The sequence below is a fragment of the Melospiza melodia genome, chromosome 7, assembly GCF_035770615.1.
Source record: "Melospiza melodia melodia isolate bMelMel2 chromosome 7, bMelMel2.pri, whole genome shotgun sequence".
In the NCBI taxonomy this organism is placed as follows: domain Eukaryota; kingdom Metazoa; phylum Chordata; class Aves; order Passeriformes; family Passerellidae; genus Melospiza; species Melospiza melodia.
The window spans coordinates 28,917,632-28,984,729 of record NC_086200.1 but is presented as its reverse complement, the minus strand read 5'-3'; the positions used below and the strand labels follow the sequence as shown (position 1 = coordinate 28,984,729).

The window sequence follows — 67,098 nt, the reverse complement described above, 5'->3', positions numbered from 1 at the left end:
TATGGTTTGTACAATATACACATAATGCCCCTGTCTCCCAGCTCGGCCGAGGGACGATTCACACGTAGTTCTCCTCCACGCTGTCCGTCTCTGCAGAGAACTTGGCAGCAGCTGGAAACAGAGGAAAGCGGTGAGAGGGGTGTTGTTGGGGAAGATGAAACAGGAAAGCCTTATAAATATGATTGTCTGGCAAAAGATTTTGAGAATATAGAAACTATGAGCGAGATGGAAATGAAAGCAAGCTTTGGGATCCCTTAATTACTGAACAACGGGAAAACAATGGTGTGGCTGGCTGAAGGTGATATCTTTTTGATGAAACAATTCCCTCTGCTTGCAGGCAGCTCCAAGGGTCAGAGCAGACCCTACAGCTTGGCAGAAAGGGCCCAAAGAGGAGTTTTTAGGGTTTAAAATGTAACACAGTGTGGTAATGTAATGATTCTTATAGGCTGTATGTAAACGCTATAGGATTTGTATCTTGTACTAGATTGGTTAGTGAGAATCAGAATATTCAACACAGAAGAAGATTTATTGTATTCTAACAGGAACTTCACTCTCTTGCCCCTTTTACTCTCTCACCCTCTCATCCTCTCTCCCCCTCTCTCCTCTCAGCCCTGTTCTGAGCTGTGTTTGGCAGCTCCCAGCAGGGCCCTGCACCCAGGCCCTTTGCAATAAACCCCAAGTTCCACGACCAGAAGAAGATTTATTGTATTGTAACAGGAACCTCGTCCTCTTTTACTCTCTCTTTACCCTCTTTACTCTTCCTCACTCTCTCATCTCTTTACCATGCTCCTGCCTTCTCTCTCTTTACCTCTCTCTCCTCTCAGCCCTGCTCTGAGCTGTGGCTGGCAGCTCCCAGCAGGGCCCTGCACCCAGGCCCTTTGCAATAAACCCCAAATTCCAAGACCAGAAGAAGATTTATTGTATTATAACAGGAACCTCACTCTCTTATCCTCTTTACCACTCTCTTTCCCTCTCTTTCTCTCTCTCGGGCCTGCTCTGAGCTGTGCCTGGCAGCTCCCAGCAGCTCCCTGCACTCGCCCCTTTGCAATAAACCCCAAATTCCACCACCTGCCTGCAGAGATCTCTCCTCTCCATCCCTCCCGACCTCCTCCAGGGTGTGAGGGGTGGGCAGGGGCTGGGGGTCGGTTCTTGCCTCCCCCTGCCCTCCCTGCTCACCTGAGCAGCTGCCGTAGTGGCGCACGCCGATGGAGCGGCCGCGGTGGCAGGTGGCACGCCGCAGGTGGCACGCCGACGGGTAGGTGACGTTGTTGTTGCCACACAGGGCACGGTCCAGGCTGGTGGGCTCGGGGCAGGGCGCTGTCCGGCACATCACGCAGTGGGCACTGCCCGTCTGGTCCACCACGCAGGTGTGTGTGCCAGGGCACACCACGCTGGAGCAGGACTCTGCGGGGAAGCAGTGTTGGAGTGATCCCAGGGATGGCCATGCCCTTCCCACAGCTTTGGGCATCACCTCAGGGTCACCCCATGCCCTTCTCACAGCTATTTCACCCCTGAAATATTTCACAGCTGTTGTATCTCACAGCTACTTCACCCCAGGCAGGCTTTGGGCTTCACCCCATGCCCTTCCCACAGTTCCTTCACCCTGGGCAGGCTTTGGGCATCACCCCAGGAATGGCCATGCCCTTGTCACAGCTTTGGGCATCACCCTCAGGGTCACCCCATGCCATTCTCACAGCTATTTCACCCCTGAAATATTGCACACCTATTATATCTCACAGCTTTGGGCATCACCCCAGGGATGGCCATGCCCTTCTCACACACCCCTAGCAGGCTTTGGGCATCACCCCAGGGTCACCCCATGCCCTTCTCACAGCTAATTCACCCCAGGCAGGCTTTGGGCATCACCCCAGGGATGGCCATGCCCTTCTCACGCTATTTCATCCCTGAAATATTTCACAGCTATTGTATCTCACAGCTATTTCACTCCAGGCAGGCTTTGGGCATCACCCCAGGGTCACCCCATGCCGGCTTTGGGCATCACCCCAAGATCACCCCATGCCCTTCTCAGAGCTTTGGGCATCACCCCAGGGTCACCCCATGCCCTTCTCACAGCTACTTCACCCCTGGCAGGCTTTGGGCATCACCCCATGCCCTTCCCACAGGCTTTGGGCATCACCCCAGGGAAACCCAGTCCCCTCCCTCCTCTTGCTGCCAGGGCACAGAGCAGAGCCACAGGGCCCTGATCTCCCACCAGAGCTGCTCCCAAGGGCAGGGGCTGGCAGGGGCCGGCATCCTGAGCCCCTGGATGACCTCGAGTCCGCAGGCTCAGCCCTGGCCAGAGCTCTGCCAGGCGGGAGGAGCTGAGGCCCAGCTGCAGCAGAGCGGGGCTGAGCCCACGCAGGTGCCTTGGCAGGGAGCAGCAGCCACTGGGGCCAGGCTGGCAGCTGCCGTGCTGGCCCCGGCGAGAGGGAAGGGCAGGGTCACCCTGGAGCAGAGCCAGAGCTGGAACAAGGGCTCACAGGGGTGGAGGGAGCCTGAGCAGCAGCACCAGAGCCCCTGCACAGGGGAGGGTGGAGGTTCACGCACCCCCATTGTCCCTCCACCCTCCTCTCTTTCCCTGATGGATTGGAAGATTTGGCATCTGCAGCTCTCCCAGCTCCCATTTCTTGCCCCACGTTTCCCAGAGCTCGGCAGGCAAAGCCTTCCAGAAAGGAGGGCTGGAAAAATAACCCTAATCCTTCTGACAGCTCTTGGCAGGGCTGGGTGGATCGCTGCACGCTTTACAACAGAGGAAAAAAAAATAGGGGCTTGACGTTTGTAAATGACATTTTAGGGACTGTTACTGCTCAGCCTGAGGCAAGGCCAAACCCCATTGCACCAACAAGCTGCAGTGTCCCCTCAAGGGACAGTGAGCCCCATGTCCTGCAGGGACCTATATCAGGACAGTGTTGCAGACAACTTTTATGAAAAATCCTTTCCTTAGGAGGAAGGATTGAAGCTAAGAGGCCTCAGGAACAAAATGTAAACAGTGGTTATCTGCTGCTGTGGAATGCAACAGGTGCATCTGGGATTGGTCTCATGTGGTTGCTTCTAATTAATGGCCAATCACAGTCAGCTGGCTCAGACTCTCTGTCCGAGACACAAGCCTTTGTTATTAATGAATTCTTTTTCTATTCTTAACTAGCCTTCTGATGAAACCTTTTCTTCTATTCTTTTAGTATAGTTTTAATGTAATATATCTCATAAAATAATAAATCAAGCCTTCCGAAACATGGAGTCACATCCTCATCTCTTCCCTCAACCTGAGACCCCTGTGAGCACGGTCAGAGGACAGATCCTCCCTCTTTGTCCCACAGGGAATGGGGACAGGACAGGGACAGGATGGGGATGGGATGCAGAGGGGAATAGAGGCACCTACTTTTGCATTTTCCCTGGTACATCACTTCGAGGTCGGGGTGGTCTCTGCACTTGGCTGTCAGCAGGTCACACTCATCCCGGTAGGTGTAGCCGTCGGAGCCGCAGACCTGCAGCTTGCGGGGCAGGCTGGAGCAGTCGGGGGCACAGGCGCACTGGGGCCGCCCGTGCTTCATCTTGCACACCTTGTCGGGGCCGCACACCACGCCCTCGCAGCTCTCTGGGGACAGAGGGCAGCACGGCGTGAGCGGCTGGCACCCGCCGGGGCAGGCACCAGTGTGGCACCGAGTGGGACAGGGTGTCCCCAAAGCCCTGCCCCAGGGTGTGACACCAAGCAGGACAGGGTGTCCCCTTTATGGTCCCCAACACCCCTGCCCCACAGTGTGACACCAAGCAGGACAGGGTGTCCCCTTTATGGTCCCAAACACCCCTGCCCCACAGTGTGACACTGAGCAGGACAGGGCATCCCCCTTGTCATTCCCAACACCCCTGCCTTGCCCCAGAGTGTGCCACCAAGCAGGACAGAGTGTCCCTCTTGTGGTCCCAAACACCCCTGTCCAGACCCATAGTGTGACACAGGGTGGAACAGGGTGTCCCCCTTGTAGTCCCCAATACCCCTGCCCCAGAATGTGACACCAAGCAGGACAGGGGGTCCCCTTTGTGGTCCCAAATGCCCCTGCCCCAGAATGTGACACCAAGTGGGACAGGGAGTCTCCCTCATGGTCCCCAAACACCCCTGCCCCAGAACGTGCCACCGAGCAGGACAGGGTGTCCCCCTTGTAGTCCCCAGTACCCCCGCCCCAGGACAGGGTGTCCCCTTTATGGTCCGCAACACCCATGCCCCATAGTGTGACACCAAGCAGGACATGGTGTCCCCCTTGTCATTCCCAACGCCCCAGCTGCACAGCATGACACCAAGCAGGACGGGTGTCCCCCTCATGGTCCCCAACTCCCCTGCCCCACAGTGACACACCACAGGGTGTCCCCTCATGGTCCCCAACGCCCCTGCCCCACAGTGACACACCACAGAGTGTCCCCTCATGGTCCCAAACGCCCCTGCCCCACAGTGACACACCACAGGGTGTCCCCTCATGGTCCCAAACACCCCTGCCCCACAGTGACACACCACAGGGTGTCCCCTCATGGTCCCAAACACCCCTGCCCCACAGTGACACACCACAGGGTGTCCCCCCCGTGGTCCCCAACGCCCCCCGGGTCAGGCCAGCGTGCTGGGCCCAGCTGTCCCAGCAGCATCTGGATGTGCTCAGCCCCGGAGCAGGAGCAGCTCCTTGGCTGCAGCTCCGTGAATCCTCCCGTGCTCGCCCCAGCCGGAGCCCCGGAGCTCAGCACCGCTCACTCCTTCCCATCTATTTATTCTTTGGAAGGAGACATTTCTTTTTCTTGTGCAATGGAAAAAAAAACTCCATCTCTGAAGGCCCTGCAGAAGGAGCCGGGCTCCGGGAGCTGCCGGGGCAATGGGAATGCCGCTGCTCCCTGCACACAATGCCCGGCCCTGTCTCGCTCCCCGACTGCAGCACAAGAGCAGCAGCAGCAGCCAGAGCTGCTCCCCACACAGGCAGATGCTTTGTCCCCCCCAGGTCACCTCCAGGCCAGCGTGGGGGCCAGGCCCAGGCGGTGCTGCCAGTGCCCCAGGGCTGTGCCCACGCTGGCGGGGCTGGCAGCTCCAGCCAGGGGCCCAGGCTGCTGTGCAGGGACAGGCAAAGGGGTCAGCAGCAGGGATTTTCCTTTAGATCCCCCTTTGCCACCTAAAACACTCACATCCCTCACCCCAAAAATGCCCCTATAGCTCCCCATAGGACACGGGCACTGCCACCTAAAGCACAGCCCCAAAAATGCCCCCATAGCTCCCCATAGGACACGGGCACTGCCACCTAAAGCACAGCCCCAAAAATGCCCCCATAGCTCCCCATAGGTCACGGGCACTGCCACCTAAAGCACACACATGCCTCACCCCAAAAACACCCCCATAACTCCCCATAGGACACAGGCACTGCCACCTAAAGCACAGCCCCAAAAACGCCCCCATAGCTCCCCATAGGACACGGGCACTGCCACCCTAAACACACACATCCCTCACCCCAGAAATGCCCCCAGAGCTCCCCATAGGACACGGGCACTGCCACCCTAAAACAAAAACATCCTTCACCCCAAAAACGCCCCCACAGCTCCCAGGAGCTGCCACCTAAAGCACACACATCCCTCACTCCAAAATGCCCTCATAACTCCCCATAGGACACAGGCACTGCCACCTAAAGCTCACACATCCCTCACCCCAAAACTCTCCCATAACTCCCAGGCACTGCTGGGACTGAAGGGCAGGGCCAAAATGATTCCCAAAATGGGGATTTACCCCCATCAGGAGGGATCCCCACAGCCAGGGCGTGTGCTGGGAGCTCTGGGAGGCACACAGGGGGATTTCACACACACCCCTCACCCCAAAAATGCTCCTATAACTCCCAGTTCACAGGCACTGCTGGGACTGCAGGGCAGGACCCAAAGGATTCCCAAAATGAGGATTCACCCCCATTAGGAGGGATCCCCACAGCCAGGGCGTGTGCTGGGAGCTCTGGGAGGCACACAGGGGGATTTCACACACACCCCTCACCCCAAAAATGCCCCCACAGCTCCCCATAGGACACAGGCACTGCTGGGACTGCAGGGCAGGACCCAAAGGATTCCCAAAATGAGGATTCACCCCCATTAGGAGGGATCCCCACAGCCAGGGCGTGTGCTGGCAGCTCTGGGAGGCACACAGGGGGATTTCACACACACCCCTCACCCCAAAAATGCCCCCACAGCTCCCCATAGGACACAGGCACTGCTGGGACTGCAGGGCAGGACCCAAAGGATTCCCAAAATGGGGATTTACCCCAGCAAAAAGGATCCCCACAGCCAGGGTGTGTGCTGGGAGCTCTGGGAGGCACACAGGCGGATTTCCCTGTGGGACATGGGCCACCTTAGCAGGAGGGGGAGAAAGACAAACAGGAGGATGAGGAGAAGAAAAAGGAAGAAGGGGAAATTCCCTGCGCGCTTGGCCCAGCTGTCCCTGGGGGAAATTCCCTGCTGGGAAACACTTTCCTGTTTTGCTCCCTGATCTTCATAGCTGGGGGCTGTCCCAGGGAAGAGAAGGATGAGACTGGGGGACCCCAGGACAGAACAGGGCATCTCCATGTCCCAATGAGATCTGGGGACACCAGGGCAGAACAGAGCACCTCCACATCCCAAAGCTGCCACAACAAACAAGACCCTGTCACCCTCCACTCTGAGATGCTGCCAGCAGTGCAGAATCCAATCATCCCGACCATCCCAGCAAGGGACACTTTGGAGCAGTTGGAAAATCCACCCGTGACCCCGGCCCTGCTCTGGGTCCTCCTGGGGGGACACCGTGTCCCCAGCAGCTGGAGCCAGGAATTTCACCTCCCCCCAGAGACCCATTTGAGGAGCCCCCAGGGTCAGGCCAGCACCATCCCCGGCCCGTTTTATCCTGGAGTAACCTCTCCCAGCCTCACAGCTCCTCCGAGCGAGGCCTCTGGAGCCTGGTGAGGAGCAGCACCAGCTCCATCTGGATGGGACAGGCAGGGGCTGCCTGGGGGTGGGGGGGTGTGGTGCACGTGCTGGCCAGGCTCTCCTGTGGTTTCCTCAAAGATCTTGGTGCCAAACGCCAAAAAACCACAAGGAATCACATCCTCCAGCATGGTCAGCCCTCCCTGGGTCCCCCAAATGCCAACAAATCCCTGGAATCACAGTCCCCACCATGGTCTGGGGCCACTGGGTTCCCCCAGATCCCAAAAAAACACCAGGAACCGCAGCTCCCACCATGGTCTGTGGCCACTCTCAACCCTCCCTGGGTCCTCCAAACACCAAAAAACCCCAGGAACCACAGCTCCCACCATGGTCTGTGGCCACTGGGTACCCCAAAACTTCAACAATCCCCTGCAATCACAGTCCCTAGCATGGTCTGTGGCCACTTGGTCCCCCCATATTCCAGCAAACCCCAGGAACCTCAGCCCCCAGCACGGTCTGTGGCCACTGGGTCCCCCAAACTTCAACAAACCTCAGGAATCACAGCCCTACCATGGTCTGTGGCCACTCTCAGACCTCCCTTGGTCTCATATTCTAACAAACCCCAGGAACCACAGCCCCCACCATGGTCTGTAGCCACTTTCAGCCCCCCCTGGGTCCCCCCAAATCCCCCAAACTCCAACAAACCCAGGAATCATAGCCCCCACTATAGTCTGTGGCCACTCTCAGCCCTCCCTGGGTCTCCCAAAGTCCAACAAACCCAGGAACCACAGCCCCCACCATGATCAGCCCTCCCTGCGTCCCCCAAATTCCAATAAACCCCAGGAACCTCAGCCCCCACCATGGTCTGTGGTCACTCTCAGCCCTCCCTGCGTCCCCCAAACGCCTGACAGAGATAAGTGAGGTGAGTGCAGACTGATGGTTGAGGGCTGCCTGTCCTCAGACACTTTTTCTCCAGCCACAGGGGAGCCCCTGGAGAGGGTCCCAGTGCTCCCAACTCCCTCCAAGCAGGGATGGGGATGGGGCCAGGATCTCGCTCAGCTTTTAGCTGGCACAGTGAGCAGCAGGATGGGCTTGAGGAGCTGCCATTGCAGCAGCGCTGAGCGGTGTGGGGAGCTGGGGGAAGTGGTTTGGTTAAAAACCTTCTTTTTTCTTCTTTTTTTTTTTTTTTTTTTTTTCTTTTTTTTTTTTTTTCCCCTTTAAGCAAATAACAACATGACCTTCCCAAGCCCTGCTCCTGCCTCCTGCGGGCAGCAGGTCCTGGAGCTGTTCTCACACAGCCACGCAAGGGCTGGAGGAGCCGCGGCTCCGGCACACGCCAAAACATCTGGCGGGGCTGGAACTCACAGCTGGAGAGTTTCCACTTTGTGGAACTGCCCGTTACATAAAGCCATTTCACACACGCGCTGGGAGGAGCGAGGGGCAGCCGAGGGGAAGGAGAAATGGATCTCTTTTTTTTTTTTTTTCCCCCTTCAGAGAAAAAACCTGACCAAGTTTCCTTGTGAGCAGGGGAGGGAGGCCCCAGCACAGAGGGGTTAACTCGGGAACAGCCAGCTCCAGATCCTCTCCCTGCACTTGGCTGCCCGGCCAAGACCTGGGTCATGCATCCCTCTCTCCGCTGGGAGATCAACTAAAACACACTCAAAACCAGGGAGCAGCTGAGGGACACGGGCTGTCCCGCCAGCCCTGCTCCACAGCAGCATCCAAGCAGGAGCTGCAGCAGCAGGAGCGTGGGGTCAGCACTCCCTGGGGTCCCTGTGCTGCCCCAGACCACCAAGGAGAGCCCTTCTGGTGAGGGTTCTGTGCTGCTGCATCACCCTCAGCTGCATTATTGCCCCCGGGGCTCCACGCATTCCCCACAGCAGCCCCCCGAGCTCGTCACCTTTGCAGGGGTGGCAGGTGACCAGCCCCAGGAAGCCCAGCAGGCTGATCTTGTTGCCTGGGTAGGTGTAGTTGGACCAGGCCACGTCCACGTTGCCGTTGGCGCAGCATTCCTCCCACGTCACGCCCGTCTTGAGGATCATGGTGCACTTGGCCTCCTTGCCCTGCTGCAGCCAGCAGATTCCACCTGTGGAGAGGGCAGAGGGTGAGGGATCCCCTGTGCTGCCAGGACCCCTGAGAAGGGCAGAGGGTGAGGGATCCCTGTGCTGCCAGGACCCCTGAGAAGGGCAGAGGGTGAGGGATCCCTGCAGAGGGTGAGGAATTCCTGCTGTGCCAGGACCCCTGAGAAGGGCAGAGGGTGAGGGATCCCTGCAGAGGGTGAGGAATTCCTGCTGTGCCAGGACCCCTGAGAAGGGCAGAGAGATCCTGGCTGTGGCTGGAGCAGAGGCACGGGGATTACTCCGATGCCTGAGACAAACTGGGGAATGTAGAGATGCTCAGTGCTGGCACAAGGTCTGTCCCAGAGCAGGCATCTCCAAGGGTCCCTGCCATGGCTACTCAGTGCCCCCATGGCCACCCCAAAGCTGCTGCCAGCCCTGTCCTGCCAACAGAATCCAAATCCAGCACTTGGACCACAGGGATGGACCAGTTACCCCAGCACTCCCCGTGATGGATGCTCTGGGAGATGCCCAGCTTGCCAGCCAGGATCTGGGCTTGTGGCTTGCCTCTGTGCCCGATTCCTGCCTGGCCCCACAGCCAGGGGGTCCCAGACAGAGTGACACAGGGATCGCCCCAGAGCCTGAGACAAACTGGGGAAGCCAGAGATACTCTGTGCTGGCTCCTGTCAGTGGGTGGCTGCTGTGAGGGCTGGGTGGCATCTCCTGGCATCTCCTGGCATGTGCACAGCGGGATGGAACTGTTCCCTGACACAGGAGCCCGACACCCACGGCCTCTGCAAGGAGCATCTGAGCCAGTGGCTGGAGCACAGGGCACTTGCCCCAGCCCTCGGGTCTGGCACTGCTCCCTCTGACTCAAAAGCCTGTTTGTTCCGTGACCCACCAGCGAATCAGTTAGGGAAAAAAAAAAAAGAAAGAAAGAAAAAAATTTCTTTCTTTTTTTTTTTTTTTTTCGTGAGTGATTTCTTTGCAATTTCCGCCTCTGCAAACCAGCCTCTTGTGACGCTTATTTGGGTTCGTGCTCTCATTAGCTGTGCTTGAGGTTTGCTAAACGGCGAGAGATGGAAGGGAGGGAGGGATTGGGGGCAGGGACGGGTCCTGCGCTGCCAGGCGGGAGTCGCTGCCCTCCTCAGCAGGATTCACCCGGCTCCAAAGCGGAGCCTGTCCCTGCCCTAAACCCCTTGTGCCTCTCTTTGCCCCCATTCACACGATTCTGGTGCGGTCACAAGCCCAGGATGGAGCAAAGCCCCGGGGATCAGCGCCCGCACACCTCGGGCAGCTCCAACAACACGCGGGTTTATCCTGCACGGGTTTATCCACTTGGTTTTCCGAGCTCCATCTCCCGTTACAACACCCGCTCCCCACGGAACATTCAGCGCCGTGCGAAGGGAAGGTGGAAACTCCAAATCCGCTGCGGGAGCACCGGAGATGGGAAGGGCTGGCAGAGCCCCACTCCGGTGTCACCGGAACCGGGAGGGTCCAGGCTCCGAACTCCCCACGCCACTCCCGGCCCGTCCCACCGGGGACACGCAGCCCGGTAACGGGGATCCCCCGGGACACACACACACACACACACCGGCCGCGGGATGTCCCGATCGCCGCCATCCGGGACGCGGCTGCGGCACCGGGCGGGACCCGGGGACCCGCCCGACAGAGGGGACACCGGAGCGGCACCGGCGGGCACCCGGCAGCCGCCGCTCCGCCCGGTAAAAAAAATAAAAACCCGGGGGAACGGGACATCGGAGCCCGGGGGGGACGGGACATCGGAGCCCGGGGGGAACGGGACATCGGAGCCCGGGGGGGGACGGCACATCGGAACCGGGGGGGACGGGACATCGGAACCGGGGGGGACGGGACATCGGAACCGGGGGGGGACGGGACATCGGTGCCCGGGGGGGGACGGGACATCGGAGCCCGGGGCTGCCACCCCATAACGGCGTCGCGACCCCGGGCCCGGCCGCCCCCGCCCCGAGCACCTGCCGGCGGCAGCGGCGTTACCGGACGGACGGACAGACGGACGGAGTGCAGCGGGACCCCCGTGTGCCTTACCGTGCGCGGCGGCGGGGCTGCAGAGCGCCAGCAGGCAGAGCGCCAGCCGCAGCGGCATGGCCGGGCCGGGCGGGGACGGGCCGGGACGGGCCGGGGCGCTCCGGTGACCGGTGACCTGTTGCTGTGTGTGTGTGTGAGGCGGCGGCGAGACCGAGCGAGCTATAAAGCGGCGGGGCGGCGTGAATCACCGGGCGGGGCGGCGCGGGGGGGGCCGGGGCGGGGGCAGCGGCGGGGGAGTCGGGGGGCAGCGAGGGGGATGAGAGCGGGGGGAGGAGAGATCGTCACGAGTGGGTGGGTGGGTGGGTGGGTGGGTGGGGGGGGGTGGGTGTCGTGTCCGTGTGTCGTGTCCGTGTGTCCCACCGGCACTGGGATGGCTCGGGGGTGGTTTGGGGGTGCTCTCAGTGGAGCGGAGCAGAGCGGTGTCTGTGCACACCCCGAGGTGTGGGGGACCCCAGAGCGCTCCCCTGCCCGTCCCTGCGCTCCCCTGCCCGTCCCTGCGCTCCCCTGCCCGACCCCGCGCCTTCCCCACCCATCCTCGCATGAAGCCGGACCTGCCTCCTCCTCCTCCTCCCCGAGCAGCCCCGGCTGGCAGCAGCGGGACGGTGTGGGCTGTCTCATCCACGGCTCCTCGCATCTCTGCTCCCCAAACGCTCCCACAGCTCGCCTGGTACCCAAAATCACTCCCAACACACAGAGGGAAACTGAGGCACCGCCCTGAGCCTTGCCAGGCTAGCAGAGGAAGGAGAATTGTGGGGCCATACCCCTGTGGCATGTGCTGTCCCTGTCCTCCAGAGATGTCCCCATCACCATGAGGACTGCTCCATCTGGCTCCTGAACCCTTCCCCTGGCTCTCAGGGGCTCCCAGGCTTTGTGGGGCTCCTACAGGACAGGGAAACGGAGCAGAGACCCCAGGGCAAGGCAGAGCAGCTTTGGCTTTGCTCCTTGCTTGGTGCCACCACAAAGACACCACCCACCTGTTGGAAGGGGACTCAGGATGCACCAGGGACCGTCACCCCGCTCCCGAGGCAGAGCTTTGGGGACACAGCTGGACACAGGGGGCTCTCCAGCCCCCAAGGCCCGTCCAGCTCGCAGGCACGCAGCTGAGGAACGTTTCACCCCGTGCACTGGCCCCAGCTGAGGTCATGTTTTCGGCAGGGCTGAGCTTCAGAGAGGGGCCGCAGGGCCCAGGGGAGCCTGCACCACCCACCCGGCCCTGCAGCAGCCTCCTGGCTCTGAGTGGTGCCAGCACAGCACGAGCAGCTCGGGTTTGGCTCAGTTTTGGCGTGGGTTGGGGCTGGACTCAGCTTTGGTGCTCTGGGGACAGGGGCAGCGTGGGCAGTGCACCGACAGAGAGCAGTGCCACTGTCCCTGCCACATCTCCGTCCCTCCAGCCAGCAGGCAGGCTCTGAGCGAGGCAGATCTTCGTTTTCTTCTCCACTTACAGCCTCTGAACCCCCAGGAGGGGTTGGGAATGGGAGAGAGGTGGGTTTACCCTGGCTGGCATCGGTGCCACCCGCGGGCACAGGAGCCCTGCAGCACCTCCGGGCACTGTGAGAAGGGACAGTGCTGGGGGGAAGCACAGAGCCAGCAGCTCCTGACCGCCCTGTTCTCAGCGTGCTGCTGGCCCTGGGCTGCTCGTGGCCCTGTCCTGGCTGCCGTGACCCAGGCTGGCTCGGAGCATTGCCCATGTAAGGGCAGAGGGCTGGGGAGCCAAAGCTCCGAGCGGGATGGCCGTGAGCGAGTGGGTGGTGATGCACTCGCTCACTCACACGCTCCAGGATGCGAGAGCAGCTCGCAGAGGCCAGCCAGGGATTTTCCTCGGCTGCCAGTGGGGTTGCACAACCGCAGGCTCTGCCAGGGAAGGGGTCAGACCTCGCTGCTGCATCTGTAAGGGAGCAGCCAGGATGCTGCTGGAAAGGCAGGAGGAGGCTGGTGGCCAGGAGGGGAGCGGGTCCCAGAGCCAAAGGGTGCTCAGGGTCCTGTTGAGGCTGCCCTGCTGCCAGGAGAACCATGCTGGGGGCTCTGTCCTGCCTGTGGCTGAAGCAACTTGCCTGTGCTGATACCATAGTGCTGCTTCTCGAGCAAAGCTGGGAGCAAAATTCTACTCCCAGTCCCACACCCAGGGTGATGCTGTCTCCCTGAAGCCCACGGACACCCCAGGGTGTGAGTGACCCCCAGCAGCACCCACGGAATGAGTGGGGTGGGGATCTGGCCTGGGAGCTCTGCAGCACCCAAAGGGAGACAGAGGAACCCCTGGGCCAGGGCTGGGGGTGGCTGGAGCCGCTGGAAAGGGGACAAAGGAGCCCTTTGGAGCACAGTGAATGGTGGCTTCACATCTGACCTTTCCTCTGGGCACTGCTGCCACGCTGGCTCAGGCCGGCAGCAGGATTTCAGCACAAGGTTCACACCCAAACATTCTCCCCCCTCAGTCCGCAGCTGCTGCTGCTGCCCCTGGGCTCCTTTAAGGAGGGAATCTCTCCTCTCTCATCAGTTCAGGCTAATTAAACTCTGCTAAACCAATTAGAGCTGCAATTTGCCACTAGAGGTTCTATTGAGGAGAAGAGCCCAGGGTCAGGGCAGAGGTTTCATAGGTGGATCTGCGGGCAGGTGTTGGCCAGGGCCCTGCCTGTTGCCATTTGCCCGTCAGACAGAGGCGATCCTGGCCCCGTTCCTCCTCTCCTCACTGCCCTGGGATGCCTCAGTTTCCCTCCTGCAAGCAGAGATGCTGCCAAACACCACGCTGGGGACAGGGGGGCTCCACAGGGTTACCCATGGGGACAGCACTGAGCCTGGTCACACCCTGGCGAGCGGCCAGAGCCGGGTGTGAGCCCTGACCCGGGGCCGGGATTTTCTCCCGTGTGCTCACAGCTCTTCCAGCCCAGCGAATTGACTCAGGGCTTGTTTGGGGAGAGAGTGTCGGGCCGGCACCTTGATGGGCTCGCTCCACCCCCGGCGCTGACACCGAGCTGCGCCCCGAGCCCCGCGGCGGCAGCGTCACCGCTCCGTGCCTCAGTTTCCCCATCTGCTGCGGAGAGATAAATGCTCCCTCCGCTTGATCCTGCACTATCTCCCAGGAAGGTTGCAGGGATTAGTTTGCTAATGTTTGCAGGGAGCTTTGAAGATGAAAAGCCGCGAACAAATGCCAAGAAGTGCTGAGCTGGATTCTCCTCGCCGAGTAATCGTTTCATGTTGCTGGGGCACTTCCACGTGTGTGCACGAAGGGCAGGAACGCTCAGGGAGGGATGGGAGCCTGGCACACATTCCCAAGACCTGCCCCTCCAGATCTGATCGCCCATTCTGTTTGATTGCTGATCAGATTCTGATCCCTCCTGCTGATGGCCAGAGCCAGACCCCCTCCAGACCCCCTCCCCAGCACGCTGCGGGCTCCCCAGGAAGATCACCCTGGGGGGAGTCACTCCCTCTCCCCTCCTCGGAAATGCCATCTTCTCCAGTGCTGTGAGTGCCCCCAGCACGAGCCACACCTGCCCAACACCTCTTCTTCCCAAATCTTTGCTGTCAGTGCCAGTCTCAGCTCACTCTCAGCTCTGCCCTGAGCTGATGGGAGATGCTCTGAGCTCTGTCCGTGCTGGGAAATGCCAGTGCTTGGAGGCAGGAGGAGCAAGTGGCATGGGAAGGCAGCAACCAGAGCCAGCAAGGTCATTGCATCCCATCCCATGGATCCCATCCTGTGGATCCCATCCCATGGATCCCATCCCATCCCATCCCATGGATCCCATCCCATCCCATCCCATGGATCCCATGGATCCCATCCCATCCCATCCCATGGATCCCATGGATCCCATCCCATCCCATGGATCCCATCCCATGGATCCCATCCCATGGATCCCATCCCATCCCATCCCATCCCATCCCATCCCATCCCATCCCATCCCATCCCATCCCATCCCATCCCATGGATCCCATCCCATCCCATCCCATGGATCCCATCCCATCCCATCCCATCCCATCCCATCCCACCCCATCCCATGGGTCCCATCCCATCCCACCCTGCAGAAGCCCCAGCTCATGTCCCTCTCAGCCAGGAGCAGCTCCTGGCTCCACTTCCACCCCTCCTGTCCAATTTCCCACCACCTCAGCCAGCTCCTTATGGGCTGTGATCCTGCTGCCCACATGGCTGAGCCCGGCGGGGTTGGCTTGGCAGTGCCACAGGCTCCGTGTGTGTATGTGTGTGTGTCTGTCTGTCTGTCTGTCTGTGTCTGTGAATGTGTGTGTGTGTGTCTGTGTGTGTCTGTGTGTGTCTGTGTGTGTCTGTGTGTGTGTGTGTGTCTGTGTGTGTGTGTGTGTCTGTGTGTGTGTGTGTCTGTGTGTGTGTGTGTCTGTGTCTGTCTGTGTGTGTGTGTCTGTGTGTGTGTCAGTGTGTGTGTGTCTGTGAGTGTGTGTCTGTGTGTGTCTGTGAGTGTGTGTCTGTGTGTCTGTGTCTGTGTGTGTGTCTGTGTGTCTGTGTGTGTCTGTGTCTGTGTGTGTGTGTCTGTGTGTCTGTGAGTGTCTGTGTGTTTGTAAGTGTGTGTGTCTGTGAGTGTCTGTGTGTGTCTGTGAGTGTGTCTGTGTGTGTCTGTGTGTGTCTGTGTGTGTCTGTGTGTTTTTGTGTGTCTGAGTGTCTGTGTGTCTCTGTGTCTGTGAGTGTTTGTGTGTGTCTCTGTGTTTGTAAGTGTGTGTGTCTGTGTGTCTCTGTGTGTCTGTCTGTGTGTGTGTCTGTGTGTGTTTGTGAGTGTCTCTGTGTGTTTGTGAGTGTTTGTGAGTGTCTGTGTGTGTGTCTGTGTGTCTGTGAGTGTTTGTGAGTGTCTCTGTGTGTTTGTGAGTGTCTGTGTGTGTGTCTGTGTGTCTGTGAGTGTTTGTGAGTGTCTCTGTGTGTTTGTGAGTGTCTGTGTGTGTGTTTGTGAGTGTCTCTGTGTTTGTGTGTGTCTGTGTGTCTCTGTGTGTTTGTGAGTGTCTCTGTGTGTCTGTGAGTGTTTGTGAGTGTCTCTGTGTGTGTCTGTGTGCCTGTGTGTGTGTGTCTCTGTGTGTTTGTGAGTGTTTGTGAGTGTCTCTGTGTGTCTGTGTGTGTGTTTGTGAGTGTCTCTGTGTGTCTGTGAGTGTTTGTGAGTGTCTCTGTGTGTTTGTGAGTGTCTCTGTGTTTGTGTGTGTTTGTGAGTGTCTCTGTGTGTTTGTGAGTGTTTGTGAGTGTCTGTGTGTGTCTGTGTGTCTCTGTGTGTTTGTGAGTGTCTCTGTGTGTCTGTGAGTGTTTGTGAGTGTCTCTGTGTGTGTCTGTGTGCCTGTGTGTGTGTCTCTGTGTGTTTGTGAGTGTTTGTGAGTGTCTCTGTGTGTCTGTGTGTGTGTTTGTGAGTGTCTCTGTGTGTCTGTGAGTGTTTGTGAGTGTCTCTGTGTATTTGTAAGTGTCTGTGTGTGTGTCTGTGTGTCTGTGAGTGTCTCTGTGTGTCTGTGAGTGTCTGTGAGTGTCTCTGTGTGTTTGTTGGTGTTTGTGAGTGTCTCTGTGTTTGTGTGTGTCTGTGAGTGTCTGTGTGTGTGTTTGTGAGTGTCTCTGTGTGTTTGTGAGTGTCTCTGTGTGTGTCTGTGCCTGTGTGTGTGTCTGTGAGTGTCTCTGTGTGTTTGTTGGTGTTTGTGAGTGTAAACAAGCCGTGACTCAGCGCCGGCGGCCGTGCGGGCTCCCGGCTCCAAGGCTGGGCGAGCCTGCAGGGAAGGGCCGGCAGCCCCGGGAATGTCGGGCAGCCGTGAGGGGCTGAACCGGGTCCAGCCGAGCCAGGAAAACCTCCCGGGTCATTAAACCCTCCTGCTTCCTTGGTGAGGCTGGGGAGAGGCGCTGCTGCAGGAAGCAGCGCTGCCTGCTCCGCTGATCTTTGCTCCCGGAGCAAGGTGCTGTTATTGGGGTGGGACGGACAGACAGACAGACGGCCTGGCGGATACTCCCAAACCAGCCACACCACGGACCCCATTGGCACTGCAATCCCAGCATCCCAGCCTGCTGGATCCCCGTGCCATGGGCCTCTGAAGGGCAGAGCCACCACAGGTCACATCCTCGCCGGAACCCAACATCTGCCACACAGCCCTTGTCAGCCTCATTGCTTGGCCCGGGCTGGCAGTTGTTAGAAAAGCATGTTTTTCACATTAAAATCTCCCTTGAAGAACAATGGTTTAAACCAAGCATAAAAAAAGGAAAGAATCCAAAAAGCAAAAAAAAAAAAAAAAAAAAAAAAACCGAAAAGAGAGAGAAAGGAAAATTTTTGGTGGAGCCTAAAATCAGCCCCATGGGACCGTGAACTTCCCCTCTGCCTCGGCTGCTCCCAGGGGAAGGTGAACCATTGGGACAGCACAGCTGGGGCCAGGGATGGACCACCAAGATGCCAGCAGCCTTTCTGAGGCAGGGATCAACCATGGAGGGCTGGGACCACCCTCCAGCAGCTTCCCCAGGGGCGCTGAGGATGGGGCTCAGCCTGTGCCGCTGCTCCTGGGTCACCCTGAGCTGCTGGATCCCGGCCAGATGGGATCCAGCCCCACAGCCCCGAGGTGTGAGGCTCCAGGAGATGAGCTGGGGGGGTGTAAATCTCTCGATCTGTCTGAGCAAATTCAAAGGAGGCCGATTCAAATGCGCCGTGACACGACTGGCTCGGGGCGGGCAGACAATCCCCGGCAGTGTCTGCGAGGAATCTCGCAGCTTTCCTTTGAGTGGCCTCCAATTTATTAATTAAAATAGGCAATTATATATATGATGTGGGGTGGAGGGGAGCAGGGAGACCAGCTGCACCAGTTCTTCTCACTTGGCAGGAATTGCTCTGGCTCCAGGAGGTGCTTGTGCTTCCCAGGGCTCGATGGGATGAGCTCGGGGCTGCCCCTGTGCCTCCAGCACCTGGAGAATGTGGGGGGCTTCAGATCCAGCCCCCAATTTCTTTAGAAACACAGGAGGAATCCTTTGGACCCCTGTCACTATAGGATATGAAATAACTCAGTGTGGACACACAGCTTTTCCAAAGCAAAAAGAAAATTTTTAATTTCTGACTCCAGCATTTATAGATTTTCCAAAAGTGACAGCGGATTGGAGGGTGGCAGTGCCACCTCTCCAATGACACTGGTCAAACCAACAGCCCATCAAATTCCTCCTCCTCCTCCACCAAAGAATGCAAAACAATGAGTTATTTACATAAAGTGTGTGAGAAAGTTCGTTACAAGAATGTCAACATCAGAAAGCTTAAAAAAAATTTAAAAAATCAGAGCGACAACACACTGCTCAGCCCAGGTGGGATGGTGGCTCTGAGCTGCTGGAGGAGCCTCCCACCCCTCAAACATTGGGATTTTGCCCCGGGAGATTTTCCCCACACCCCCTTCCCGAGCGGGGTGGCCGATTTGGGAGCGGGCTGTGCCTCAGGATGACTCCATCCCACCTGGGCAGGTGTCACCTCCTCGTCAGCCCTCCCAGCTGAGTTTGCTGCAGTTTTGCCTTTCTGCAGCAACCGTGGGAAAAAAAATCCTCACCTGGGTGACTCAAATGTGCTCCTGAGCACACACACAGCTCCCTCAGAGGCAGCAGAGGGAAAGGGGGACAGGGAAATACACCCCAAGCTTGGGATTTTTGTGCCCTTTGTGGGGAAGAATCGTGGCTGGGGCCAAAAGAAGGGGATGGGGCTGCCTCAGCTGCCAGAAAATGGGAATTTCCTCTCTATGATCAGCACGAGCAATGAGGGATGGGCATGACTTTCAGTCCTGACATGGATGCAGACCCCAAAGATGAGTGAGGGGTTTTGGGGGGATCCTCAGCTGCTGGAGAAGGGTGATCCCCTCTCCATGATCAGCATCAGCAATGAGGGATGGGCACAGTTTGCAGTCCTGACACAGAGGGAAACCCCAAGAGATGAGTGAGGGGCTTTGGGGACCCTCAGACCCCATAAAATGGCAATCCTCTCTCCATGATCAGCACCAGCAATGAGGGATGGGCACAGGTTTTAGTCCTGACGTGGAAGGAAACACCAACAGATGAGTGAGGGGCTTTTGGGGGACCCTCAGCTGCCAGAAAAGGGCGATCAGCAATGAGGGGTGGGCAGGGGCTGCAGTCCTGACATGGAGGGAAATCCCAAGGGGCTTTGGGGGGACCCTCAGCCCCCAGAAAAGGGTGATCCCCTCTCCATGGTCAGCACCAGCCATGAGGCAGAGCCATGGTTTTTAGTCCTGCCATGGATGCAGACCCCAACAGATGAGTGAGGGGCTTTTGGGGACCCTCAACCTCCAGAAAATGGCAATGCCCTCTCCATGAGCAGCACCAGCAATGAGGATTGGGCACGGATTTTAGTCCTGCCATGGATGCAGACCCCAACAGGTGAGTGAGGGGCTTTTGGGGGACCCTCAGCTGCTGGAGAAGGGCAATCCCCTCTCCACGAGCAGCACCAGCAATGAGGGATGGGCAGGGATTGCAGTCCTGACATGGATGCAGATCCCAAAGGGCTTTTGGGGAACTCTCAGCCCCCCGAGAAGGGCAATCCCCTCTCCATGAGCAGCACCAGCAATGAGGCAGGGGCACGGTTTTTATTCCTGACACGGATGCAGACCCCAACAGGTGAGTGAGAGGTTTTTGGGGACCCTCCCCACTGCTGTGCGCCCATTTTCCTGCCCTTATCTCCCTGTGCATCCTCATCCTCTGCCATCTGAGCGCTGCCACGCTCACCTTGCACGGCTCCTGCGTCAGGGAATTCCAGAGGGACAAAGTCAGTGCAGCCGCATCCTTCCCTCCCCCTCCACCATCCCACACCATTTGATCGAGTGCTGACTCGTCCTCCGACGGTGAAACGGGAGGGAAGGAGCTTCCCCGGGGGTGGGAAATGCCCCATCCGGAGCCGCAGGGCTCTGTCTGGCTCTGTCTGGTCCCACCTCCTGAATTACACGAGCAGCAGTTTCCTCACCACCTGTAAATAAATAAACCTCATCATCCTGTAAATAAATTAATAAATATGTCCAGCCCCTGTCGCTGCTCTGCTGAGATTTCCAGGGCTCCTGAGCTGCTCCGTAAATCCCTCCCCGGCTGCTCCAAAGCTGGAGAGGCAAATGCTGGGATGAAGATGCCACCTGCTGGGAGCGGGGCTGGCGAGAAACCCTAAAAATACACAGCCCCGCTGTGCAGAATCCTTAAAACCCCACAGTTCTGTCATTCCAGTCCTGCCCGGCAGCCTCACTATCTCCCCCTCCCCAAAATCTTATAGCTGCAGTGCGTGGGTACCCCAAAATCTCCCCAAAAATCTCCCCAAAATCTCCCCAAAAAATCACCCCAAAATCACCCATATTACGTGGATACCTCGAAATCGCGCCAAAAATCACCCACATAATATGGATACCCCAAAATCTCCTCAAAAATCTCCCCAAAATCTCCAAAAAATATCACCCCAAAAATCACCCATATTACGTGGATACCCCAAAATCACCCCAAAAATCACTGATGTCACGTGGATACCCCAAATACCCACAAAATCACCCGAATCGGGTGGATACTCTAAAATCTCCCCAAAAATCACTGATATCACGAGGATACCCCAAGATCTCCCCAGAATCACCCCCAAAAATCATCCATATCACGTGGATACCCCAAAACTACCCCCAAAATCACCCATATATCATGTGGATACCCCAAATATCCACAAAATCACCCCCAAAATCACCCAGATCACAGGGATACCCCAAAATCTCCCCAAAATCACCCATATCACATGGATACCTCAAAATCTTCCCAAAGTCACCCCAAAAATCACCTATATCAAGTGGATACCGCCAAAATCACCCCAAAAATCCCACATATCAAGTGAATACCCCCAAATCAAGCCATATCACGTAGACACCCCGAAATCTCCCCCCAAAATCACGTGGATACCCCAAAATCACCCCAAAACCCTGGCTTGGCAGCGCCACAGAACAGCCCCTGAGCTTTGGGACCCCAGGGATTCCAGTTCCTTTAGGGCTATTGCATCTTGAAGCAGCTCCCGTGATTTTCACCGGGATTTATTTTTCACTCCCCTTTTCCTCTTTTTGGGAGACTCAACCTCACCTCAGCTCATTTTTTCCCCTTTTCTTTTAAAAATTAAATTGATATTTTCAAGCTCGGGGTTCCGTGGGGCTGAGAGAGCGATCAGGCCGGGCGAGGAGGGGGTGCAGGAAGGATTTGGTGGGGGGAGAGCAGGAAGGATTGGAGGGTTCCGGGAATACCGAGGGGTTCCCAGAATCGGGGATCCATCCCTCCACTTTCCCTAGCCACGCCCATCTCCTTATTTGGGCAAACCACGCCTATTATTTAACATTTAAAAGCCACGCCCTCGTTTAGCCACGCCCCCTCGGCGCTTTCCCCCCCCCCCCCCCCCCCCCCCCCTTCGCGTTTCTGCCGCGCGCTGTCCCTTGTCCCCCCTCGGCCGCCGTCGGCGCCGCGGCGCGCGCGGGGGGCGGGGCCGGCGGGTAGGGGAAGATGGCGGAGGCGTCGCCGCAGCCGGGCCGGTTCTTCTGCCATTGCTGCTCGGCCGAGATCGCCCCGCGCCTGCCCGTGAGCGGAGCACCGGGGAGCGCCGCCGGGGAGGGCCGGGAGAGCGGGCAGGGCCGGCTGGCGGCTCCGAGGGGGCGGGCACGTGGGGGGCGAGGCCTGAGGGGCCCAGGGGGCCTGAGCGGCCGGAGAGGCGGGGGCTGCCCTGAGGGGCTCCGCCCGTGGCACCGCGGCTCGGGGGCGTTGAGAGGGGCTCGGTAGCGAGGGAACGGGGCTGCGGCGGTGGGAACGGGTCGAGGGGCGGCGGCGGCGCGGCGGGAGCGGCCCTCGGGCCCGGTGCGCCCGATGGGGGAGGCCCGAGGCGGTTCGAGCGCTCCGGGCGCCTCACGGGGAACCGGGCTGGGACGGGAGGCGGTCAGACAACAGCCCCGGTACCGGCTGTGACACCCCCGGCCCGAGCAGCCTGATGCCAGCCGGTACCCGTGAAGCAGCGCGGGGTGTGGGGGTTTTTCGGGGTTTTTCGGGGTTTGGGGTTTCTCCGTGCTCTTTCGAGAGGTTTAATGAACACCATAACAGCCCGGCCGTGGGGGCGGCTGGGGCGCAGGGAGGTGCACGGCAATACGTGGGTAGAAACGCTGTGTAGGCACCTGGGCAGGTGCTTGAATCACGCACCAAAACGCGGTGTGTGAGCGTGGAGCTTGCACTGCTGTGGGTGGAAAAGGAGTGTGAGGATTTGCTGGATCAGTTGTTCCCCTGCTTGGCTTCCTGAGGTGTTCGGTGTGGTTTGGAGAGTGCTGCTGGTCTCTTTGTCCTGCCCCAAAAGCCATTGCTGGGTGCTGGCACTGAGCTTGAAAAGCCTGTGGGGACAAGCAGAGCTGTCCCTGCCGGGGGTGGCTGCTTTGGGACGTGTTTTTTGTCCTTTTGCCCTCTCTTTTGGGCCAGGGTGGGCCATGCTGGAGCTCCCAGCTGGTGTGGGAGAGTGAGGGCGAACTCACCGAGCTGTGGTGCCAGGAGGTGACGCGGGAAATCTGGTTTTTATTTCGGTTCAAACAGCTGGTGCTGGGCTGTGCTCACAGCTGCTTGTGTGCACATCTGGCTGTGCCAGCTGGGTTTGGGGGGCTCAGATCTGTGAGTTTAGGAGCTGGTTTTGGGGATTTAGGTTTCCTCAGGTTTTCTCTCAGGTTTCACTCCCCACCTGCAGGCGCAGTAACCAGCGCTGCCAAAGGAGGGACTCAAACAGCCCGAGAAACAACAAACGTTGACATTTGTGCTGTTCCAGCTGCAGAGGAATGTGCTGATCATAGAGACACACAGACACACAGCAGCTCCCTGGGCAGGGTGCTCAGGCCATGGCCACTCACCCTCGTGCCATGTGTGTCCCTCACCAGTTTGTGCCACAAATGGGGTTTTAATGGGCAGGGGGTTTTAATGGGCTACAGCTCCCTGTGCTCACCCAGCAGAGCCTGATCTGATGTCAGTGGTGCAGAGATGGTTGTTCCATCTCAGTCCTGTGTGGGAGAAGGAGCAGCCACCTCTCCCAGTCTCCTCCTGTATCTCCCTGAGCAGACACAGCACGTTCAGGGGCTCCAAGCTGTGCTCATTCCCTTGGGCCTTATCAGGGTTGGCTCTAGGGGCCAGAGGAGCGACCCCAAGGGCTTTATCAGCCTCAGCTCCTTGGGGGAATCCCTCAGTCTGGCTCAGGGCTGTGCCAGTTCCAGCACAGCAGCAAAAGGAAGTGGCAAACATTATTTTTAGAAGCTCTTAAATGCCTTCCGTGCTGAGCCTGGCTGTGCCAGCACAGGGATTTGGGGTGGTGTGGGGCAAGGGATGGCATTGGCTCCGTGCTGCTTCTTGAAGTGAAGTGAAACAGTTCCATTTCGGGGTGTCCAGAGTCCTGGGCTGGTTGTAGAGGATAAATTCCTCCTCACTAAGCCCAGAAATGTGAGGAGGGGCTGCACACTCAGCCTGTGTGTGCTGGCACGCTCAGGGATGGTGACAGCTCTCTGTAGTGAGCTCTGGGTGTGACAGTGTGAGGTCCTGGCTACACAACAGCTCAGAGTGTCCCTGTGAGCTGTGACCCTCAGGCTGTGTCAGTGACAGGGACCATTCAGCCTCCCTGAGCACCACAACCTCCCCAAACCCCTGCTGCCATTCCCACGTTGTGTCCTGCTCCTCAAACACGCAGCTGGGCCAAAGTTTGTGGCTTTGTTGTTTCACTTTCACTTCACTGGAGCTGCATCAGCTCTGTCTGTACTGGGGATTCATCAGCATCACCCTCATCGTGCTGAAGCTGAGCTCTGGAAGGGAAATGCTGGGCTTTGGGGTGTCTCTGGCTCTGGGACTGTTGCATGTGCACCCTCCCACCCTGTCACAGCCTGCAGCTCTGGGCTGCCACCTCCTCCTCTCACCCAGTGTGTGTCTTCTCCTGCAGGACTACATCTGCCCACGGTGTGAGTCTGGTTTTATTGAAGAGCTTCCTGAGGAGCCAAGGTACTGTGCTGCTCCACTGAGCCCACGTTGCTTTGCTCCCTTCCTAGTTCAATGTTTGCTGTAAAATGCACTGTTTTATTGCTTCTGCCCCAGCTTTAGCTCATCTTTCCTCACTTTTGGAATCCAGTGCTTTGTTGGCACTGTTTGCACCCACAGGCCAATCTGAGCAATGCTGAGCGTCCACAATGGCTCTGCTGAGGGGTGGGACAGGAATGGTTTGGTTTCAAACCAACATAAAGAAGTGTTAGGGAGGTTTTCTCTGTCCTGTGTGGTGGCTCTGACCTGATCAGGGCAGAGATAACCCCAGAGAAAGGGATCTGGGAATGGTGAGTGCTCCCTTCCCAGTTTAGAGGCAATGTTTGATGTAAAATGCACCATTTCTATTGCTTCTGCCCCAGCTTTAGCTCAGTTTTTCCTCACTTTTGGAATCCAGTGCTTTGTTGGCACAGTTTGCATCCACAGGCCAATCTGAGCAATGCTGAGGGGTGGGACAGGAATGGTTTGATTTCAGACAAACATAAAGAAGTGCTGGGGAGGTTTTCTCCGTGCTGTGTGGTGGTTTTGACCTGATCAGGGCAGAGATAACCCCAGACAGAGGTTTCTATTGCTTCTGCCCCAGCTTTAGCTCAGTTTTTCCTCACTTTTGGATTACTGTGCTTTGTTGGCACAATTTGCACCCACAGCCCAATCTGCCATGGCAATACTGAGCATCCAATGTCTCTGCTGAGGGGTGCAGCAGGAATGGTTTAATTTCAAACAAATATAAAGAAGTGTTAGGGAGGTTTTCTCTGTCCTGTGTGGTGGCTCTGACCTGATCAGAGCAGAGATAACCCCAGACAGAGATTTCTATTGCTTCTGCCCCAGCTTTAGCTCAGTTTTTCCTCACTTTTGGAATCCAGTGCTTTGTTGGCACAATTTGCACCCACAGCCCAATCTGCCATGGCAATACTGAGCATCCAATGTCTCTGCTGAGGGGTGGAGCAGGAATGGTTTGATTTCAAACAAATATAAAGAAGTGTTAGGGAGGTTTTCTCTGTCCTGTGTGGTGGCTCTGACCTGATCAGAGCAGAGATAACCCCAGAGAGGTTTCTATTGCTTCTGCCCCAGCTTTAGCTCAGTTTTTCCTCACTTTTGGAATCCAGTGCTTTGTTGGCACAATTTGCACCCACAGGCCAATCTGAGCAATGCTGAGGGGTGGGACAGGAATGGTTTGATTTCCAAACAAACAGAAAGAAGTGCTAGGGAGGTTTTCTCTGTCCTGTGTGGTGGTTTTGACCTGATCAGAGCAGAGATAACCCCAGAGAGAGGTTTCTATTGCTTCTGCCCCAGCTTTAGCTCAGTTTTTCCTCACTTTTAGATTACAGTGCTTTGTTGGCACAGTTTGCACCCACAGCCCAATCTGCCATGGCAATACTGAGCATCCAATGTCTCTGCTGAGGGGTGGAGCAGGAATGATTTGATTCCAAACAAACATAAAGAAGTGCTAGGGAGGTTTTCTCTGTCCTGTGTGGTGGCCCTGACCTGATCAGGGCAGAGATAACCCCAGAGAGATTTCTATTGCTTCTGCCCCAGCTTTAGCTCAGTTTTTCCTCACTTTTGGATTACAGTGCTTTGTTGGCAGAGTTTGCATCCACAGGCCAATCTGAGCAATGCTGAGGGGTGGGACAGGAATGGTTTGATTCCAAACAAACAGAAAGAAGTGTTAGGGAGGTTTTGCCTGTGCTGTGTGGTGGCTCTGACCTGATCAGGGCAGAGATAACCCCAGACAGGGATCTGGGAACGGTGAGTGCATGAACACCTCAGTGTAAGCAGTGACTGTGTTGGGAATGAGCAGCAAAACGTTGTGGCTGAGACTTTGGACTCTGCCCTGGAGCAGTGAAGTCCGTGTTTCTGTGCTGCTCTGCTGCCACAGGTGGCAGAAGCAGCAGGAATGTTTTAAAATGTTTCACTTTTGTTTGTGAGGCCCCAGCTGTGACTGGCAGTGCAGGGGCCAGGGGCAATGGGTGTTGCTGCCTAATGGTTGTGGTGCATGGCCTGGGGCTTCTGCACTGAGCAGGTGATGGTTGGTTTGATCACCAGCCCTGGAGCCAGAAAATCCATGCTGGCTGATCCTGACTGTTTTGGTGATTCCCTGTGACCTTGGGAGAGTCCCATATTTGCTGAATCTCTGTGGTTTCAGTGCCATGAACTTGGCTCTGAGCAGGAAATGTTCCTGCAGCTCTGAAAGCAGAAGTCTGACAAGAGTTGGAGTTTTCCCAACATTCTGAGCTGTTTGGTTCTGTAGAGAAGTTTCTTTGATTCAAGATTAGACTTCTGTGTCTCGGGGTCACAGAGATCAGCGTTTGTGCTTTAAGTCTTCCTGGTGCTCTGGAGGATTAGCTGGTGTGTTTGAGATGGATTGTTGGGCAAATCCTCACTTGACATCATGGTTCAGACACTTCTGTGAAGCCTGTGAGCTCTAATAGAGTATGGAGAAGTGGGTGAGGATGTGGGAAAATGAAAGATTCAGGGAGGGAAAATTGATTGAGGCAATCAGAAAATCAGCAGCTGAGGGAGGACCAGGCTCTGTTGAGCTGCCTCTGCCCTGGGATGGGAGGGGGGGGCAGAAAAGCCTTGGAAGCTGCTGTGAGAAGATTACCAGTGCTCTTCATTCTCCACAGGAATGCTGACAATGAGACCAGCTCCTCCACGTCAGCCCCTGATCAGAGCAGGCATCCTTTTGAGGTGAGCAAGTCCTTTCTCTCCTCCACCACCTTCTGCTTTGCTCTTGGATTGAATATTTTTCCAATAGTGCATCGTTTAAACATTTCCCAGCTCGTGACAGAACTTGGAAAGGGGGAATTCATATCCTCCACATGCTGCTCCTGCAATCTCCACATCCCATATTTTTGCTGTGTGTGTTCCATGGGACCATCACTCAGCTGATTCCAGTTGTGAAGGGGCTCAGCAGGATTTGGGTGTGTTGCTATGCAGTAGCCTCAGCTTGGAAGCAGCAGTGACACACCAAAGAAAAACCAGGGAAATGTGATTATTTCTGCCTTTGTGTGCAGTTCCAGTGTCTGTTCCTCACTGAGCTGCTGCTGAGGGTGCTGATCCCAGTGTCACCCCAGGCTGTGACATCTGTGTGCCACCTGAGCCTGTTGGCAGCTCCTGCTCTTGGGGTCTGTTTGGGAGTGTTTTAGCTGGATGTGACATGGACTCTGCTTAGCAGTTTGTCCTCTAGTGGGAGAATATTCCCTGGTCATTCCCAGGTGTTGCAGAAATGTACTTGCTGTGAGGAGAAACAGAAGAGGACATCAGCCAGTGTGGAAGTGCATCCTATCAGGAATTGCCATCATGTCAGGAATTGTCCCCTTATGAATCACTTTGATCCAAGCATCTCAGAACTTTTAGGGGCTGTGATTTGGAACTGACCTTCCCATTTCACTACAAACTATTTACTCCAATCACTCATATTAGAGAAAATATTAGCACACATGTATTTACTCATAGACTTTGAAACTGCTGCTGCAGGTATGTCACGTTCCAGTTAGAAGTGGCCATGAAGAGCAATGTCAGAGTGAGATCAAACAACTTATGGGTGTTTATTGGAATAAGGCTCCCAGTATTACCAGTTAGATTGTGCCTGGGCCAGTCTGACCCTCGCTGCTGGGCCAAAGGCAGCAACTGTGGTGTATCACCCCAGAGATACCTTGGCTTGCTGGAGATTGCAGCTGGGCACTGAACAAGTCCAGGCTGGTTAGGAACCCCGTTTACCTCAGGAGGAATAGCTTCAAGTGATGGTGAAGAGAAAAAGGAGAGGATTCTGCTGGAGGGTTTAATGTCCAGAGGTTTATTCCATGGTTACAGAGGTCTGAACGTGAGCAACTGCTCCAACAGAATCCCCCCGCATGGTCTGATCACCTTTTAAGCTCAGGGACAGGGGGAGGGGAGGTACAGGTGAGCCACCAACCAGGTGAGAGGGGCAGGGTCTCAGGGGAAGGTGATACCCAGACAGGCCAATGACCCCTGGGCATAGGGGCATCCTTTGAACTTGACCAACCACACGACGCCTTGCTGGAATGTTCAGCCTGATTGACAGGACTCACTCAGCATGGGGGCAAGGGGGAAGGGAGAGAGGCATAGGCACACCTGGGGAAGTGACCTGGAAGGCCAGAATGGGACATTACAGCACACCACAACAGGTGTTGGGTCAAGTGTGGCAGACTGCAGGGGCTGGGGTGGAGGTGGCCAGCAGCATCTTTGTCCTGTTCTGAATTTTACTGTCATTCCTGTTGTTACAATCTGTCCTCTGCATTCCCTCCCTCCCTCCAGAACGTGGATCAGCACTTGTTCACCTTGCCCCCGGGCTATGGCCAGTTTGCTTTTGGCTTCTTTGACGACAGCTTTGAGTTTCCCTTCGGGTCCAACGTGCAGCAGGCAGAGGACAACCGGGACTCGGAGAACCGGCGGGAGCGCGAGCACCAGTCCCGGCACCGCTACGGCGCCCGGCAGCCCCGCGCCCGCCTGGCCACGCGCCGGGCCTCGGGCAGGCACGAGGGAGTGCCCACGCTGGAAGGGTGAGGAACATTCTGGAACCTCAGCGGGGATCCTTGGTGTTCCTCACCTTTCCTCCTGGTTTGTTGGAGCGGCATCCCAAAGATTTCCAGCGCTGCCGCGGGTGACGTCTGTGTGCCGCCTAAGCGTGTTGGCGGCTCCTGCTTTTGGGGTTTGTTTGGGGTGTTTTAGCTGGGTGGTGACATAGACTGTGCTTAGGAGCTTGTCCTCTAGTGGGAGAATATTCCCTGGTCATTGCCAGGTGTTGCAAAATTGTTGTACTTGAAGAGAACACCAGGCAGTGTGTAAGTGCATCTTAGGAGCCAGTTGCCATTGTGTCAGGAATTGTCCCCTTATGAACAAGAAGCTCTTAAAAGAGAACTCTTAAAAGTTTCAAATATTGAGACTTTATCAGTGGCTGATCACTCCCTAAGCTGCCATTGCAATTGCTGTAGGGTATTTTTGCCATCTGTGTCCCACCTGAGCCTGTTGGGATCTGTTTGGGGTTTTTTAGCTGAGTGGTGACATGGACTGAGCTTAGGAGTTTGTCCTCAAGTGGGAGAATATTCCCTGGTCATTGCCAGGTGTTGCAAAATTGTTGTACTTGAAGAGAACAACAGGCAGTGTTTGTGTAAGTGCATCTTGGGAGCCATTCACCATCATGTCAGGAATTGTCCCCTTATGAATCAAATATTGAGACTTTATCAGTGGCTGATCACTCCCTAAGCTGCCATTGCAATTTCTGTAGGCTATTTTTGCCATCTGTGTCCCACCTGAGCCTGTTGGGGTCTATTGGGGTGTTTTAGCTGGATGGTGACATAGACTGTGCTTAGGAGCTTGTCCTCTAGTGGGAGAATATTCCCTGGTCATTCCCAGGTGTTGCAAAAATGTTGTACTTCTGTAAGGGGAAACAGAAGAGAACACCAGACAGTGTGGAAGTGCATCTTGGGAGCCACTCGCCATCATGTCAGGAATTTTCCCCTTATGAATCAAATATTGAAACTTTATCAGTGGCTGATCACTCTCTAAGCTGCCATTGGAATTGCTGTAGGTTATTTTTAATTGCCCCCAACAATGTGACAGCCAGCAAACTTTAATTCTTACACAATCCTGGTTTTCTTACCTTTCAGAATTATCCAGCAGCTGGTCAATGGAATTATTGCACCGACCACAATTCCAAACCTAGGCCTGGGCCCTTGGTGAGTTGGAGGATGTGCTGCTCTCTGTGACAGTGTCTCCTTGGTGCTCCAGGATGAACTCACTTGCTGTCCTTGCTCCTCAGGGGAGTCCTGCACTCAAATCCGATGGACTACGCCTGGGGTGCCAACGGCCTGGATGCGATTATCACACAGGTAAAACTGGGGTTCCCTGCAGCTCCATCCTCCTGTGCAGTGCTGCAGGAGGGGCAGCACCTCTGGGGATGCAGGGAATCAGGGGCTGGGGGACTGAAATGGGAAAGGATCTGCAGTGGTCACTGCCAGGTGTTGTAAAATTGTTGTACTTGCTGTGAGGGGAAACAGAAAAGAACACCAGACAGTGCTTGTGTAAGTGCATCTAAGTCCAGGTGCCCTGGCTCAGGAAACGAGTGGATTCTGTGTGCTGCTGAGCTCACCTCTCTGTTCTGCCTGCCTGGCTGGTTGTTTTTCCAGTTACTGAATCAGTTTGAAAACACTGGACCGCCGCCAGCGGACAAAGAGAAGATCCAGGCCCTCCCCACCATACAGATCACACAGGAGCACGTAGGTACGTGTCTGCTCCATGGAGTTGTGCACTGGAAGCTCTCTGTAATACTTTCTTGAGACTTAAAATTTGTCTGTTTGTACCTTTGAGGCATAAAACATTTCAAAGCTGAAGGGGCTCTGTTACACTCACACAAAAAAAGAACAATATAGGTTGGACGGATTTGCTCTGGGGAGGTTTTGAGAAGTTCAGTGTGGACAGAGATGGAAAAGCAGAAGGGAAAGGAAGGATGAGGCATAGCCTGGGCAGTGGGAAGTGGGGTGATGGTGTGAGGACTGCAGAGAACCAAGCATTCATCCTGACAGGAATGGTGTGGGGACTGTAGAGCTCCAAGCTTTCCTCCTGACAGGAATGGTGTGGGGACTGTAGAGCTCCAAGCTTTCCTCCTGACAGGAACAGAGCCATGCTAGGGAAGGGGAGAGGGATGACAAGTCCAGAGTCAGGGGCTTTGCACCTCGTTCTCTCCTCCTTTGCTCAGCTGGGCTTGGCTTTCTGTGTGCCATGCAGATTCCGGGTTGGAGTGCCCTGTGTGTAAGGAAGATTACACAGTCGGGGAGAACGTGCGGCAGTTACCGTGCAATCACCTGTTCCACGACGGCTGCATCGTCCCGTGGCTGGAGCAGGTGAGTGCCTGGGGCCTGCAGCACTGGGGGCTTTGTCTGCTCCTGCTCCCCTCTGTAAATATTTTCCTACCTCCACGATGAGGCCTGAGCACCTGTGGTCAGAGGATGGAGTGTCATCCCAGCCCATTCCTCGAGTGCTGCTCCCCTGTTGTGTTTCTAATCCCGTTTCCCCTATTTCTTGTTTTGTTTTTTGTTTTTTTTTTTTGTCTGCTCCCCAAAGCATGACACGTGTCCCGTCTGCCGGAAAAGTTTAAGTGGACAAAACACTGCCACAAACCCCCCAGGACTCACAGGGATGAACTTCTCGTCATCCTCCTCCTCCTCCTCTTCCTCCAGCTCACCAAGTAATGAAAACTCATCGAACAACTCATGAATCTTAACGCACCCTCTGTCCCCGGGGCCCTTCCACTGTTCCCCTTCCCTCCCTGGGCACCGCGAGCAGCCAAAGGGGCTTCCAGAGCAGAGCGAGGGGAGGGGACGAGGCAGGAGCAGTGCCCCCAGAATTTCCTTTTGATTTCTGAAGACACGGAGCCTCTGGGTCCTTCAGAGATGAGAAGCCTCAAGTTCTGTGATGAAAAAAAGGGGGGAAAAGAGCTCTGTCTGTCAATAAAAACATCCTCTTTGCGTGGACTTTACCCATTGCAGTGCGAGGCTGCTGCGCTCCCCGGCTGGGAACCCCGAGGTGCTGAGCGAGTGGTTGAATCCCGAATGGAAATGTTGTTTGTATGGGTTTGAATTTGAGATCCCTTTCTTTTTATTTCTTTTGCTCCTCCTCCCCCTTGGATACTATCTTTTTTTTCTGCTTTGGAGATTGACGTCTAAAATGGAAGTATAAGGATGCTGCCTCCCCCCCCCTGCCCCAGGATCACCAGCTGGGGAGGACCAATAGCTGTCACTGAAACAGGAACTCTCAAGTAGACCCCGGGATCCTTCCCCGTCCCATCTCGAGTCCCTTTTATTTCTCTTTATAACCTCGCCCGCTGATACTCAACACTGAAAGGGGTTTTTATAAATCTTAAATTATTACTGTTGTCAATAAATGGACATTTCAGCTCTGCGAGCCATTCTGCATGATTTGAGGAAAGCTACAGGGTAAGCTCTGAGGCCACCAAGCTGTCCTGCCTTCGCCAGGGGCAGGCTGGGCCTCTCTGAGCCCTCCTGCGTGCTGGGAGTTGCTGTGGGAGCCACTGCCAGCCTGTGGATCACTGCACAGGTAGCCAAGGATCGCAGCTGGAATCATCCTCGCCTGGTGTTTTCTATTTTTTACACCTTTTTCCCCCCCTTACAGTCCTGCCCCCCTCCTCGCAGCTGGGGCAGGCTGTTCTGCTGGGCCGACACAGGACTGGGTGTGCAGCAGAACGAGGACCAGCAAATCTCATTGTGACTGAGTAATTACCAGGAAAACAACATTTTGGAGAGAAAAAAAAAAAAATGTATTGCAAAGCTACTTAAAATAGAGCTGATTAAAACAAGGAGAGAGAGAAAAAATATCCAGGTATGTTTGTGACTCAGTTTCTGTGACAGAGCTGGAGCTCGGAGAATGACAAGAATGTCACCAGAGAGGGCAGTGACTCCCTGCCATGTCCCTGCTTCCTGGGCCCTGAGGCATGAGAGGAGAAGCTCTCACCATCATCACTGGGAGCCCCTTCCCCTCACAGGGACTTGAGGTGGTCAGGAGGTTTCCTGGAGGGCTGGGGGTCTCTGATGGTGCCACATTTGGGACTGCTCTGTGCCAGAGGCCAGAGCAGCTAAGGGAGAAGCTGTCCCCATGGGAGAAGTGGGTGGAGGGTTTGGCAGTTTGGGGGGTTCCCTGCCTCTCCCTCAGCTTTTGGGGCTGCTGGGGAAGGTGCTTGCTCCTGTAGAGCTTGGGTGTCTCTTCTAAAGCAGCATCACCCCAGGTTCTGACTCCCTTCCATGAGCTTCCTGAGAAGAGAGGAACCTCCTTGGGTGTCTCTTCCAAAGCAGCATCACCCCATGGTCTGACTCCCTTCCATGAGCTTCCTGAGAAGAGATGAACCTCCTTGAGGAGAGGGAAGGATGGTTTGGTCTTTCTTGAGCCATTTCAGAGCACAAGAAGTTGGTTTGTTGGAGAAAGTGTCCCCAGCTGTGGGCCAGGGCCAGGGGCTGGCAGGGAGCGACTTGCCCGGACTGTTTTTCTTCCTCAGCTTGGCTGGGCAGTGTGGCGGCGCCTTTCATCTCCCAGGAGGGTTTATCTCAGGACTGGTGTGTCGGGGTTAATGGCTCATCCTCTGCCAGGGGTTGAGCCACAAGCCTGGGCTGCTGAGGTGGGTGGCAGCAAAAAAGGTCCCAGCTGAACCTGCGCGTGTCCGTCGGCTGACCCCACACCGAGGAAAGGCTTTGCTGTTTCGTCACCAAAACAAGAAACCTGGAAAATCCTTCCCTCTCCCACTGTTTCAGCTGTGGCAGGGGCATCCTGGCTCCCCCACGTGTTTGGGGATGATTTCTCATGTGTGAGCAGCACTCAGATGGGTTTCAAGTGGGCTGAGCAAAGTCCCGGGTGGGTGCATGGCAGGTGCTGCCCACCTGGCAGGGGCTCACCACAGTCAGCACATGGTTAATACAGAGCTGTTCCCTCTCAGACTCGTTTGGAGCTGGTTGGGTCAGAAATGGAACGAGTTTGGTGGTTTTTGCTGGGGCCATTGCTCTGTCTGACGTGACAGTGACCGGGATGCTGGGCCTGGCCTGGTGCAGGGATGTGCCCTGGCCACACGCTGAGGTGCAGGAGCTGTTCCTGGCCATGCTGCCCTCCAGCTGAGGGGCTGCTCCTCACCACTGTCCACTGTCCCAGCTTGTTGGGGATGAGGCTGCAGAGCTGGGCTGCAGGACTGGCTGTGGCCAGGGACAGCCCTGGAGCTGTGTCTGCCTGAGGATCTGAGCTGCCTCCTGCTCCTGCTCCCTCCTTTGTGCCACTGAAGCACCGCGGCTGTTCTCCTGCAGGGTGGGCGGGGGTCAGCGAAAAGCTGGATGTGGCAAAGGACCGGCTGGGCTCCCTGCCAGTGGCAGCAGTGACACTGGTGGCTGCAGCCACAAGCACACGGGAGCCAATCCCTCCCATGCCAAGCCAAGTTCACCATCAAAGCTCCAAGACCTGCTCCTGTTCCATACCACGAACACAGCTTTAATTGCCACGGAAGCTCGGACACAGACAGCCTGCTGGTACATCCCAGCCCTGCAGAGATGCCATAAGCAGATTCTGGCCCCTGCTCCAGTCGTGTTCCCCACACCAGCCCTGTGCCAGGCTGTCCTGGTTTAGGGCAAATTTGGGAACACTGGGAGAACCACAGCCCTGCACGGCTGAGCCTGGAGTATCTACCTTCCACATCCCTCTGCCGTGCGTTAAAAATAAAGCAATAAATAGCAAAAAAAAATAGATATGTACATAAATAAAATAACATTTTTTTCCTTGTTTTTTTTTTTTTTTTTTTTTTTTTTCTTTCTTCCTACAGGACCGTCTGGAGCTGCCCACGGCGTTCAGCTGACGAGCATGGGGAGGAAGTGTGTGGAGAGGTGCTGCCGGCTTGTCCTGCCCCCTCTCTGTGGCCGGCCCTTGCTGTTGAGCGACAGGAACATGGGGCGGCCGCGGTGCCGCCAGCGCAGCGACGCGTACGTGTTGTAGCCGTTCTCCTCGATGCGCTCCGTGAACTTGCAGTTGGGGCTGAACTCCTTCTGGCAGGAGAGGGAAGGGGGTGAGGAGGGGGTGGCTCTGCTCAGCTGGAGCCCCTCGCACCCCCAAGAGCGAGGCAGGGCAGGACCCTGGCTCCTTCCGTGGGTGCAGGTGAAGGAAAGCAGGAGCCTGTGGCGAGCCTGCCCTGAGCCTGTGACTCTGGAGCAGTCCCTGCCAGGAGGCAGCGTCCGACCTACCGAGCCGTAGAGCCTCCCGCGCTTGTTCATGGCCAGGTAGAAGCCGGTGTGCACCGCCCGGATGGCCACGACGCCGACACGAACCGACCGGATCTCAACGATGCCTGCGGGCCAGGGAAGCGCGGCGTGAGCCAGGGAGGGACAGGCGACCTTCCCTGCCCCTGCTGGCTCTGTGGGCACAGTGGCCTCCTTCTAGAGGGAGGGAGTTGCTGCAGCCCAAGCTGGGAGTGGGAGGAGGAACCTCTGATCCAAGCAAGGTTTGATCTTTACTCCTCTCCTCCCCAGGGTCCAGCCACTTCGCAGAAGCGGGAGCGATGCCAAGCACAACCTCGTGTGTGTCCTGCCCTCCCTGGCAGCTCTGCCCGTTCATCCATCCCCAGCACGGTGCCCGCGGTGCCCCGGGGCCCTGACCCGCCTCCCGCAGGGCCAAGTGGGCATGGGGGTGGCAGCGACAGCACTCATCCTGTTATTGTGGACAAAGGCACACAGCAGAGCTCTGTGGGGCAGGAATAAGCCTGCACAGTGCTGTCCATGGATGCCAAATTTCCTGGTGGAAAGTGAGGACGAGCAGCCCCATTCCCAGCGCTGTGAGCACTGAGGATGAGCCCAGGGGGCGGCTGTGAAGCCACAGCTGGGCTGGCGTGTGTGTGCCCCGACCGCCGAGCTCCGGCTCTGCCGCTAATGGGAAAGGCATGCGGTCAGACCAGCGGCTCTGGCACGGGGAAACACCCAGAGCATCATCGGGGCCTCTGGATTCCTGCACTGCCTCACGCCGGCCGGCCCCGAGCGCCGCTGCCCGCCAGGCACGGAGGGAAGGGGAGAAGGAATGTCCAGCGATGTGGACAGGGCAGCAGAAAGCGCCGGAGCAGCAGCAGGATCGGCCACTGGGCACCACTGCAGGGCTGGACAGGGTGGGAGGGCACCCTGCAGCCCCTGGGCAAGGGGTTCTCATCAATCTCCTGGCATCGTTGGCATTCCCTGGGCATCACCTGCCTGCGGGAGGCTGGCAGTGGGCAGGGTGGATCCAGCACTGGGGCAGCGTTCGGCTCCCCCGGGATTTGCAGCCCTGCTGCCACGGGAAGAACTGACAGGGCACTGACTGAGTGTCTGTGAATCCATCCCACTTGGTCGCTGTGTGAAGCTGCTGCTATTTATAAGGCCTTGTGCTTTTCTAAAAATAACCCCCTTCTCTTGCCAGCGCTCTGCCGCCCTTTGTTTGCAGGTGCCTGCCCAGTACCTGGCCAGAGCCGGCTCCCAGTGCTCCCAGTCTCACTCAGCCCCAAAGGGGTCTCAGGGAGGATGGGGCAGATGCAGAGCTTGACGTGGGGGAGTCCCTGAAGATCCCCTGCCACCCCAGAGCTGCCAGTGGGGCTGGTCCAGCAGCTTCTGCGAGGGCTGTGGAGCAGAGCCCAGCCCAGGCGCTCACAGATAAGCAGAGTGAGCCTCGTGTACAGCCCGGAGCTGCTCTGCCTGCCAGCTCCCATGGCCACACCATGGAGGGAACGTGTTGGGGTGCTTTGTGCTGGCACTGTGCCTGCTCGGGACTCCCGACAGCCTCCGACACCGCAGGAGGGTTCCCTGGGCTGGGCTGGGCTGGGCTGGGCTGCCGTGTCCCGGGGCTGTGCTGGAGCAGGACATGGGCTGGGGGTGCTGCAGCCCTCCTGCCCCAAACCCCAACACCCTGTCAGGACATCTTTTCCAAGGTCCCCCTCCTTGTCCAGCTGCTGTCCTGCCAGCCTGCTGCCCCCATCCGTGTCCCAGGAGCTCAGACCCTGCGCCCCGATGGGATACCTGGGCGTTTGCAGCCCTGCCACATCCCTGGGGACCCTGTCCCTCTGCCCACCCTGCTGTCTCGAGTCCCAGCCTGCTCTGACAGGGATGTTCTGCTGTCCCACATCGGACAGATGCCCCATTCTGGGACCAGCATCACCGCAAAGCTTCCTGCATCCCCCCTCCTCCTCCTCCTCAGCCTTCATCCCCCGCAGTGTGTTAATGGGGGAACGATCAGATCCTCCAGCCCATGGGGAATGCAGGGCAGGGGGACATCGTGAACCGGCAGGACAAGATGGGACAAAGGACCCCCGAGAGACCCCCTGGAACCCCCCAGCCGCTGGGAAAGCACCGCCGGGTGCCCGGGCAGTGCCCGCCGGTGGCCGTGCCCCTCTTACGGCTCCTACGGGGCAGTGACGGGGGCAGCCGGTGCCGGTGGCGCTCCCGGAGCGCCGGGGGACAGCGGGGACAGCGAGGACCCGCCGCTCTGGCGCTCCCGGAGGAGCGGGCACTGAGATTTCCCCAGAGGGAAGAGCCGCGGGCTCTCCCCGGGCAGGGCATGGAGGGTCCCGTCACCGACCCGAGGCGCCTCCGCCGCAGCCCCAACACCGGCGGGATCGCGCCGTGGGCGGGGGGCGGCCCCAGATCCCGGCTCTCCCCCGTTCCCGGTGCCGGTCCCGTCCGCACTCACTGCCCGGCCGCTCCCTCCAGCGCGTTCCCTCCACGCCGCCGCCGCCGTCGATGCGCAGGAAGAAGCGGGTGGCGGAGAAAAGCCGCCGCCAGCGCACGTCGCCCTCCAGGTGCCCGTAGCTGCGGGGCGGCCGCCGGCCGGTCCCGGTGGCACTGCCCGCTCCCGGTCCCGGCCCCGCCAGCACGGCGAGAGCCCCGGCCAGGCAGGCGGCGATGGCGGCGGGGCCCCCGCGCCTCATGGCAGCGGGCGGCGGGCGACAGGCGGGCGACGGGCCATGGGCCATGGCCACGGCGGCGACCGGCGACCGGCCCCGACGGCGCGAGCGGCCGGGATGGGCGGCCGGGGCGGGGCGGTGGCGGCGAATGGGCGGGGCGGGGACCGGGGCGGTGCCTCCCATTCATAAATCGGCGCCCCGACGGCTGTCCCGGGTCACTTACTGCCCGCGGTCACTCGCCCACCACCGCGGGGACAGCACGGTCCGGTATCCGCCGTCTGCCGCGATGGGCGGGCTCGGGACGAGAGCCGCGGGGAGAGGCGGAGGGCGCGGGGCTGCTGTGGGTCAGCACCTGCGGAGGGTGGCGTCCATCCGTAGCCCCACCTGACATGCGCCGAGCTCGGGCCGGAGAGGCGCGGGTCAGCCGGGCTCCACCGTTTTCCCCGGCTCCGCCACCTCCCGGAGCCTCCGCCGCGTCCCGGGCTCCGCGCTCCTCCCGTCCCACCCCGTCGGGGCCGCCGCGGCCGCCAGGGGGCGCAGAGCGTGGCCGCGCTGCACCATGGGAGTTGTAGTCCTGCGCAGAGGGACTCGCGCTCCCGGCGTGCCCCGCGGCGGCGCGGCGCATGCGCGGGGGCGCGCGGCGCGCGTGGCCCGGGGATGTCGCTGCTGAGGCTGCGGGCGGTGCTGAGGGGCCCGGGCGGGCTGAGGGGGCCCGGTGAGCGGGAACGGGCACCGGGGGGACACCGGGGCTCCGAGGGGCATGGGGGGACCGGCGGGGACACCAGGAGAGCGGGACACGGGCGGAGTGTGCGGACGGAGCTGGGCCGGGACGCCCCACGGTGCTGAGCGTTCTGTGGGATACACCTGGAACATGGGGGGCGCTTTTTGAGTCGTGAGCACCCCAGGGGTAGAGTGGAGGCTGTGGAAGTGCTGGGATGTTGTTGCTCTTTCGGGAGCTCTGGGTCGTGTCCCAGGTATGGGATAGCACCCACATGCTCTGGGGGTCTCGGGGTGCTGCCACCCCATTGACAGCGCTGGGGTTTGTGGTGTCCCTGGGGTCGTGTTCCTTCTGAGCCTCTGGTTCCTGAGGGTGAGGGGTGGCCCTGTCCCTCCTGTGCTGCTGCTGGAGCAGCTGAGCTGAGGAACATCCCTCACTCACCCTGTCCATGCTGAGGCCATGGGGCAGAGTGGGGGACATTGAGTGTTTGAGGGTGTGGAGCTTTCTCTGACCGCCCACACCTCTGCGTTCCTCATGGCAGGGATTCCATGGAGAATCTTCAGGAGCTACTCCTCTGCCAGCACCAAGGAGAAGGCGAACAGAAATGTCCCCTGTGAGAGGACAGAGCTGCTGGAAGGTGAGTGCTGGGAGAGATGCAGTGAGCAGACAGCAGGCAGAGCAGCCTGGGCTGTTGCTTTTTCCCTGGCAGTGACACTGCTGGGTTCCAGGGGTGCTGGGGTGGGTTTCTGTATGCTGGGGTGGGTTCCTGGGTGCTGGGGTGGGCTCCAGGGATGCTGGGGTGGGTTCAGGGATGCTGGGGTGGGTTCAGAGATGCTGGGATGGGTTCCAGGGATGCTGGAGTGGGTTCCTGGGATGCTGGGGTGGGTTCCTAGGATGGGGTTCTGGGATGGGGTGGGTTCCTGTGATGCTGGAATGGGTTCCAGGGATCCTGGGGTGCATTCCAGGGGTGCTGAGGTGGGTTCCTGGTGTGCAGGTAGATCTTAGAGAGACAGAGGTTGGTGTCTCTGTTTTGGAGCCAAGAAGGGATGAAGTTCTTGTGTGAACCCTTTTTTTTGAGCCCAATCCTGGTGCTTCCAGGGTGAGGACAGGACAGAGATTTTTGCTGTGCCCTGTCTCCCATCACCTCTCTGTTTCCCACTAGTGCTGAAGGCTCGAGCCAAGCAGCTGCAGGGCAGTAGCGTCCCAGAGGTGACAGTCAGCAAAGTGGAAGTGGCTGCACTGGACAATGACAAGTTCCAGGAGGCTGTGGTCCCTGGCCCCAAGGAGAAGCAGCCCATTCCCAGGGCACAGGGTGATGGCCTGGCTCAGTCCAGCACCTGGGCCAAAAAGCTGCAGAAGGAGATGTACGGCCAGCAGCCAAAGATGAAGCAGGAGTTGGGCAGTGCTGCCTCCCAGCTGGCTCTGGAGGCCAAGGGAGAGGCCACACCCAAAACAAAAACCACACAGAGCCCAAAGATCCCAAAGACAAAAGCAGCCCCTGCCTGGACCCAGAGCTCTGGCAGCCCCCACAACAAGCCCAGGGTGGTGGAGGTGAAGGGAGCTGCAGAGCTGAAGAGGCCTCAGAAGATGCCAAAGGACACGAGCAACCAGCAGGTGCTGCAGCAGACCATCCAGGCCAACCTGGAGTGCTTCCTGTTCCTGCAGCAGGCAGAGGAGGCTGAGAGGTACCTCCTGCTGTGCCACAGCTCCCCCGTGAAGAGGAAGGTGATGGATGTGGGTGCCTTCAACATCGTCATGCGCATCTGGGCCAGGAAGGTACCAAAGCCTGCTGCCCCGGGTGGGAGAGGGGCTGGCTCGTGAGGAGCAGCCTCCAGCTGCCTTGATCTGTGCTGGTCACTGCAGCAAGTGTCCAAGCAGGGCTGCTGGCAAGGGGGACTGAGCTGGCATGAGGCCACAGATCCCTGTGAGGTGGCTTTGAGAGGAGTGGGGAAAGGGTAGGTTAGATCTGACTAAATCTGAAAAGTAGAGGGGCGTGGAGCTGTGATTTGGGGGGTGTTTGTGTCGGTGTGCTCAGCCTCCTTTCCCACTGGCTACAGTGTCCACAGCCCCTTTCCCTTCTCAGTGACTGCATGGCCTCCTTTCCTTTCTCAGTGTGCACAGCCTTCTTCCCTTAGTGTCCACAGCCCCTTTCCCTTCTCAGTGTCCACAGCCCCTTTCCCTTCTCAGTGTCCACAGCCCCTTTCCCTTCTCAGTGTCCACAGCCCCTTTCCCTTCTCCATGTCCACAGCCTCCTTCCTTTCTCAATGTCTACAGCCCCTTTCCCTTCTCACTCCTTCCTTTTTCAGTGTCCACAGCCCCCTTCCCTTCTCAGTGACCCCAGCCTCCTTTCCTTTCTCCATGTCCACAGCCTCCTTCCTTTCTCAGTGTGCACAACCCCCTTCTCAGTGTCCACAGCCCCTTTCCCTTCTCACTCCTTCCTTTCTCAGTGAACCCAGCCTCCTTTCTTTTCTCAATGTCCACGGCCCCCTTCCCTTCTTGGTGTGCACAGCCTTCTCCCCTTCTCACTCCTTCCCTTCTCAGTGACTCCCTTCCCTTCCCTTCCCTTCCCTTCCCTTCCCTTCCCTTCCCTTCCCTTCCCTTCCCTTCCCTTCCCTTCCCTTCCCTTCCCTTCCCTTCCCTTCCCTTCCCTTCCCTTCCCTTCCCTTCCCTTCCCTTCCCAAACCTTCCCAAACCTTCCCAAACCTTCCCAAACCTTCCCAAACCTTCCCAAACCTTCCCAAACCTTCCCTTCCCAAACCTTCCCAAACCTTCCCAAACCTTCCCAAACCTTCCCTTCCCAAACCTTCCCAAACCTTCCCTTCCCAGTGACCCCAGCCCCCTTTTCCTTCTCAGTGACCCCATTTTCCTTCCCCTCTCTCCTGCAGGGCTCTTTGAACCGCCTGGAGCGATTGTTTTCCATCCTGGAGGCTGCAGGTCTCCAGCCCAACCTGGACTCCTATGCCACAGCCCTGGAGTGTGCAGGAAGGACCCAGTCACCTGCCAAAGCTGTCCTGAGGTAACACCTGCCTCAGGAGCTCCACATGCTGGCACATGCACTGGGTTGGGGTCAGGAAGAGCTGTCCCCTCTGTGTGCCCACCTGGATGCTCTGAGCCACTTCCCATGGCCAGATTTTGGGGTGGGTGGAGCACATTCCCTGCCACCCCCACTGCTGGGGAGTTTGTGTGAGGTTGTGCAGGGAGAGGAGATGTGGAAGGTGTGAACAGGCACTGTTCCCCCCAGAGCTGGGCTGGGAGAGGCCCTCTCCAGTCAGGGATTCCTTGGTTCCACAGCCATCCCAGACATCTCACTTCTGCTCCCTCTGTTGCTGCCTGGCGGGAATGGCTTGGCTCCTTGCTTTATTTTATGGCTCCTCTGTTTGTTTTTGTGGCCCTTCTGTGGGGTTTGCCCATTTTGGTGGGCTCAGTCACACAGCTGGTTCCTGCAGAGCTCTCCAGAGGAGCTTGGTCAGGAGATTCAGGGTAGATTTTATAGAGAATAATGGACAGGAAAGTGTCAGTGCTAAAGATAGCAAGGTAGGATGGTAGATTTCATGGACAGGAAAGTGTCAGTGCTAAAGGGAGCAGCTCAAAGAGCCCTGGAAGATCCCACAGGCTGGGCTTAGGGGCAGTGCCTGAGGCTGGAGGCACAGCCAGCTCCTCTCAGAGGATGGAGAAAGCTTCTGATGCACTCGTGTGAACCTCAGGGATGTATCACTGCTCTCTGTCCTCTGGCTGCTGACACACTCTATCTGCCTTGAGGGAATATCTCCAGTCAGCTGCCTCTGAGGGGGCTGTGCTGGACGTGTGGAGCTGTGGCAGGGCAGCACAGGCTGTGGGGCTGCCTGTGGGCAGCTGCAGAGGCCTCCCTGCCCAGGAAGCTCTGCAGCAGTGCAGGCTGAGGGATGGACACCTGATCCCTGTAACCTGAGGCTGCTGGTGACCTTGTGGGACAGGCTGTGCTGAGGCAGCTCCTCTACAACATGCTCAGGCCCCTGGGGAAGATCCAGCCTGTCCTGTCTGCCCCTCCTCAGATACCTGCAGCAGCTGAACAGCAGTGGCTTCCATGTGGATGAGCTCTTCCAAAAGTGCCTGTTTGAGGAAGATGAGAAGGAGAAGGTGCTGTTTGCCATCAGGACTGTCCAGCCCAACTACCAGCTGCCTCCTCCACCCAGCCCCAAGATCAGCAAGTCTTCTCTGCTCCAGGACTTCTATTCCAGAGTAAGCCACAGTGCTCAGGGAGGTGTTGAAGGTGGGAGGTGTTGAAGGTGTTCTTAGGTACAGCCCAGGGGAGGGCTAGAAAGAAAAAACTTTTTAACCTGATCTGTGCCCAATAACCCACAGAAAACATTGAATGGATGACATTACTAATATTAATACCTAAGAGGAACAGCAAAGCAGAGGGTTTGCAGGGGGCTGGAGATGGCCTGCATGCATGGGAGGGGGTACTTGCAGAGGTGCATAACACAAGGAGCAGAGCAGCCTCTGGGATTTGGGTGTGAGAGACCTCTGGGCCCAGAGATCCCAGCGAGGTGCTTTCAACCCAGAATTGTACCACAATGGTTCCTCTTGCAGGGAAGCTGGGAGAATGAGCATGGCTTCTCCTCCCAGTTTTGGCACTGACTGCCTCTCTGCCATTGCAGGAGACGATGGGGGTGTACCCCAAGCTGGATTTCTCCGTGCAGGAGCTGCAGGAGCGCTTCCAGCAGCAGCTGCACATGGAGCTGAAGAACACCGTGACCATCGAGTCCGTGGAGGCAGCCAAGCCCCTGACCCCACAGGCCATCAAAGCGGTAAAGTTTGGGTTTGGGACAGCCCTCAGGACCTGTGGGTGAGAGCTGAGGCTCCATGAGGTAGAGAGCAGGCTGCTCATGCTGACCAGCTCCCTTCCTTCCTTTTCCTGCAGCGTGAGCTGCTGGGCACGCTGCGCTCGCAGTGGCGCGATGCCATCCTGCAGGCCCTGCACAACTCCAAGCGCAGCATGGCCAGGCCCAAGAGGATGTCCAAGTACAACGTCCTCTACCCCTACCTGTGTCTGCTGCCAGATGAGGAGTATGTGGACATCATGCTGCAGGTAGGAGCCTGCCCTACCCTCCCAGGAGTGGGGCTGGACTGTCAGCATGGGGGTGTCACAGAGCACTAATGTCCCACTTGAGCAGAATTGGGATTTCCTGAGAGGTTTATGAGGTTATTAACTTCAGGCTGTCTGCTCCTTTTGCAGAGCAGCCAGAGAAATCCATGCTCTGTCCTGGTTGTTTTTCCTTCCTCACCATCTGTTCAGTATCATGGAAATCAGCATCTTTCTGTGCTCCCTGCACAGCAGCTTTAACTTCTGTTCTTTCTGCTGCATCTCTCTGTTCCTCCTTCCTAAGACCCTTTTTGCCTTTCCCAGATCCTCAATGACCTGTCTCCACAAGGTGAGTCCCTGGCAGTGCTGGCCAGGGAGCTGGGCTCCAAGGTCTATGACAGGTACATCATCCAGAGGAAGCTGCACAGTGGCCAGCTGGAGAAGGTGCAGCAGATCTATGAGAGCTACATCCAGCTGCTGGCAAAGGACAGCCAGGTAGGAGCCCTTGGGGCCAGGAGTCCATGCAGGAAAGCTCTGGGGCTTTGCAGGGCATGAGAGGACAAGAGGGGAGAAGGGGCCAAGCCTGCTGCTCTGGGTAGGTGAGCAGGTTGTTCTCAGAGCTGGGTGCTCGTAGGGGCAGGCAGGGCTGCAGTCTGGGCAGGATGATGTGGGGACAGGGTGTCAGCACTGGGCTGTGGTGCAGTGCCACTGTTCCCATTCTCACTGTTGGGCTCAGCCCACCCTTGTGACCGTGTTCACAGGGGTCTTAGGATGTGGGAAGAGATGAGGATCTGACTCCGTGTTTCATAAGGTTTGATTTATTATTTTATGATATATATTATATTAAAGCTATACTAAAAGAATAGAAGAAAAGGTTTCATCAGAAGGCTAGCTAAGAATAGAAAGGAATGATAACAAAGGTTTGTGGCTCAGACTCTCTGTCTGAGCCAGCTGACTGTGACTGGCCATTAATTAGAAGCAACCACATGAGCCAATCACAGATGCACCTGTTGCATTCCACAGCAGCAGATAATCATTGTTTACATTTTGTTCCTGAGGCCTCCCAGCTTCTCAGGAGAAAAAATCCTAAGGAAAGGATTTTTCATAAAAGGTGTCTGTGACACAGCCTCCTCAGCCCTCCTTCCCCAAACACCTCTATCAGGAAGGACCTTTGGGGACACAAAGATAGGAGATTCCTTCTCAGGGCCATATCTCAGGTAGATTGATCCACTCCAGCTGTCTGTATTTTCTCCCAGCCTAAGCAGTACTTGCCACGGGAATACTGGGAGAAGCTGGTGGCAGAAGCAGGCTTTGGGCCTTCCCTCAACCTGAAGTCCTGCACGTGGCCCTGTGTGCTCCTCATGCGCCTGGGCATGCACATGCTGGAGCTCCTGGTGAAGGCTGTGAAGGTGCCCAGGAACATCCTCAATCGTCGCCTGGAGTCCAAGCCTATCCCCGTCCTCTACCACGTCTACTCCTTCTACAGTAACTGGCAGGTGAGCCTCATCCTGGGGGCTCCTGTGCAGGGCTCCCCTTTCTCAAAATCAGACCCTTGCAAGGCTCTTTTGTGTCCTTGCTGCCATTCCTGCTCAGGGATGCTTTAGGAGCCCTTGATTCTTCATTCTCAGAAGGAGGTGAGGCTTTCTGTTCCAGAGTGGATGTAGATTGTTATTGGGATTAGGCTGATAAGAAGGAAGTTTTGACTGTGTTTGTAATTGTGTTCTTGAGGTTGTTGGATAGAAGTGGAAATAGGATGGGGGTGGAGAGGGTTACTAGGGTTAAGAGTATGAATGTGGTTAGGACTGGTGAGAGGTTCATTACTTTCACTTGGACTTGCACCAAGATGAGTGGCTCCTAAAACCACTGGATTACTATTGTCCTTTGAAAGTAAGGAGACTGAGGTTTTATACTCAGATAGCAGAGTTAGCAGTTCTTGCTGATTTTACCTCTCCTCAGCAGGTGAGAAGGGTTTAACCTTACTTGGCATGATCCTTGTGGGATGTCTGACTGACCACAGGCTCTCCCACACTCCAGCCCTAACCCTCTGCTGCTGATCCTCCTCTCCAGGTCGGGCTGATAAGGCCCCATCCCATCTTCTCCCAGCTCGTGTCGAACGCTGCAGAGACCACGCTGACCTTCAACTCCTCTGCCATGCCCATGCTGTGCCCCCCTGTGCCCTGGACCTCCCCCACTTTTGGTGCCTTTGTCCTCAGTGACACCAAACTGATGCGTTTCATGGATGACACCACCCACCACCAGCTGCTGCTGGAGCAGTGTCCCCTGGTGAACCTGCACCCCGTGCTGGATGCCCTCAACCAGCTGGGCAACTGTGCCTGGAAGATCAACCAGCCAGTGCTGGATATCATCATCTCCATCTTCAATGACAAAGGGGATGAGAAGCTGGACATCCCACCACCCCTCTCTGAGGCTCCCAAGCCTCCCACTCCTCCTGGCAATTCCTCCACCTGGAGCAAATCCTTCAAGCACGAGGTGTTCCTGTGCAAGAAGAAGGCTGCAGAGATGCACAGCCTGCGCATGGATGCTCTCTACAAGCTCTCCATTGCCAACTATGTCAGGGACAAGGTGTTCTGGTTCCCTCACAACATGGATTTCCGTGGCAGGACTTACCCATGCCCACCCTATTTCAACCACCTGGGGAACGATGTCACCAGGGCCATCCTGCTGTTTGCAGAGGGGAGGCCACTGGGCCCCAAGGGACTTGACTGGCTGAAGATCCACCTCATCAACCTGACAGGGCTGAAGAAGAAGAATGCCTTGCAGGAGAGGCTGGAGTATGCCAATGAAATCATGGAGGACATCCTGGACTCGGCTGACCACCCGCTCACGGTACGTGAAGTAAAATAAAATGGAAATCAGAATGGATTTTGTAACAAAAACATTAGGAAAGATGTTTGAGAGGTAAAAAGGGAGAAGGCAAATAACCTAAATTCCTAAATAACCTGTTCCTGTCTGAAAACATGATGGGAAGTGGAGGCATGGTGGGGAGGTGCTGTACCCAGTGTACCCCAGGTGCTCAGGGGCTCCTGCTTGTGATTTGAGGTGCACAGGAGCATTGCCTGCTCCCACCAGCCTGGCCTTTCTCATTCCCAGGGCAGGAAGTGGTGGATGGACACAGATGAGCCCTGGCAAGCCTTGGCATGCTGTATGGAAATCGCCAAAGCCTCGAGGTCCCCAGACCCTGCAGCCTACATCTCTCACTTCCCAGTTCACCAGGTAGGAGCCTGGCAGATCCTCCTTCCCAGTTCACCAGGTAGGAGCCTGGCAGATCCTCCTTCCCAGTTCACCAGGTAGGAGCCTGGCAGATCCTCACAGCCTGTGTGAGGCTCAGCAGGGCAGGGAAGGAGCATCCAGGTCTCCAGCTCTGCAATCCCTGCTCCACGTGGCTGGGTTTTCTTAGGAATAGAAATGCAGTGTGGGGCATTTTGGCATGAGAACTCTGGTGATTTGCTGCTGCCTGCAGCCATCCATGAGCTGGAACATCTGAGGGCTGCCTCACTTCCCTTGGCTCGAGCAGAGCCCAGCTGGGAGCTCGCTGGCAGCTGCTGCAGGGTGAGAGCCAGGCCAGTGTCACCTTCTGCAGGCACAGGATCAGGACTGGAAGCTGGCCCAGCAGGGCAACACCTGGCTGGCTGGAATGCTCAGAGCTGTGCTTTGGAGGCCTTTCTCCACTCCTGCTCTGTGCCTGAAGCCAAGCAGCTCTGCAAGAGGCAATATGTAAGGTCTGGAACTCTGAGGAAGGGCACAGGGACAGATGTGATTGTCCCCCACCTTCAGTGGCCTGTCACAATGTGCCCTGTGCCTGCTCAGGTGCTCCCTGAAGGCACCTGTCCCCCCTGGCTGCCCAGCTTTGAGGCTGATAGTGGCCATAGGTGAGGGGTGGCTGCTCCTTTTTCTTTTGAGGAGATCAGGTGGCCATGACTGAGTGAGGAGGGCAGCAATTTTTCTGCCTGGAATATACATGAGACAGTCAGGTCTGATATTTTGATGACAACAAAAGGTCAAGAGAGCAGCTGGGGGCGTGTGGAGGGTGCAGTTTATGAAATATCATCAGCAAGGACTTCTGGAAGGTGCCAGAGTCTCGTTCAGCCTGAGTCATCAGTGCTCAATTAACAGAGCCATCAGGTCCTGGTGCTGCCTTTCCACACTGCAGGGAGTGGGGAGAGAAAGGGGGCCCTGCTTGAGGAACCTGACAGTCCTGGGGTGTCTGGGAGATCCTGAGCACAGGGGGACAGGAACAGCAGCACATCTGTGAGAAACTGCACTGCCATCACAGTGCAGTCTGGGGAGAACCAAGATGTTCCTGCACCATCCTTCAGGTCCTGTCTGTCCCACCTGGGCTGCTCTTGGTTCCAGCAGGGCTGCAAGGGCAGCTGCTGTGGCAGACATTCACTGTGCCTCTGGTGCAGCTTTGGGAAATCTGGGTGGGAGCTGGTTTCTGTTTTCAGAGCCAGCTGGGGCTTCCTGGGGGATCTCTGCCTTTTCCTGCCTCTGATCCCACTGCTGAGGTTGTTTTGACTGCTGCCTCTTGGGGCTGCTTTTAGCATCCCAGATATATTCGGTGTTTTCCCAATTTTCTGGTTTTCAGTGTTTCCACAGAGCTCTGATGTCTTTGGAAACCCACAGAGGTTGAGATGTGAGGTTTCTGATTTTAAACCTCCCAGGTCACAGCAGTTGGGGATGGACTCAGGCAGGAAACCTGTCCAGAAGGCAAATGGTCACTGCTGGGAGATGGTCACTGCTCTGAAGAGTGGGGAGGGGAAATAAAAACCACCTGAGGCCGGGGTGGCTGTGCATGGGGAGGGGGCAGATGAGCAGGGCTCTGTCCATGCATTAACCCCTTGCTTCCTGGTGCTCTCCCTGCAGGATGGCTCCTGCAATGGGCTGCAGCACTATGCAGCGCTCGGCCGGGACCTCAGCGGCGCTGCCTCCGTCAACCTGGTGCCCTGTGGGCTCCCTCAGGATGTCTACAGTGCAGTGGCCCAGCAGGTGAGGCTCTGTGGGGACACACAGGGTCCTTTTGGACCTGCCTCCTCCTCTTGGTGTGCACAGGGTGTCACCTCCCAAGGAGAAAGGTGGGGATGAGTGTGCAGAGAGCTGGGGAGGCATGAGTGGATCTGACTGGAAATCTGTCCTCGTGGAGAAATCCCCTCTGTGTTCTGCTGTCATCACTAGTCCTGAATGAAGCCTGGGAGGACTAGGCTGAAGAGGTGGAAGAGAGCAAGGGATGCTCCTCATCTCTTGGTTACAGCTGGCTGGCCCATGGGTTGTGAGATTTTTCTTCCTTGAGCTGAGTTGGAAGGAGTGGGTAGAGATTCAGCCTTGGTCCTGCTACAAAGTCTTTGGTTTCTTTGCAAGATGTGATGTGAAATTTTTCACTGGGAGAGTGCTGAGAGGCTCATTCAGGTGGCATTGGACCCTGCATCTCCCATTGGGTCTCAGCAGGTTTTCTCCAGAGAGCAGGAAGAGTTCATGGGGGTGCAGAATTGGCTCAGTTATCACTGGGGGGCAGAGGCAGGAGAACCAAAGCTCTGAGGCACAGTCAAGCTGTGTCCTTGTCCCAGCTGGCACCAAGGGACAGGGCTGAGGCTGCAGGGGACACTCTGCAGGCACTGTTATCCATGCTGGATCCCTTCAGTAGGTGCCTTCTCTTATGCAGGGTGGTGAAAATGGGCTGAAGGGATCCTGATGGGAGCTTGGGACAGGCAGTGCCCAGCTGGGAGGGTCTCACCAGCCACAGAGGGGGCTCCAGCCAGCGTGGCTCATGCCAGCCCTGACTAGAGGCACTCTGCTCAGGTGGAGGAGTTTCAGAAGAAGTTCTAAAGCAGCAGGGAAGGCTCTGCAGGCACTGTTATCCATGCTGGATCCCTTCAGGAGCTGCTTTCTGTTATGCAGAGTGGGGAAAATGGGCTGCAGGGATCCTGAGGGCAGGCAGTGCCCAGCTGGGAGGCTCCTACAGGCCTGCAGCCAGTGTGGCTCATGCCAGCCCTGACTAGAGGCACTCTGCTCAGGGGGAGGAGTTTCAGAAGAAGTTCCAAGGCAGCAGGGAGGGATCCTGATGGGAGCTTGAGCCAGGCAGTGCCCAGCTGAGAAGGTCCCCAACCACAGAGGGGGCTCCAGCCAGCGTGGCTCATGCCAGCCCTGACTAGAGGCATTCTGCTCAGGTGGAGGAGTTTCAGAAGAAGTTCTAAAGCAGCAGGGAAGGCTCTGCAGGCACTGGATTCCTTCAGCTGGTGCCTTCTGTTATCGAGGGTGGGGAAAATGGGCTGCAGGGATCCTGCTGGCAGCTTGAGCCAGGCAGTGCCCAGCTGGGAGGCTCCTACAGGCCTCCAGCCAGCGTGGCTCATGCCAGTCCTGACTAGAGGCATTCTGCTCAGGTGGAGGAGTTTCAGAAGAAGTTCTAAAGCAGCAGGGAAGGCTCTGCAGGCACTGAATTCCTTCAGCTGGTGCCTTCTGTTATCCAGGGTGGGGAAAATGGGCTGCAGGGATCCTGCTGGCAGCTTGAGCCAGGCAGTGCCCAGCTGGGAGGCTCCTACAGGCCTCCAGCCAGCGTGGCTCATGCCAGTCCTGACTAGAGGCACTCTCTCAGGTGGAGGAGTTTCGGAAGAAGGATGCTGAGAGGGGTTTGAAGATTGCCCAGGTGCTGCAGGGCTTCATCAGCCGCAAGGTGGTGAAGCAGACGGTGATGACGGTCGTGTACGGGGTCACGCGCTACGGCGGCCGCCTGCAGATCGAGAAACGCCTCAAGGAGATCGATGAGTTCCCCGAGGTACCATTGCTGTGTGTCCCCCCTCCCTGGGTCCTGGCACTTTCCTCTTTTTGGCTGTCCCTTTGTATGACCCGTGGCTCCCTGCTCTGTGCCAGGAGTATTTGTGGGAAGCATCTCATTATCTGGTGAAGCAGGTGTTCAACAGCATCAAGGAGATGTTCTCAGCAACTCGAGATATCCAGGTAGGGAGCCTGTTGCCCTTTATTTCCACTTTTTCTCCTTCCCTGGTCCATTTATGCATGGACAAGGGGATGCTCCATGGGGAAAGATGGTTCTCCTGGCTCCTGGCCCAGCGAGGATCCTCCTGCCCCAGCCCAGAGGTGTGGGATTGTGCCAAACCCCCCAGTAAGCCCTGGGGAGTTCTGTGGCAGGAGTGAGGGTGGCCTGTGCTGGGAGGGGATGGGGTCTCCCAGCTCCACACTAACTCAGCTCCTTCCTCTCCTTTTCTGAAGAACTGGCTGACAGAGAGTGCCAAGCTCATTGCCCAGTCAGGCCGGACAGTGGAGTGGGTCACACCTCTGGGGCTGCCCATCATCCAGCCCTACTATCGCTCCAGGTCCACTGTGGTGAGTGTCCAGGGGCAGGACTGATGGCCCCCACCCTCCCTGTGCCATGGTGGGAGCAGGGAGAGGACAGCCTGGGCTCCAGTGGCAGGTTTCATGGTCCCCATCCTCCCTGTGCCATGGTGGGAGCAGGGAAAACACAGCCTGGGCTAAGGCTTGGCAGGTTGGCATCACTGGTGGGTGAGCCTGCAGAGCAGGTAGGATCCCCGAGTGCAGGCACATCCTCCAGCCTCATGGCTCCCTGCAGAGCCTGGAGTGTGTGGGTGAGCTGCTGAGGAAGCTCTGTGGCTCCATCCCACTCAGGCAGCTGGGGCACGGGCCGTTCCCCGCTCTGAGAGCCTCCTCAGGGCTCCTGTGACTCAGTCTCAGTGCTGGCACCTCCCACGTGCTGCTGTGCTGACTCACAGCCCCCCAGCCCAGCTCCTTCCTGGGCCAGTTCACCCTGAGAGGGTGAAGGGGTTCAGATGCCTGCCAGAAGCCTCAGGAGGGGAGCTGGGCAAAGTGTCACTGGGCAGTGGCACTGCTGTGGTGCTGGGACACTCTGGAGAGGCACAGGAGGGGGGCAGTGCCCAGCCCAGCAGGGTGACACTGGTGCCCTCTCTCCCCACAGCTGAATTGTGGCATGCAGCGCTTGAGTGTGAAAACCCCCAACAGCAGCCAGTAAGTACAAAGCCATGGCCTGCACCAGCCTGTGCTCTGGGGATAAAGCTTTCCTATCAGGGAAGCTGTCAGGGAGTGCCAGAGCTCCTGTTATGGCTCCTGAGCTGCAGAAAGACAGAGCAGCAGGGCTTGGGGCTCTACAGGGCAGCCCCCTCACCCCCAGGCTGGGTGTCACCATCTCTGTGCCAGTGCTGTCATCTCTGGCCCTGAAATGCCCCAGCTCCTCTGTGCCCTGCTTTGTCCTGCAGGAAACCTGACACTGTGAAGCAGAAGAATGCCTTTCCCCCCAACTTCATCCACTCTCTGGACTCCACACACATGATGCTCACAGCACTGCACTGCCTCAGGTAGGGAGTGGGCAGCTGGGCTCCTCTCACCTGGCTCAGAACTCTTCTGGAAGAAAATTTTTGGGGCAAAGCATCACATGGGACTGAGGAGTCCATGGTGGGTGGGAATTTGGGGCTCCTGGCAGAGAAGGAAAGGAGGCAGCAGGACAGGGATATCCTGGAATTGGGAACTCCCTCTGAAAAGCTGCTATGCAGGGAGTCTCCCTCTTGTGTGGGGATGCTCCTGTCCCAGCCAGAGGTTCTACATGGGGTGGGTCCATCACACAGAGGGGTCTCAGCTCTGCTTCATGGCTCCTCTGCCATGGACTCTCTTGGGAGAGAATTTTTGGGGCAAAACATCACATGGGACTGAGGAACCCCTGGTGGGTGGGAATATGGGGCTCCTGGCAGAGAAGGAAAGGAGGAAGCAGGACAAGGACAGGGAGATCCTGGAATTGGGAACTCCCTCTGAAAAGCTGCTGTGCAGGGGGTCCCCCTCTTGATTGGGGTCACACAGAGGGGTCCCAGCTCTGCCTCATGGCTCCTCTGCCCCCTCCCAGGAAGGGCCTGACCTTCGTCTCAGTCCATGACTGCTACTGGACTCACGCGCTCACCGTGGATGTCATGAACCAGGTAAAAGTGTCCTCCTGGCTCCCTTGGGAGCAAATCTTGCTGATCTGTGCTCTGTGCCCACGCCAGGCCTCGCCTCCCCTGGGCTTTGCTCCATAGGCTGATTGATTCACCCTGAGGTGAGGTGAGCCTGGGATGTTTGCTGGCGGTCACAGCTGATTTCATGGTACCCATTCTCCTCCCACTCTGCAGGGAGTGTGTGGGAGAATCTGTGGAAACAGGGAATAAACAGCCCAGAGTCCACAGATTCTGGCAGCCAGTGCCCCTGCCCTGCCCTGGGTCCTTCCCAAGGCCTTTTGTGCTAATGAGGGTCGACCTGTGCTTCACACCTCCCCAGGCTGATTCCCTTCACCCTTGTCTGGCAGTTCCCCCTTCCCACTCCTGCTGCTCTCCCTGCCCCTCACCTCTGACCTGTCACTGGAAGGAGAGAAAACACCTGCTAAGCTGCTCCTCCCTGTTGTCTCCCTGGGTCAGGTCTGTCGGCAGCAGTTTGTGGCTCTGCACAGCGAGAAGATTCTGCAGGATCTGTCTGAGTTCATGCTGGAGAAGTACTGCAGGTATTCCTGACCTGTTGGGTTTTCCCTTCCACCTCACAGAGGTCATGAGCAGGTGCTCACAGATTGTGTCACCTGCCTGGGTGGGGAAGCTGTCCTTCCTTCTTGCTTGACACACAAATCACCTTCAAAAGCTGTGTAAAACCCAAGGGTTCTTCACTCTCTTGCTGCAGAACCAGGGGAGGGTTTGGCAGCCTTAAAGCCTGGCCTGGGCTGCTAGGGCTGAGCTCCTGCTCTCACTCTGGGGTGCCTGGTCTGTTTTGGAAGAGCTGAATCCTGTTGTCAGAGGCTGCATTAGGGAGTAGAGGAGGGTGTGCCTGGTTCCAGATAACCTGTGTTTATTTGCTTCCTTCTAGTTCATCCAGCTCCAGCACAGAGCCCATAGCCCACTGGCAGAAGAGACTGAAGGAGCAGCTGTCAAATGTCCCCAGCACAGGTAGGAGCATGGGGCAGGAACATGCACAGCTCAGGAGCATTTTGGAAACAAGGGGAATGAGATGGAGTGGCCCCCAAAACCACCAAAAGGCAAAAAGGCAGAGCTGTCTCCTTGGATCAGGTTTCCTCTCCTGCAGTGCCATGGGGCAGAGCAGTCCAGCATGTCCACATTCCCCTGTAGCATTCCTGTCAGTGCTCCCTGCCGTCCTCCCTGCGTCCCTGGGATTTCCCCCAGGCTGACCCAGCTCTTCCCATCCTGCTCTTGTTCTGCTCCCATCTGTTTCCAACCCTGAGCATTTGCTCAGAGATGGGAGCGAGGGCCTGGGCATGGTAATTGCCAGGATCTAGATGATATACATGCAATGGGATTAAGGCAATTAGTTTAACTCCTTCTAATCCCTCAGCCCTGTGTCTGCCAGGCCATCTGGCTCTGCCTGACCTCTCTCTGGAGTGGCTCCATGGGCAGCACAGTGCAGGGGCAGGGATCCTTCATACATTGAACCCACTTCCCTCCCTTTGTCCATCCCCACATCACTCTCTGCCCTCTCCTTTGCTCCCCTCAGGTGAATTCAACCTGAAGCAAGTGATGGATTCCACATATTTCTTCAGCTGAGCCTGGCAGCCCACAGGGCCCTGGGATAGCTCTGGACCTGCAGCCATGGTGGGCACTGGCCTGCAATGCTCTTGTGTCCCACATCTCACAGGGAAGAAGCTGCAGCCTCCAGCCCTGCCTCACTCTGAGGTGCTGGGGCAAACTGGAAGGGGACAGGGGCTCTGCACTGTTTGCTGTCACTGCTGTCCCAGCACAGGGACAGGGCACCAAGCCCTGCAGAGGGCTGCAGCTCTGGGCTCGGGGCAAATGAGTGGCAGGAGCCCGGGTGGCTCCCCTCAGCTTCACCCCAGTGCTGTGAGCATGGCCTGGTGCCTGTCCTGGGGTGCTGTCCCTCTTCTTCCCTCTCCATCAGCAGGGTTTCAAATTTGGCAGGGCAGGCAACTCTTGGCCACAGGGCAGGTGCTGCTCTGTGCTCTGCTCCAGCTCTGGGCACTGTCCTCACTCTCATAGCACAGCTCTGCTCTTCACTCTCTTCTGCAGGGATGAGTTTTGCTGCTGCTCATGGGCTCAGGCAGGGAAAATCACTAACTTGGGGGTCAACGTGTACAATATTGTAAATAAAATGGTTTTTTGAAATATAAGATGGGACCTGTGTCCTCTGAAATCTTTGCCAGGGGCACAGGGAGGTGGGATTGCTGCCTCCCAGTCTGGCCCTGTTCTGCTGACTGGCTGGGCACAGGGTGTCACATTCTGAAAATGCTTTTGTAGCAGAAACATGGAATTGTGCCAGTGCAGCTACAGCGGGAGTTGGACTCTCACAGGGACCAACTGCAGCTTTTCCAAGGAGGACCCTCCCTTTCTCACCGGACTGTGGCTTCCCAGACCTCCTCTCCACCAGGCTGGTGCTGGAGATGTTTGCACCTTGCAGCTGGAGCTGTGCCCCATAACCACAGGCTCACAATCAGCCTGCACCCAGCTTCTTCCTGGCTGCTGCTGGAGCTGGCAGAGCCTTTTCACCTTGTAGCTTTCCTGGCAAAGTCACACGTCTCCAAAGGACAAAGCTGCATCCCACAGCCTGAGCTGGGGCTGTGCCCAATGTTCCGGCTCCCGGGGCGGGCACGAGGAGCAGGAGGCGCGGCGGGGAGGGACGGTGGCGAAGAAGCAGAGCCGGAGTCGTGCGTAGCTCTGTCAGCTGCTGACGTTTATTGCACAGGATGGGCTGGATGGGAAAGTGGACGCTTGGAGTGGGGCCCTGTCCCTGCGGCTGCTCGGCCGCAGGGTGCCGGGGCTGGCAGGGGCCCCGCGCTCGCGGTACATTCAATGTGGAAGGCTCCAGAGTGCGAGGCAGCGAGGCACACGTGCACACACACACCTGCACGCACACCCACACACGCACACAACACACGCACAGGCACCTGGAACGCTCGGCAGGTGCTGCCCCAGCCCCAGGGCTCGGGCTCCAGCGCCTGCCTCCGTCCTAGCGCTGCCTATGGGGACACGGGGCCGTGCTCACCCCCAGCCCCGGAGTGGGGGACAGTGTGTTCGTGGGTGCTCAAAAGCCTCAGGGCGACCATCCCTCAGACCCTTCCCAACTTACCTCCAGTCCTGGACCATCGCCCCTCGCCTTGGGTCTGTGAGAGGGGCGCAGGGACACGCGCGGCGCCGGGGCTGCGCCGCCAGCCCCAGGGAGGTGTCCTGCGGGTCACACACAGGGATGTGTTCAGGTCATAGATATCATACACAGAGTTGGTCATGGCGAGAATGCAGCTGTGGCTTCTATGGGCAGCCGGGGAGGCCAAGGGGGCAGCGGGACTTCGGGCAACAGGGTCAGACTTTGGTCGGAGATGACACACCCGGGGGGCTCAGCCCAGTGACCCCGCGGTGGGGAGAGGGCCCGGCGGCCCCAGGCCCACCCTCGGCAGCTGCCCCGCTCTGCAGCGGGCGGCAGGAGGGACCGGGGAGCGGGGCTGGCGCCGGGGCGGGGGGCGGCAGCCGGCGGTGCGGCCGTGGCCCTCACCCGGCGGCGCAGGGCAAGCTGAGCTGGGGGGGCTCCCCGCCGCCGCCCCTCCGGCGCGGAGGTCACAAGTTGGAAGACAGCCTGGACTTGGCCGGGTCCGTGTCGGGCGTGCTGGACGCCGAATCCTTGCGGGCCGCCGCCGAGTCCTGCGGCAGGGCGGGCGGCGCTGTCAGCCCCGAGCCCGTGGGCGCCGGGTGGGCCGGGGCCCCCCGTGAGGGCGCCTGGGCCCGCAGCCCGGCCGGAGGGCCCGGGCCCGGCGAGGCGGCGGCCGGGCCGCCTCCGATGGAGGTGCTGGACTCGCGGGCGGACGCCGGGGGGCTCTGGGTGCTGCCGGCCGCCAGCCCGTGGGGCAGCGAGGGCTGCGAGGCCGAGAGGGGCCGCGAATCCTGGCTGAGGCTGCTGGTGTGCAGCGCCTGTGTGCTCTTGTGGGCGGCCAGGCGCTGCGGCGAGCCGGGCGCCGGCTGCTGGCTGAGGGACAGCTGCGAGCCCAGCGGCCCGGGGGCACCTCCGTAGGCGAACGTCCGGCTGGCCAGCGGGCTTTGGGACGGAGGGCTGGCCGCGGCCGCGGCGAAGGCGCTGGTGGAGGCGGGCAGGGCCGTGGGCTGCGCCGGGTCCTGCGAGGGCGAGGGGTTGGCGTGGGGCACGGGGGGCTGCGGCTGCGGCGGGGGGCTCTGCTGCAGCAGCACGGGGGACACGGCGAAGGGGCTGGGCACGGCCTGGGCGTACTGCAAGCGGCGCATCATGCGGGGCGAGCCCAGCGCCATGGAGCCCACCAGCGGGCTGGCCATCTGCGGGCAGAAGCTCATGGCCACGGCTTGCTGGAGGGTGGCGATGGCAGAGGTGACCTGGGGCTGCACGGGGCTGTACATGGCCGTGTGCTGCTGCAGCTCCGCCTGCTGCACCATCTCCCGGTCGTACTTGACGATCTCCTGGATGATCTCGTTCTCCTGGTTGTTGAAGACACCTGAGTTGAGGTCGTGCTGCACTTTGTGGAGCAGGATCGAGTTCTTCTTCCCTACAGAGGGAGAGGAAGCACCCTGAGACCCTGTAGTGGGGCTATGCTGGGTTCCCATGGGGACCACAGCTTTCCTCCATGCCAAGACACGCCTCTTCCCCCCAGGTCCCCCTGTGTCCTACCGATGCGGTCGAGACGGTCGATGGCCACAGTCTCGAAGGCCCGTCTCATCATGGGGTACTCCTCCAGCACCTCGTTGAAGTTGTCCACGGAGAGCGAGTAGAGGCGGCAGTAGGTGTCGGCACGGACGCTGGCCGTGCGCCGGCCGCGGGTCAGCAAGCAGATCTCTGGGGGAAAAACACCAGGGCCAAGGTCAGAACTCCACCATCGAGGAGAAAACAGGGCAGGGTGTGAGAACTACCATACACTGGGCGTACAGCAGAGGCGTCCCTGTGACTCACACACCCAGGCTCAGTCCTGCCAGTGCTCACCCCCAAAGTAGGAGCCGTCGGAGAGCTTCATCTCCTTGTTGCCCTTGGTGAGGATGCTGACCACCCCGTGCTGGATGAAGTACATCTTCTTGCCGATGGTGCCCTCTCGGATGATGTAGTCGCCCGGCTGGAACACCTCAAACTTCAGCTTGGTCAGCATGGCCGTGACAAAGTTGGGGTCGGCGTTGGCAAACAGCGGCATGGAGGCCACCAGCTTGCGGCAGTTGAAGTTCACGATTTCCTGTGGGGAAATGGGTGAGCCCAGGAAGCTGGGACGTGTTTCCCCAGGGATATACTCCCCACCCCAGTCTCATGGACACCCTGGCATGCAGATTGTGCATGGACGTGCTCCCACACAGAGCTGCAGAAAGACGTGTTTGACCCCAAGCATGTGCATGGCTGGTGGGACCCTCAGCAAGGAGCAGGGAATCCCTTCCCTTGGCAAGGGGGTGTAATCCCCATCCTCCTCCCAGCTCCCCTGCCCTCACCTCACGCAGGGGCTCGTTGAGCTCCCCCAGGATGCTGTCCTCATCAAACATCTTGCCCTGGTAGCGATGCTCGTAGTAGTCGTGGATCTTCTGGCGGAAATCAGCGGGCAGCTTGTGGAAGGACATGTACTGCTCCACCTGCTTGTACTGTGGGGAGAGCTGCTGTCAGCTGGGACATCCCCATCCACGGGGCTGGTCCCACTCCTGCCCCTGTTCCTGACTGGCAACCTGTCACAGACATCTTTTATGAAAAATCCTTTCCTTAGGATTTTTCCTCCTGAGAAGCTGGGAGGCCTCAGGAACAAAATGTAAACAATGGTTATCTGCTGCTGTGGAATGCAACAGGTGCATCTGGGATTGGTCTCATGTGGTTGCTTCTAATTAATGGCCAATCACAGTCAGCTGGCTTGGACAGAGTCTGAGCCACAAGCCTTTGTTATCATTCCTTCTTTTTCTATTCTTAGCCAGCCTTCTGATGAAATCCTTTCTTCTATTCTTTTAGAATAGTTTTAATATATTTTCTTGATATATATGATATATATGACATATATGACATATATGACATATATGACATATATTATATATAATATATGATATATGATATATAATATATTATATATTATATATTATATATAATATATATCTTAATATATTTTCTTCTATATATTTTCTTTTAGTATAGTTTTAATATAATATATACCATAAAATAATAAATCAAGCCTTTTGAATATATTATATTATATTATATTATATTATATTATATTATATTATATTATATTATATTATATTATATTATATTATATTATATTATATTATATTATATTATATTATATTATATTATATTATATTATATTATATTATATTACATTATATTATATTATATATTTTTTCTTCTATATATTTTCTTTTAGTATAGTTTTAATATAATATATATCATACAATAATAAATCAAGCCTTTTGACTATATATTATATTTCTTATATATATCTTAATATATTTTCTTCTATATATTTTTTTTAGTATAGTTTTAATATCATATATATCATACAATAATAAATCAAGCCTTTTGACTATATATTATATTTTCTTATATATATATTAATATATTTTCTTCTATATATTTTCTTTCAGTATAGTTTTAATATAATATATATCATACAATAATAAATCAAGCCTTTTGACTATATATTTTCTTATATATATTAATATATTTTCTTCTATATCTTTTCTTTCTTAATATAATATATATCATACAATAATAAATCAAGCCTTCTGATTAGAGTCAGATCCCCACCTCTTCCCTCATCCCAAGACCCCTGTGAACACGATCACAGGAACCCTCACCCCACAGGGGGTGTCTCTTCCTGTCCCCTCTCCCTGCCCAAGAGGGGACAAAGCTGTGGCCCCCATCCAGCCCAGCCCTACCTTCTCCTGGTACTGGCGCCGGGAGGAGTCCAGCGACTGGATGAGGGCGGTGGCGTGGCCGATGAACATGGCGTAGCAGGTGGCCCCCACGATCATGCTCAGCATGGTCAGCCAGATGTCTGTCATGCTCTCGGGCGCCTGCTTCCCGTAGCCGATGCACAGCATGTGGCTCATGGACTTGAAGAGGGCGAAGGAGTACAGCTCGCTCCAGGAGTCGTTCTGCAGCGACAGGGACAATGTCGGCCATGCATGGGCGTGTGTGAGCATTGCTGAAAGGCCTTGGCTCCATCGACAGCCCCGGGTTGTCTCCCAGGGATAGGGATTTGTTGAAAAGCAAAGTTTTCAAACTTCCCAAACTCCCCCGGCGAGGTAGGCAGGGAAGGAAAAGGGTGAGACAGGCAGGGGAGGAAGAGGAGGAAGCCAGGCAGAACAAAGCAGAGATGGAAATTTGATGAAACAGGATGAGACAGACGGGGGAAAAGGGCCATTTGCAGGAGGCTGCAGGGCTGAGAGGCAGCAATTAGAAACAGGAGCCATTATTTATTAATAGCAGCTTTGTGGCTAATGAGCAGGAGAAGGCGGCAGGGGATGGGGCCAAGAGCCCCATGTCAGCAAATTCCTCCCACCCTGCTCCAGGTCCTGTGAGACCTCACCAGGGTGACACCAGCATCTGGGGCCGAGTGCTCTGTGCTCCTCTGCCCTGGCCCATGGGGGATGGCATCTCCTGGGGCTGGAGGATGGAGGATGGATGATGTGGGGATGGATGGGAGCCCTGGGGAGCAGGCAGGAGCACAGTGTGGGGCACGTGGAACTCACCACCATCCCGTTGATGGACACCCAGCAGTTCTGGGGGAAATCCTGCAGCATGGGCACCAGGAACTGGAGGCAGCCGTCCCAGTGGCACAGCAGCAGCATCATCCCAATGAGGTTGATGATCCTCATCACGGCGCTGGCCAGGTCGTACGTCATGTGGAAGATCTGTGGGTGGGTGGCACGGCAGGAGCTGAGCCTGGGGACTGTCCCCCAGCGCCCAGCCCTGCTCAGGGCACCGACCCGCATGGCCTCAGCTGGCAGAGGCTCCTGTGGCTGGCCTGGCTCTGGATTCAAGGTGGTGGCTGAGCTCCACCTGCCTATTTATAGCCGGCGAGTGCCGCCGCGCTGCCGCCCGGACAGCGCTAATGGCAGCGAGCCTTGACAAGGATCAGGGACACACAAACACCCTGGGCACTGAGGAGGGAGCAGGGCAGCTCCCAGGGCATGGCGAGCCACGCAGCAAAGCTGAGTCTCCCCTGAAAGCAGGGAGGACCCTCAAAGATGGAAACCCCACAGGGCTGGGGGTCCTGCTGTCCTCCCCGAGCTCCTGGTGGGGTAGGGAAGGCAAAGGGGCAGGAGGTGCTGAGGTGGGCAGGGACACAGGGTCCTACAGGGATGGTGTGCCAGCATGTGCCAGTGATGCTGGTACCCATGGTGGGTGCTGTATCACAGCTCAGGGATGCCCCAGACCCTCCAGCGTGGGTCACAGCCACCCACCAGCCCCACAGGTCCTCTGCACCCTGCCAGCTCGTCAGGGAACCCAGCTCCCCCTCTCTGCAGCCACACAGGGGCTCCTGAGCAGGCCCTCACCTCCTCCCACTGGTGGATGTAGCGGATGAGGCGCGAGAGGCGCAGCAGCCGCAGCAGGCTCAGGATCTTGGTGAATCTGACGATGCGCAGGGCGCGGGCTGTCTTATAGACCTCCGAGTCTATGCCCTTCTCCACAATGAGGAAAACGTAGTCCACGGGGATGGAGGAGACAAAATCCACCACGAACCAGGTCTTGAGGTACTTCTTCTTGATCTTCTCGGGGTCCAGGATGATTTCGGTGTTGTCCTCAATGACAATCCCGGTGCGGAAGTTCAGCACCAGGTCCATCAGGAAGAAGGTGTCAGAGACCACGTTGAACACGATCCAAGGGGCCGTGGTCTCCTCCTTGAAGAAGGTGATGCCCACGGGGATGATGATCAGGTTGCCCACCATGAAGAGCAGCATCGTGAAGTCCCAGTAAAATCTGGGGAGCGAGAAGATGTTTGGGGGGATGTCACCACAGTCCCCTCCATGCCAAGGGGGCCATGCCCTGCCCTAAGGGACCCGTGCCACCGGGCTACTGTCACTCTAATGCCACCTCAGCCACATGAACCCCCTCCTCTCCCCAGAGACCTCATCCTGCTGCTCCAAACTGCCCCCAGGGTGATCTGGCAGCCAGCAGAGCCCCTGACTGAGGCAGAGGATGGGACTGAAGGCTCCTGCTGGTCTGATTTGGCCCATGACAGCAGATCCCGAGGGAGGGGACAATGACGGCACCACGCACCAGAGGGGGACACGCTCCAGGGGCATCCCACGGGCTGGGGGACCCCCAAACCACCGGGTGGAGTCAGAATCCGAGAGTCTTGGGAGCAGCCCCCTCTTTCTGCACTCACAAAGTGGGGACCCAAGGACAGGGGACAGGACAGGGGACAGCACAGGGGACAGCCGGGGCCACCTCACCCCGGTGCCACCGGACTGGGTCACGGTTCGGGGGTGCCGGGTGGGCTGTGCCCGCAGCGCGGGGGCGGTGCAGGAGCGGCCGCGGCTCCGGTGCAGCGGAGCACGTACGGCTGCAGCGGCGGCAGCCCCGGGCAGACGCGCGGGCGGAGCGGGGACGAGCGGCCGCTCCCACCCCCAGGCTGCGCTGCCCCTCTCCCCCTTTTCCTCACCCCATCCTTCTCCTCCTTTTTCTCCTCTCCCTGCCACCCGTGACCTTTGTGAGCATCTGCAAGGTCACAGCGGCTCTGGCGCGGCAGGACGAGGCGAGGCCGCCTCGGGCCGGGGGGCAGGACTGGGGGGATGCTCTCGGTGCCACGGACACGGACACGGGACCCTCCTCACCCACACACCCTGCTCAGCCCAGCCGGGAGCACGGGAGGATGGGCGGGGGTGCCACGGCCACGCTGTGCCCTGCGGGATGAGGAGGATGAGGAGGATGAGGAGGATGAGGAGGAGACCCCCACGCACACGGGAGGGGGCGGTGGGGCAGATCCTCACCCCCTCCCACCCCCCCCCCCACACTGCGCAGACTAGCGCAGGACCAGAAGGAGCCGAGCATCCCAGCTCCTGACCTTTCTCCAATGACACCTTCCTCATGTGAGGCATCGCCGTGGCAACCGTGAGTGATGTCACTGCTGCAAAACGATGACTTCACACCAGGGCGGTCCCCAGGGTCCCCTCGGCAGAGGAGCCGTGTGCCCCCCCTGCACCCCCACACCGAGCTCGGGCTGCCAGCTGCACCCCTGGGCTCCCACAGCCTGCCAGGGACGCTGAAATCAGCATCTGTGGGGCTGGATGTGTCCCTGAACCCCCCGAGAGCTCCCTCTCAGGCTGACCCTGCTGCGCTGCGTGGCTCCCACAGGGGCATTAGCCATGCAAAGCTGCGAAGAACTGAGATTAAATAACCGCGCCAGCTGGGCAAAACTCCCCTCTGGCTCCAATCCCTGTGCAATCTGGCTGAGCCAGGGCAGAACTGGGCCTGCAGAGAAAGATAAACTGCTCCTGGTCCCCCCCTTGCACACAGCTGACCCTGTGTGATCGCCCCGGGGTGCAGCGTGCCATGCCAGATCTTGCTTCCTTGCAAGGTTCATGTGCAACAGAAAAAAAGATCCGATCCAGGCTGCTAAAAATATCTGCAAACAAATTAATCAGGATCCTCGACACCCCTCCCTCGCTTCTGACCCAGTTGTGTGACAGTGATGATGACAGGAGATGCCCAAAGCCCCTGCAAGAGGCAGCTGCCACCTCCCTGCTCCATCACCCGCCCAAGGCCTGGCTCAGTGGTGCTGCTCTGAGGTGCTGGGCAAGATAAGAGTCAGGTCCAAGCACTAGAGGGGAAAATGTATGCCAGGATGGTCCCTGTTAACTCCACTGGCAGCACTCAGAGCTCCAGGGATGATCCAAACTCTCCTGTTGGTGCTGATCCCATGGGACAGAGGTTGGACAGAGCTCCTTCAGACCCCCTGTGCCCCTGAGCCCTTTGGGGCCCAGATGCCAACCAGGTGGGCAGCAGCAGCACGGGATCAGTGCAGGATCAGTGAAGGATTGTGTGGGATTGAGGCAGGAGCAGCACTTTGCAAACTGGCACTAAATACATTCTAAAAATGAGATTGCTGTGAGAAGTGGGCTGTGGGGCCAGTGGCAGAACTTTGCCCAAGCTGATGAGCAGTGGTGGCCAACACAAAAATCCCAGTACAGTTATAATGAATGAGTGGTGCCCTCTCCCCTGGAAAAGCCTTTTACCCTGGGGAATGGGGTATAAAAGCTTTGCCAACTGCTCAAGGACCCAAACCTTCACCATGCCCAGGTCGGTCACAGCCTGTCCTCCCCTTGAGGTGGCTGACACTGCAGAGGGAGGGGCCCAACAGCCTCACCACGGGGAATGGGAACACCAGAGCTGCCACACACACCAGGAGCAAGAACGGCTCTGAGCCACGTCCCTGTGCTCAGGAGCCCCTGTGGTGGCACATCCAGGCAGAGGGAAGCATTTAAACCTGGGTGAGGAAGGCTCCAGCCAAGCAACGCCAGGGACGTGCTCTGGATGCATCTTTGCCCCCGATTCACAGCAGAAAATCCTCATTTCACAACAGAAAAATCACCATCAGGGAGAACCTCCTGCTCAGCTCCAACCCCAATCCCTGCCCAGCCTTGTGGAGTAACCCCTGAGCAGTCCCTTGGTGGTCACAGGGTGATGGGCACTGCCACCACCTCCAAACCTCCACCACCTCCCAAAGCAATGCCCCAAAAGAAGCAAAAAAAAAAAACCCAGAAAGAAGCAGAAAGCCCAAAAGAAGCAATGAAGGAGCTGGCATGGCTTGGCTGCTCCTCCAGCAGTGGCAAAGTGGGTGACAAACATTGCCCAGCACCCAAAAGGAGGTGGCCCTGCTCCAGCACACACTCACAAGGTCTCTTTGATCAGATCTGCAGCTCAGCATCTCACCAGCCGCCCTGATTGCTTCCTCATCATTCAATATTTATGTAAATAGCAACTTTGGTTCCTGGAGCAAACCTGCCCTGAATTGTGCGTGAACGACGGCAGCACCACGGCCCTGAGGAGCCAGGATTGCTGAACAACCCTGATTACGAAATGATGTCACAGATGGGGAATGATTTTCTCTAAAGATGGGAAATGCAGGGCAAACAACGGCCAGGTCACGCTCCATTATCATCAGTGGATAAATGCTTTTTTTTTTTGATTACTTTAAGGCAGGGGCAGCATGGCAGGGATGCACTGGTGTCCCCAAGGGGGCACAGCCTGGCTTCCTGAGCCCAGCCTGGCGTGGGCTGATCCTGTTCCTGTGCACGGTTGTGGAGCTGGAGGATGCCATGGCTCTGCCTGCAGCTCCTCCCCACTGGGCAGGGAACTCTCCTACGCCACTTCCAGCATCAAAACACAGGCAGCCACTCTGCCCCAATGGCTTTCCAGTCCTCCTGGCTCCAGGAGGATGAAGCCCGTGCAGGGCAGGACAGGCAGGGTGACTCGCCAAGGTCACCCCAGCACCCACCTGCCTGCTGCAAGCACCGGCCCGGGCGGTGATGCTGCTGCTCTCTGGGGAATCCTCTGAGGCCTCCAGCCCACTGCAGGCCCACCAGAGGGAGATCCCCACTCCTGGCAGCTCTGTGGGCTCTGCCACAGCTCTGCCAGCTCAGAGAAACGGGGCAGGCTCTGCCCCAGTGCAGGAATGGGGGTCACCCCACTCCCAGCCTCCCCCAGCACCTCACAGCTGCTGAGGGCGAGGAGGGGAGTGAGGAAGGGTGAAGTTCTCCTGCTCAGCAGCCCCCAGGATCGCCCTGGCACTGCCACCTCTGCTCTGTCACGGCAGGGACAGTGGAGATCCCTCTGCCACAGTGGCCAGGCAGTGTGAGCAATCCCACCCCCAACCTGCAGCAGAGCCCAGTGCCCAGTCCGTGACATGAGGAGGGGGCTCCCCTGGGTTCCCTTCCAGGGTGGAAGGGCTCAAACCCACCCCAGTGCAGGAAGCCAGCCCTGAGAGGTGCCCAAAGGCCTCCAAGTGCTCCTCTGGAAGATGCCAGAGCAGCCCAGGAGCAGCACAAGGGGGTGAAAGCAGGAGGGGAAGTGAAGGTGCTGCTCCCTGCCCTGAGCCCGTGGCCACCTCACCTGCCTCAGGGAACCCCAGGGGGACCCATCAGCGTCACAGAACCTGAGATCTGTGCGGGTTCCCCACTCAGGCACCCAGCAAACCCTCCCTGAGCCCCCCCAACCTCTCATCAGCACGGCAGCACAACGATGTGGGGCTGAGCCTCTCCAGCCCACGGCCAAAGGCTCCTCCAGCCCTTTCGGGGTCTCTGGAGCAGGGTGCTCCCAGTGCTGGCTCAGCAGCGATGCCAGCTCGGGGTGCCCATCCCTGCAGGATGCCGTGCTGCCTGCCCCAGCCAGCGCAGCCATCCCTGCCGGTGCCTTTCACACGACTCGGGAAGCGTTTGCCACTCCGGAGCTCGCCAGGGAAGGAGATGGAGCTGCAGAGCCTTCCTCCCCGGTTTGGCATTCCCCGCCCGGCAGCCAGGCTGGATTTGGGGGCTCGGATCCTCCCAGGAGCCCCAGAATCCCCCTCAAAGCGGCGGAACCCCAGGGACAGCACCAGGCCTCGTCGGGGGAGCCTTCCCACCGCTCTGCAAAGCGCAGGGATGGGGACACCGAACCCCAGCGAGCTCCGGGGACACAACCAAGGCCCGCCGGGGCTCGGCAGGGCCGAGCCGGGCCGAACCCGCCCGGGAAGGACAAGGGGACGAGGGGATGCCCTTGCTCGGGCTGCCGGCATCGCTGGGGCCGGGGGTGCCCGGCTCGTCCCCTCCCGCACCCGCCGCGCCTCAAGGTGCCCCCGGCCCCGCAGGATGCGGCCGAAGCCCGCGGGTCCCCCCGCACCTGAAATCGCTGTAGGGGTGGATGATCCAGGCCCCCGCCGACTTGACGCGCTCCTGCTCCCTCTCCACCGCCTTCTGCGAGCCGAACATCCGCAGCGAGAACTTGTTGACGCCGGGCTGGAGCATCGCCCCGAACTGCCGCTGCATGAAGCTGGCCTGGCTCCCGCGCACCTCCTCGGCCGCATCCTCGCTCGCTCCCTCCTCGGCCGCCTTGGCCCCGCCGGGGGACGCCGCTCCGCCGCCGCCGCCGCCTCCGCCTCCGCCGCAGGAGAACGAGACCTTGGGCTCGCGGGGCGGCTCCGGGCCGGGGCTCCGCGGCGCTTCCCCGCGCCGGCACTCGCCGTTCGGGGACCCCTTCCCGCCGCGGGCCCGCGCCCGCCCCGCCGCTCCGCCGCGCTTGGCCCCATCGGCCGCCGCCTCCTCCTCGGCCGCCGCCGCCGCCGCCTCCCCGCCCGCCGCGCCGCGGCCCGCCCGCATCCTCCCGCCGCTGCCGCCGCCACCGAGGCCACCGGCGGCCGAGTGGCGCCCGCCGGCGCGGCGGGGGCGGGCCGGGGCGGGCCGGGGGCGGGCGGCGGGGCCGGGCTGGGCTGGGCTGGGGGCCGGGCGGCTCCGCAGCTCCCCCCGCCGGCACGGCGCTCAGCGGTGGGATCGGTTACCGGGAACGGACGCCGGGAAGGGACATCCACCTCCAGCCCCGACGGCCCCGCAGCTCCCCCCGCCGGCCTTCGGGAGGTGGGATCGGTTACCGGCACCGAGCACCGGGATAGAACAGCCACCTCCCGCCCCGACGGCTCCGCCGGGACAGCCCCCGCCGGTGGGATCGGTTACCGGGAGCGATCACCGGGATGGGTTATCCACCTCCTGCCCCGGTGGGATCGGTTACCGGGAGAGGACACCGGCACGGCACATCCACCTCCCGCCCCGACGGCACAGCACTTCTTAACACTTTCTGTAAATAACTTATTGTTTGACATTTGTCACAGACATCTTTTTATGAAAAATCCTCTCCTTAGGATTTTTCCTCCTGAGAAGCTGAGAGGCCTCAGGAACAAAATGT

At 57.9% G+C, this 67,098-nt stretch overlaps 5 protein-coding genes across 5 annotated transcripts in view; 2 read left to right on the top strand and 3 right to left on the bottom strand.

Moving 5' to 3' along the window:
• The window catches only part of FSTL3 (follistatin like 3), a 12,082-nt gene extending 1,000 nt beyond the window's left edge, over positions 1 to 11,082 (bottom strand). Inside the window, exons 1-5 of the mRNA XM_063160714.1 lie at positions 11,025 to 11,082; positions 8,801 to 8,986; positions 3,380 to 3,595; positions 1,177 to 1,404; positions 1 to 111 (exon numbers count right to left, since the gene is read on the bottom strand). The exon at positions 1 to 111 is cut by the window's left edge and continues 1,000 nt beyond it. Of these exons, the coding sequence (XP_063016784.1) occupies positions 59 to 111; positions 1,177 to 1,404; positions 3,380 to 3,595; positions 8,801 to 8,986; positions 11,025 to 11,082 (741 nt within the window). The 3' untranslated portion in view covers positions 1 to 58. The remainder of the gene's footprint in view (positions 112 to 1,176; positions 1,405 to 3,379; positions 3,596 to 8,800; positions 8,987 to 11,024) is intronic.
• Positions 11,083 to 21,447: 10,365 nt separating this feature from the next.
• RNF126 (ring finger protein 126) lies at positions 21,448 to 31,932 on the top strand. The gene is made up of 9 exons (XM_063160989.1): positions 21,448 to 21,546; positions 23,915 to 23,973; positions 26,634 to 26,697; positions 28,288 to 28,532; positions 29,640 to 29,708; positions 29,792 to 29,861; positions 30,159 to 30,252; positions 30,757 to 30,872; positions 31,093 to 31,932. The coding sequence occupies exons 1-9, from the start codon at positions 21,472 to 21,474 to the stop codon at positions 31,243 to 31,245; spliced, it is 945 nt and encodes a 314-aa protein (XP_063017059.1). The 5' UTR covers positions 21,448 to 21,471; the 3' UTR covers positions 31,246 to 31,932.
• Positions 31,933 to 34,124: 2,192 nt separating this feature from the next.
• FGF22 (fibroblast growth factor 22) lies at positions 34,125 to 37,920 on the bottom strand. The gene is made up of 3 exons (XM_063160990.1): positions 37,653 to 37,920; positions 34,755 to 34,858; positions 34,125 to 34,559 (listed from the first exon to the last, which is right to left on the bottom strand). Exons 2-3 carry the CDS (start codon positions 34,782 to 34,784, stop codon positions 34,365 to 34,367), a joined length of 225 nt encoding a protein of 74 aa, XP_063017060.1. The 5' UTR covers positions 34,785 to 34,858; positions 37,653 to 37,920; the 3' UTR covers positions 34,125 to 34,364.
• A 156-nt stretch (positions 37,921 to 38,076) lies between these two features.
• Positions 38,077 to 54,361, top strand: POLRMT (RNA polymerase mitochondrial). Its single transcript, XM_063160986.1, has 21 exons — positions 38,077 to 38,144; positions 38,689 to 38,784; positions 39,310 to 39,923; positions 41,033 to 41,163; positions 42,179 to 42,365; positions 42,788 to 42,937; positions 43,051 to 43,218; positions 43,537 to 43,707; positions 44,469 to 44,708; positions 45,280 to 46,059; positions 46,324 to 46,446; positions 48,097 to 48,219; positions 49,820 to 49,999; positions 50,095 to 50,181; positions 50,452 to 50,565; positions 51,173 to 51,222; positions 51,471 to 51,569; positions 52,109 to 52,181; positions 52,653 to 52,735; positions 53,089 to 53,168; positions 53,731 to 54,361. The coding sequence occupies exons 1-21, from the start codon at positions 38,087 to 38,089 to the stop codon at positions 53,778 to 53,780; spliced, it is 3,657 nt and encodes a 1,218-aa protein (XP_063017056.1). The 5' UTR covers positions 38,077 to 38,086; the 3' UTR covers positions 53,781 to 54,361.
• Positions 54,362 to 54,900: 539 nt separating this feature from the next.
• Positions 54,901 to 66,533, bottom strand: HCN2 (hyperpolarization activated cyclic nucleotide gated potassium and sodium channel 2). The gene is made up of 8 exons (XM_063160988.1): positions 66,043 to 66,533; positions 60,720 to 61,143; positions 59,913 to 60,074; positions 59,097 to 59,315; positions 57,672 to 57,818; positions 57,184 to 57,424; positions 56,875 to 57,039; positions 54,901 to 56,752 (listed from the first exon to the last, which is right to left on the bottom strand). Exons 1-8 carry the CDS (start codon positions 66,516 to 66,518, stop codon positions 55,800 to 55,802), a joined length of 2,787 nt encoding a protein of 928 aa, XP_063017058.1. The 5' UTR covers positions 66,519 to 66,533; the 3' UTR covers positions 54,901 to 55,799.
• Between the last annotated feature and the right edge of the window lie 565 nt (positions 66,534 to 67,098).

Coding starts and splice junctions, on each gene's coding strand:
- HCN2 (XM_063160988.1), bottom strand. CDS start 66,518: ATGCGGGCGGGCCGCGGCGCGGCGGGCGGGGAGGCGGCGGCGGCGGCG. Junction 59,316..59,912: donor TGTCCATCAACGGGATGGTG/GTGAGTTCCACG, acceptor CTGTCGCTGCAG/AACGACTCCTGGAGCGAGCT. Junction 57,040..57,183: donor CGACGGCTCCTACTTTGGGG/GTGAGCACTGGC, acceptor TTTTTCCCCCAG/AGATCTGCTTGCTGACCCGC.
- FGF22 (XM_063160990.1), bottom strand. CDS start 34,784: ATGAACAAGCGCGGGAGGCTCTACGGCTCG. Junction 34,560..34,754: donor GCGGGAGGCTCTACGGCTCG/GTAGGTCGGACG, acceptor CTCTCCTGCCAG/AAGGAGTTCAGCCCCAACTG.
- POLRMT (XM_063160986.1), top strand. CDS start 38,087: ATGTCGCTGCTGAGGCTGCGGGCGGTGCTGAGGGGCCCGGGCGGGCTG. Junction 50,566..51,172: donor ATCGCTCCAGGTCCACTGTG/GTGAGTGTCCAG, acceptor CTCTCCCCACAG/CTGAATTGTGGCATGCAGCG. Junction 51,570..52,108: donor ACAGCACTGCACTGCCTCAG/GTAGGGAGTGGG, acceptor GCCCCCTCCCAG/GAAGGGCCTGACCTTCGTCT.
- RNF126 (XM_063160989.1), top strand. CDS start 21,472: ATGGCGGAGGCGTCGCCGCAGCCGGGCCGGTTCTTCTGCCATTGCTGC. Junction 21,547..23,914: donor AGATCGCCCCGCGCCTGCCC/GTGAGCGGAGCA, acceptor CTTCTCCTGCAG/GACTACATCTGCCCACGGTG. Junction 29,709..29,791: donor AACCTAGGCCTGGGCCCTTG/GTGAGTTGGAGG, acceptor CTTGCTCCTCAG/GGGAGTCCTGCACTCAAATC.